Consider the following 72,089-nt stretch of genomic DNA (forward strand, 5'->3'; position numbering starts at 1 on the left):
CGCACTCTGGTCAAGAGACTGAGAAAGAGTGGACATGTTTCTGCAAGAGTCAATGTATGAAAAAGCTGTTTTACAGTACATGAATCACACCTTATGAGGAGTATCAGATCATGACATGCAGAGCTAGAAACACAAGGAGACATACAGAAACAGTCAGTGTGACATGAATCAGTACCAGTTTTTAAAGATATATTGACGAGGAGCATGCAAGAAAACTCGCTCACAGCCAGTCATTGAATGCTGAAAGGAAGATAATGAAATTTATCCTTACACAGATTTCCAGATATGGACAAATGTAAACTGATGCACAAACTCACCAATCACAACAGAGAGGAGATTTGGTGTTCGATGTTTGTTCGTTACATTGTCTAGTCATGATTGACAAAGTCCACTGTGCACTCAAATTTGAAAAAAAAACTTTGATTGAATGCAATGAAATTAAGCTTCATGGTAAGGACAAATGTCAATGCAAAATTAATCCCTCAATCATACAGGGTCAGTGAATATCTGCAGAGTTTATGCTGCATTCAGATACAAAACCACAAATGAACATGGAAGGAGAATGAAATCCATATACTGTAGCTGAGACTGTTGCAGACATCGCAAAGCTGGCATTCCAGCTCTTCAAAGGCTGATAACTACAGAATTAATGTCAAGTTGGCACTACCAGATAGACACGAGGAGTGAGTGGAAGAAGCTCACATTCTCACCAACTACTGGAAACTAGTATGCAGAATAGAATGTCCTAGTGCAAGCACAATGGGCAGAATGGCCTACTTCTGCACTGCACCTCATCCTGATTCTGATCCTGGTGATGAAGCAAATGACATTCTATTGGAGAAAGTATTAGTATAAAAATATAATGTAGAAATAGAAAGACAGGTGCAGAACATAACTCTCTTTAATGAAAGAGTACTAAAAATGTCCAACAGAAAATGAATCTAAATATCTAACTGATACTACAGAAACCAGAAAAAAGATCCCGTACTGGCACACAGAACCAGCATTCAGTACGTGCAGTATAGAAAACCCACACTCAGCACACAAACTAGAAAACGTGTTACTGATTCAGAATTGTTCTCAGAGGAAAGCAGCCCCACTTCTATGAACCCTCCTAGAACCTGACACCTGACAGTAAATGCAGAAGTCACAAAATGCAGAAGCGATTAATACCCTGTCTGGACACCCTAATAGCTATATCAGAATGTATCTCTCAGTCAAAGAGAATGTTACTGGTTGCCAGAGAATCAAGGCACATTGACACACAACAGTAAAAACTGACAGGTACAGATTGATATCTACGATGACTGTGTTGACATTCCCGAAACAGACAAAAGAAAGCTGATGTTAAAACTCACATCCACATGCCGGGAACTGATGGGTACAGATTTATCATGACATTCGTATTCAAACAGCAGAAACTGACAGGCATGGACTGATCATTTTTCTTGCCCATTTGCAGAGCATAAACTGGCTGGGAGAGAATGATAAATTCATTTCCACATTCAAAACCCAGAAACTGACAGGCACAGGTTGATAATTGATAACTCATAACTTTCAGATACACAGAGCTGCAACTGACTGCGACAGGTGGAGAAATGTTCTCACACATTTGTGTTGCAGATACTGACATGTAGAATATTATTATTACATACAAATTCACAGAGTAATAACTGACAGGTACACATTGATAAACGCATTTACACATTTGAAGCTAGAAACTGACAGTTTGAAGTTGGTGGGTAAAATCACACATTCACAGGCCAGATTGATTGATAAGAACAGTCTCAGTTTAAAATAGCATGAACTGACAGGGACAGATTGGCAACTTCCCTCACCTGTTCACAGAGCAGAAACTGACAGGTATAGATCGATAACTACACTCATCTACTGCCATAGGTACAGATCGATAGTGACATGCACATATTCACGTAGAAGAAACTGACAGGTATTCACCGAGGGACATATTCACCAAGCAGAAGTTGACTGGTGCAGACTGATAACTACCCAAATGTATTCACACAGCAGTCTGCCAGGGACAGATTGATTGCTAAACTCACATATTGACAGAGCAGAAACTGACAGGCTGTGATTGACAATGAAAATCTGATTGTCATAGCTGATACTGACAGGTATAGATTAATAACTACATCCTGACATTCACACAGAAAAACAGACTGCACAGAATGATAAATTCATTCACACATTCACAAACCAGAAACTGACAACTGCAAAATAATAACTATATTACATATTCACACAGCAGAAACTGATGTGGATAACAGAGAGGGTAATTGTAAGATGCAAAATGATACAGATGGTTTGGTGGAGTGGGCAGGAAAGTGACAGAGGGAGTTCAGCTCTGATCGAGGTAATGCAGTTTGGGAAGGTCACACAGTAAATGAGAATATGTAATAAATGGGAATATATTGAGAATGGTACATGAAATGAGAGATCTTGACGTGTAAGTGTACAGGTAACTAAAGGTATTGGTACACGTATTTAGGGTTGTTAACAAGGCATGTGGAATGCTCCCCTTCATTAGTCGTGGTATGGAATACAAAAGTAGGCATGTAATGATGAAACAATATGAGACAGTGGTGAGGCCACAACTGGAGTATTGTGTGCAATTCTGGTCACCACATTATAGGAAGGATGTAATTGCTGTGGAGGGGGTGGAGAGGAGATTTACCAGAATGTTGCCAGGGCTGAAGAATTGCAGCTGCAAGGAGAGATTAGAGGGTTTGGAGTCATATTCCTTCGAACAGAGGAGGCTGAGAGGTGCCATGATTAAGGAAAACTAACTTGTGAGAGGGAGAGGTAGAGTAGACAGGAGGAACCTGTTTCCCTTGGCAGAGAGCCTAAAAACCAGATTGAAGCAAAGCTGATGGATCAAACGATATGTGAGGAAAAATGCTTCTTATGAAGAGGGTGTTGGGTATCTGGAATGTATTGCCTGAATTAGGAGTGGAATCAGAGGCTGTAAACTTGTTTAAAGATAAATTACCTGGATCTGCACCTGAAGTGCTGTAAGCTGCAGTGTTACAAGCAGTATGCAGGAAGTGGAGGGACATCTGGGGGCATCATTGGGTCAGCAGGACAAGATGGTGTGAATCGTCCCTTCTGTGCTGTAACATTTTTATGGTTCTATCGTTATCAACTCATCCCTGTCAGTCTCTGCTGTGTGACTGTGTGAATGAAATGACCAGACACTGACAGGAACAGGTTGACTGGGCTGTGTACATCACCTGTAGTTTTCTTACAGCCCTGGACAGTACAGTTGCCATATCAGGTCATTATGCAGGCATGCAATGATGATTTCAATGGTGCATTTATTGAAGTTGGTGACGGTCCTTCTGGACATGACAAATTTCCTGAGCCGCCTGAGGAAGAAGAGGCCTTGTGCCTTTTAACTGTTACATCTACGTGCGATGTCCAGGGCGGGTTGTTGGTTATTGTCACTCCAAGGAACTTGGTGCTCTCCAACCTCTCAACCTCAGTTCAAGTGATGTATATGGGCAGGAGTTTTCCTCCTTTCTTTCTGAAGTCAATGATCAGTTCTTTAGTTTTTCTGACAGTGAAAGAGCAGTTGCCTTCATTGCATCATGTCGCCAAGCCCCCTATCTCCCTTCTGGGTTTTGATTCCTCGTAGTTAGGTATCCATCCTACACTGATGTCATCAGCAAATTTGTTGACGGTGTTCATTTGGAATTTGGCCCCACAGTTTTGAGTGTACATGGAGTACAGTAGGGTGCTGAAGACAAATTGTTGAGGCTGTGGGGGTGGAGGGAGCACTCTAGTGTTGTGTTATTCTACAAGAGATGCAGTTGTCTATCTTTACTGATTATAGTATACGGGTCAGAAAGCTGAGAATCAGGTTGCAGTGGGCCTAGCTGAGATCAAGGTCATGGAGTTTTGAGATCAGTCTGTACAGAACAGTGGTGTTGACAGCGGAGATGTAGTCAATGAGCATGAGTTTCACGTAGGTGTCTTTGTCATTCAGATGTTCCACGGATCAAAGATCTCCTCCAACCCCTTCCATCAGGCAGAAGATACAGAAGCCTAAACACACGCATGAGCAGGTTCAAGAACAGCTTCTTCCTTGCCCTGAGTAGAATGATGAATGGACGTTTTAGCCTCAAATAATGACAATTTAGCTAATGTTGATCTCTCCTAGTGCACACCCTGTCAATGTAACCTGCATGCCTCTGTCTTAAGTCATTTTTATCTGTACCTTACTGAACATGATCTGCCAGAAATGCTCATAAACAGAGGTTTTCACTGTATTTCACTGTATGTGATAATAAATCTGTCAAGTTAAAAAGATTAACACAGCATATACTGACAGGTACATATTGATAATTACACTCACACATTCAACAATTGGGAATTGACAGATACAGATTGACAACAAAACGGACATATCCACTTACCCACTTGCATCCATGGAGTTGTACAGGTGCTGTTTACTTTCTAGATCTCACTCAACAGGTATAGAGTTTTAAGGAAAAACAGACAAGTGGCAGCTGAGGGCACGAGTGGAATCAGACTCCTGGATGCGTTCAAATTGCTGGCTTTAAAGAAACAATCCAAATGATTATTGACCGAATGTGACATTGATCAGTTTGATATTGCCAGTATTGGCTGATGTTGATATACAGGGGCCATCCCTTCTGTCTACCTCCAGGCAAATATTTGAAGGACCTGGACAATGTAATATTTCCTCAGCACAAAGCCAAGTGTGACCAGTAACTTTGAACAACCACCAGGTGTGCTACACTGACAGAGCATAGAAAGCACAGTGACAGCGGATTGAATCAAACACACATTGAACACAATTTTCAGAGAGAAGCATTCAAACCGAGAGTCAAACACCACCAAGGAAACATTTGTTTCTTTTATCTGTATTCTCAACACATATCACCCAGTTCCAAACAATTTCGCCATTCACATTGTCAAAAACCTATGAGGAGAGAGAGTGAATCCTCATCTAAAATATACACTCTAGAACTGCATTACTCCTGCATTTAGTAAGGATACTTTGAGTTACAGTCAGTGTGAACAAATTGATGAAACTGTAAGTTTGAACACCCACATGGGAACTGGATATTGAGCACAGATATTGAAGCACAAACATTCAATTAGCAGTGACAGAGAAGGACAGAAGTAACAATTTGATAAATCTTTGTCACATACAACAATTAAACAATGTGAATTCCAAAAGCACGTTCTGCACCATAGCCTGACAGAATCATTATTGTTCATGCACACACGTGCTCTCTTTCTGTCAAATACACACACAATCCCAACACACCTTCCAACATATAACAACCATGCTGTTGCATAGACATTGCAAGTAATAAAAAATGTTACATTTGGAATGATTTTGACTCACAGATCCATTGCCAGAGAAGTCGACAGCACAGAATAAGGCCCTTCAAACGTTTAAGTCTGCACGGATCAAAAACAAATTCAATTCTCATCCTGTTCAGCCAGCCCTTCATGTGCCAGAGCTGCAGAGGAGTTGCCATCCCCACATTTATCGCAATATTTTTCTCCATCTCTTCACCTTTCAGGAATAGTTTTATTTATAATTGTGTACTTCTTTCAAAATTGTCTCAATTTTCTACGAAGAGCCTGGCATTGCTCCTGGCCCTCCCTAGGATGTACTACAGAAAAATAGCAAGATACCTGAATACAATTTGCACAATGAATCAACGTAATCAAGTAGTCACCCTTCAAAACAGTGGAGAAATATAAAAATGGACAAAACTGGTAGCTTTGTGAAACTGCTCATTTTGTTCCAATGCAGAATTGAAGTGTTGATTGTTCAGTAATTGAGTTTGACAGTTTAAATATTCTGCACTGCATGACAGAAAATAAAATTCCTTTTTCCTTTCCACGTTCCTTGCATAGAACAACACAAGAGTACCACTGATTGTTTGCACCGTCACAGCACAGAGCAGGGTAATGTCCTGTCTACATCAGGAAATAAATTAGCCAATTGTCTTCCTGTACAAGCAACACTGTGGTCAGTCAGCGGCGATGCAGTTGAGTTGTTTATTGCCCTTTCACTGAGTTGTAAATGGATTCAGTTCACATTGATTGCTACTTCAGCAGTATTCAGAAAAGCATATCAATACACACTGAAAAAGAAACTAATGGTATTCTGAAAATGAACACTTAATATCACTCCTCCATGTTAGACTGCACTATACAAGTTACAAAGGCCCATTGTGTTTCCTGTTTCCATGCTGTGGAACAGCAAAGAATCCTTTCTGTAGCAGTGTGTTGCCTTTCACTTGCATGTAATTCCCACAGGCACCAACAATTGAAGAACTTTGCTGGTTCCCTTTCACTACAGGAGACGTGAACTGAGATACAGACTGGCAGCACAAGGGAAAACTCACTCACACACAGCCAGTGGATGCTGAAAGGAAAAGAATGAAATTTGGCCTCACAGTAATTTCCAGATATGAATTGACTCTCAAAATCACTGATTACACCTGAGGATGTTGGATTATTACTGTGCCCAGTAGTGACAGATAAATTCTACTACACAGTCAACCTCACGCATAATGTCAAACCAAACTGAGACTGAAACGCAATGCAATTAAGTGTCGATTGAAGAGAGTTTAGTTACAGAGTTTACTATTCAGACACAAACCACAACTGAACGTTGAAGAATGAAATCCCATATACTGTATCTGAGGGTGTGGGAAACATATCAAAAATACCATTATTGTTACTGAAAGCCAAGTGCCTCCAGAACTAATGTCAAATTGTCCTTTCCATCTCGACACTAACAATGAGTGGAAGAAGGTCATGTTCCCCATAATTACTGCAGAACTGATACATAATAGAACGGCCCAGTACAGAGACGATGGGCTGAATGGCCTGTTTCTGTGAACATAGAATAGCACAGCACAGTACAGGCCCTTTGCCCCACGATTTTGTGCAGAACCTTAACCCAAAACCGAAGGTCTATCGAACCTCCTCCACTACCTTATACAATCATCCATATGTCTATCTAACAGCCTCTTAAATGACCTCAATGAGGCTGACTCAACCACCCTCTCCGGCAATGCATTCCACACCGCTACCACTCTCTGAGTAAAGAATCTACCTCTGACGTCTCTCCAGTATCGGCCTCATTTCACTTTAAATCTATGTCCCCTCGTAAAAGCTAACTCCACTCCTTTATCTCTGCCTCTGTTCACTTTGTACACCTCTGTGCTGTACCATATCTGTGATTCTGATTTCGGTGAGAGACGAGCAGTTATATTAGTGATGCCACAGGCCTCACATTCTCTAACCATATCAGAAATGTGTGACCATTCGTCAGAATGGTTCTCAGAATAAAGCAGTTCCCCTCCTGTTATCACCCCATGTCCTCAACTTCTCCATCCCCTCACCTACAACATGGACTGACACTCAACTCATAAATCATGCAATGCAGAAGAGATTAAGACGCAGCCTCAACATCCTAACAATAACTATCACAGAGTGAATCATGCACTCACAGAGAATAATACTGGCTTTCAGAGAACTAAGATATTTTAATAAACGAGGAGAAACTGACATGTACAGATCAATAACTAAACCCATTTGTTCATATTGAAGAAGCACACAAACCAATGATGATGACACATTTACTACAATGTAAATATGTGACTATCGTTATCAGTCTCTTTTGGTTTCTGCTAATTTCAGTCAGGCATTCACACTGCAGTAACTATCAGGGAGAGATTAAAAACTACATTCTTACTGGCAAAGCTGAAACTGGCAGTCATAATGATAACTACATTCCCAGTTTCACAGAGCATAAAGTGATAAGTACAGTCTGATAACTAGACTCTCCTATGCACAGAGCAGAATCTCACAGACATATATTGGTAACAGCACTCACATTCACCAAGCAGGAACTGAGAGGTATATTTTGATAAGAACATTTACAAATTGCAAGACAGAAACAGAGAGACATACATTGGTAACTGTACTCATGCTAACGCAGCAGAAACTGACAGATACAGAGTAATATTGTCTCTGTTAATTCACAGTGCAGAAACTAACAAGAACAGACTGGTAAATATACTCACCCATTGACATTGGTGAAACTGACAGGTATATATTGATAACTGTATTGATTATATGTAAATGATTTGGAGTTGGGTGTTGAGGATAAAATCTCTAAATGTGCAGATGATACTAAGCCAGGGAGAAGAGTGAATTGTGAGGATGATACTGAGTGACTTCACAGGTACATTGACAAGTTGGCCAAATGGGCAGAGACCTGGCAGATAAATTTCAATGCAGAAAAATATGAGCTTGTGCATTTTTCTGATAAAAACACAGAGAGACAATTTTAAGCTTAAGGGTACAGCTTTGAGGGGAGTATTGAGCAGAGAGACCTTGGGGTTCATGTGCATTATTCTCTGAAGGTGGCCAGGCAAGTTGAAACAGTTGTGAAGCAGGTTCAATGGATCTTTGAGTTTAAAAACAGAGGCATTGAGTCTTAAAGCAAGGAAGTAATGCTACATCTCTACAAGTCATTGCTAAGACCACATTGCTCAGACTGTTTGTTCTCAGTTCTCAGTTCTGGGCATTTAACGTAAGGAAGAAGCCTCTGGGGAGGGTCCAAATGAGATTACTAGAATGACTGCAGGAATGAAGGATTTTACTTACAAGGAAAGATGAATGAAATCAGGCTTATTCTCCTTGGAGCAGAGAAGATTAAAAGGAAACTTTATGGACGTGTTCACAATTATGAAGAATTTTGAGAGAGTGAAGTTCAATACTCTATTTCCACTATGCCAGTAACCAAGGGTCACAATTTCAAGATTGTCACCCTGACAGCTAGGAGTGAGATGAGGAGAAACATCTTTAGTCGGAGCATTGTTCGGATTTGGAATGTGCTGCCTCGGAGAGTGTTGGAGGTGGATTCCATATGAGGTATGAAAAGAGAGCTGGATATATGTCTGAAAATGATGAACTTAGAGGCTAATTTAGATAGAGCTGGAGAACAATCCTGTCTAGAATTATTTTCAGCTCACCACAATTTAAAAAAAAATGCAGAGTAGATTCAATTCATTGGCTAATCTGTTCTGACCCACTGACCAGGAGATCAAATGGATTCTCAAGCTGGGAATGGACAGCACAAAATCTCAAATCCCTGCCATCAAGGGTCAGATCATGCTACAGCAGGAGAAATTGGCTCTCTCAGAGTTCTGTGTGAGTCAGTTATTCAGATGTTTTCTCAAGGCAAGTTCATCTTTGGAATTGATGTCTGGCTGAGAGAATGGAAACAAAGCTTAGCCATTTGTCAGCTGCAGAAACTTGACGCAGGTCTGGTTGATCAGCCTGAAAATAGGACAATGCAGAAACGTAGTAAATGAGGAGCAGGAACAAAATTGTTGGCCTCGTGGACAGTGAAGGTGATTATCTCAGAGTACAACAGGAGCTTGATCAACTGGGCCAATGGGCTGAGGACTAGCGGGTGGAGTTTAATTTAGACAAATATGGAGGTGTTGCATCTTTGGTGAGGCAAACCAGTGCAGGGGCTAGGGCCCTGGGGAGTGTTGTCAAACAGGGGGATCGAAGGGTCCAGACACAAAGTTCCATTAAGTAGAGTCACAGGTGGATAGCAAGTTTGGAACACTTGTCTTTTTTCAGTTCTAACACTGAGTGTAGCAGTTGGGATGTTATTATGTGGCTGTACAAGACATTTCGCCCCTAACAACTGCATGCAAGTACTTGAACAACATTCACTGCTTTGGCCCTGACCACTTTGTGTGGCAGAGAATCCTTCTTTGTGAAGACATTTGTCCCCATCTCCGTCCTTCCCTGTCTCCTGTAGCCTGTGACTGCCTGATTCTGGACTCACACACCCTCGCTCCCTATTCTGGCCATCAGCAACATCTGCGTTAACCATTGTTTCGTCCTGTTAAAATTTTATAGATTTCTATGCGATCACCCCACATTCTTCTAAACTCCAGTGAATATAATCCTAATTGATCCAGTCTCTCCTTATCCATCAGTCCTGCCATCCCAGGAATCAGTCTGGGAAACCTCGGCTGCACTCCCTCCATAGCCACGGCATCCTTCCTCAGAGATGGAGACCCCAAACTGCACACACAATACTGCAGGACGTGGTCTATCCCTGTACAATTGCAGCAAGACAGCCCTGCTCCTGGACTTGAACCCTCTCGCTATGAAGGCCACCGTCCAGTTGCCTGCTTCACCGTCTGCTGTTGCTGCACTGCTCACTGTCAGTGACTGGTGTACGAGGTACTCCCAGGTCTAATTGCGCCCCCGCATTCCTATCTGTCACCTTTCGGATAACAACTTGTTTTCCTGGTTTTGCTCTCAAAGCAGATAACCTCACGCTGATCCACATTAAACTGGATGAACCATTTCTGTGTCAAGTCTACAAGCTGGAAATTCAGAGGAGGTGGGTGGTGAGCGCACAGGCACAGAGGGGACAGACAGTGAGCGTGGGGGACAGAGGGGCTGGGTGGTGAGAATAACACTTTATCTGGAAGACAGTGAGAGTGTACAGGATGAGCTGTGAACATCTGGGGTTATTACACAGACCAATTCCTCTGAGAAACGCACACCATTGGAACAAGCCTAAAACTGATGATGATGAATGTTATTTCTCTGTACTCGGATCAGGGCGTGGCCAGCTCTGCCAAGGTGGCAATGGATGCCAATCTCAGAATGTCCTTCGACAGATTGCCTTCATGCCGAGGAAGTCAATGAGGTGTCTGCAAAGTGGTAGGAGTAACGTGCAGAGCGGACCAGGTAAGAACGGCAGATTTTGCTCCCAAAAGTACCATCAGAGACAGGAATGGAAAGAGGCCATTCAGTCCCTTGAACCTGCATTCTGTTGGACCGTGGCTGATCCACAATTCCTCGTGTCCACTTCCCTGCCCTTTCCTTTGATTCCCTGGCTGATCAAGAATCTATCAATCCCAGCCTTACATCTGCCTTCCCCCTGCTGCAACAAATACACATGTTCTCTGTGGCAAGAAGTTCCAAAGATTCCTAGCTCCCTTAGAGAAGAAATGCCTTCTCATGTTAGTCTTCAGAAGTGAACCAGATGGTTCTTTGTTCCTGACAATGGTCATCATTAGAGTCTTAACTCCAGAGCTGCTTTGTTTGAAGTTGAATTCAAAATACATCACCTGCCACAGCAACATTCAAATTCAAGTCCTCAGAGTATCCCTTGGACATCTGACAGAATCAGATCTTACCTCCCAATTAGTTTAGAAATTGAAAATGAATCTCATCAAAGTGCAGTGCTCAGATCAGAATAAATTGCCCCACACCATTGAGCTAAACACTGACGGTAGTGGATTCCCCACAGTGTAGAAGTAGGCCATTGGCCCATCAGGTCTCCACCTAAACTCCAAGGAACATCCCACCCAGACCTGCGCTGCTACCCTGTCCCTGTAACCATGCATTTTCCATGATTAATCTCCCTAATCTACACACCCCTGGACACCACCGAACCTGCACACGTTTAGACGAATGGGAGAAGCCTGGAGCACCTGGCGGAAACACACAGACAATATGAGGCAGCAGTGCTAAGCACTGAGCCACCAATGTTTTTGCCATGTAGGGCTTGATTGTCTGGTCGTGCTGAAAGCGCGGGGTTCAGTTCCTGCACTGGCTGAGATTGCTGTGAATGATCGTTCCCCTTTGCCTTAGATGTGGCGACCCACAGGTTAAACAGTAAAACAGTTGTTGTTGCTGTCTCTCTCTCTCTCTCTCTCTCTCTCTCTCTCTCTTTCTCTGCAATGAGACAACAGTGACTCGACATTAACCACCTGCTAAAACATAACTTTGCTGATTAAAAATTATCTGCCAGCTTTTTCACTGCAAAATAACTTGAGTGTTTCCCGCCCTATGCAATATCACAGTGACCTGTAAATAAAGGACACTTTAATGACAGAATGTATCTAAAAGCACGGGGAGAGGGTGTAGAGGCAGACTTACCAGGATGTTGCCTTAGACGCTGGAGAGTGTCAGTGATGGAGAGAGATTGTAGAGACCAGGGTTGTTATCCTTCGAGCAGAGGTGATTGAGAGGCTGGACGTGATTGGGATGTATCAAATGATGAGGGACCATAGATTGGGTACGCAGGAAGAAACTTTTCCTCCTTGATGGAGGGAACAATGAGGGAAAACGCTCTCATCCAGAGGCTGGTGGGGAACCTGCAACTCGCTACCAGTGAAGATGGGAGGGGCAGAAACCCTCATCACTTTGAAGAAGGATTTTGATGTGCACTTGGGATGCCAAGGCAATGGGCTGTGTGCTGGGGAAGTGGTATTAGAGAATGGTGAAGTGGTTGTTTTTGACTGGTACAGACTCAGTGGGCTTTTTTTTGTGCTGTAAACCTCTTAACACTGTGATTAGCTCACTTTGCGATATGTGTTCTACATTCAAGATGCTGTCTAGATGTAAGGTGATTTTGTCCATTTTGTTTTTGAGGTAAGGGGTTTGTCTTATGAAGAGAGATTGAGCAGTTTTGGCTGATAATCTCTGGAGTTTAGAAGAATGAGACGGGATCTAATTGAGGGAAAGCAGAAGGAAAGAGAATGTTCCCTCATGTGGGACAATCTGGAAGAACAGGTCAACATTTCAGGAGAAGGTGGTGGGACAGTTTGAAAACAGAGATAAGGAGGAATGGAAGTGGGGGCAGAAAACTGGATCTGAGGCCAAGATGGGGTCAGCCAGGCCATATTAAATGGGGCCACAGGCACCCAAGAGGCTGAATGGTCTCCTCCTGCTCGCCTTTAAGTTGTATTGGTCATTCAGTTACCTGAGCGCAATTTAGCGTGGGTGCGACATAGGACGTGGACAGAACACTCTTATTCTGAGATTCTAAAGTGTGTGATCCGCTACAGGTCACTCAGTAAGAGTGAATCTAAGAACCATATGATAACACAGCAGCATTAAGCCATTTGGCCCATTGAGTCTGCTTCGTCATCTAACTGTTGCTGATATGTATCTAAACTGTATTCTCTTACCTTCTTCCCCTGGTACTTGATCCCTTTACGAATCCCTTTACCACAACCATCTGTGGCAATGAGTTCCACAGATTCATCACCCTCTGGCTGAAGAAATTACTGCTCATCTCAGTTCGAAAGAGTCATCCCTTCACTCTGAGGCTGTGCCCCTCATGTCCTCGTCTCTATCTTGGCCTCTCAATATTCCCTAAGTTTCAATCAGATTATCCTCATCCTCTGAATCTCCATTGAGTACAGACACACAGTTCTCAACCACTCCTCATCAGACATGTCCTGGGATCTTGTAAATCTCCTCTGGATCCCCCTCCAAGGCCAGCACTTCCTTCCTGATATACAGGGCCCAAGGCTGCTCACAGTATTCCAAGTACAGTCTGACCAGAGCCTTTTACAAGCTCAGCACTACGTCTCTGTTGTATTCCAGCTGTCTTGAAATGATCGCAAATGTTACATTAACTGGCAAATGAACTTGCATGTTAACTTTAAGAGAACCCTGAACTAGGACTCCCAGTCTCTTCATGCTTTAGATTTCCAAAACCTTCCCCATTTGGAAAACAGTCAATGCCTCCATTCCTACCCAAGCGCATAACCCCACACTTTCCCCCATTGTATTCCATTGCAATTTCTTTGCCCACTCTCTGAGCCTGCCCAGGCCCTTCTGCAGCCTCTCTGCTTCCTCACCATTACCTGTCCCTCCACTGAACTTCCTGTCATCAAAGAAACAGGAAATGACAAAGCTCCCCATGAGATTGATTTTGGACCCAGAGCGAATGGCCCCAGTGACTAAGGCCCGAAGGGCCCACTCTCAGATATTACGCTGTTGTATTGGGGTAGTAAACAGCGCCCAAACTTTAGGTGTCCCCTCAGAGCAAGATGAACAATATCACAGTTAGCCATCAGTGTCTGTTTCCCTCTTCCAATTCCCGTTACCCTGTTGTCAATTTCGTTGACATTCTGAAATTTGATAATGATTTTGGTGAATTGCAAACACTATCGTGATTAGTAAATTCAAATCACGTAAAAAGATTCGAGTAGCTTGGGCATGTCTTTGGTCCAGGCTTTAAGCAAGAGGAAAGCAGTGATATTACAAGTGGCTGGGTTTTCTGAGGGTCGAGATGAACCAGAGAAAATCGCCACTTTCACTGAGCCAGAAATGTGACAAAAATATATATAATGTATCCTTGACCAGTGTTTCTTGGCTTTGGGATAATGATGGCCGAGTTCACCAAACCGCCATCCAGCTTGGTATCATCTATAATCAGAAACAATAAGCAAAGGGAATTGAAGGGTTAGAAAACAGAATGTTAATATGACAGCAAAGGCCGCCTCCAGATTGAAGAGAGAGATAATTACCGTCAGAGAGCCAACCGGCAGGAATATAAACCGAAGCTGTTGGCAATGTACAGACATTTCTCACCGCAGGTCACAGAGCAGGTGACTCAACAACGCTGAGTCTGGGAAATTGACAACAGAAATAACGAGATGCCCAACGAATCCCAGGGATATTTTGCATCAACATTTGGTACAAAGTGTGCACCTACCATCCCAGAACAAGCGAACAATAGGGAAATGGAAGGTGCAGGCCTGGGAAGTTAAAGTATTTTATTCAATCGTCTGGCATGGGCATTTCCTGCATTTATCACCCACCCCGTCCACAATTGCCCCCTTGAGAAGGTGGTGGTGAGTTGCCTTCTTGAACTGCTGCAGCCCACCTGCTGTTGGTAGCCTTTCAATGCCCTTCAGGAGGGAATTCCAGATTTTTGACCGAGTAACACTGAAGCAGTGGCTGATCTATTACCAAATCGAGATGGTGAGAGGCTCAGAGGGGAACTTGCAGGGTGCGATGTTCCCCGTATATCTGCTGCCCTTCTGGATGGATATGGTTATGAGTCTGGAAAGTGCTGTCCGCAGCGTCTTTGGTGAATTTCTGCAGTGCATCTTGTTGGAGGTACACACTGCTGCTACTGAGCGCCAGTGGTGGAGGGAGTGGTGGCTTGTGGATGTGGTGCCGGTAAGCAGGGGCTGGCTCCTTTGTCCTTGGATGGTGTCAAGCTTCTCAAGTATTGTTGGAGCTGCACCCATCCAGGCAATTAGGGAGTATTCCTTCACTCCCCTCACTTGTGACTGAGATACTTGGAATGGCTCAATCAGGGCAGCTTCTAACCATATCACCTTCAAAGGAATGACATCATGAAATATCAAGGTGTAGAGCTGGATGAACACAGCAGGCCAAGCAGCATCAGAGGAGCAGGAAAGCTGAGATTTCAAGCCGAGACACCTCTGCAGATCCTTTTTTTCTGAAGAAGAGTTGAGGCCCGAAACATCAGCTTTTCTGCTCCTCTGATGTGGATTGGCCTGCTGTGTTCATCCAGCTCCTACACCATTTTATCTCAGATTCTCCAGCATCTGTGGTACCTTCTATTTCATGAAATATCAATACTGCTTAGCCTTCTTTTGGTGGACATCAGCGTCTCCCATACAATTTACAAGTTGAGCCATATCCATCTCAAGCAACCTCCCTCAGACAAATGGAAAGCCTTTATTTTTCCACTGTTTAATAATATTTCTCTGGCTTTGCTCCATTGCTCTCGAATATTGAGGTTTGTGAACAAAATGAATGTTTCCCATCACGTGTCCCTGTGTTCTTCACTGAACAGTACTCTGCTCCAGCACAGCTCGTCACTAAAGGGTCAAAAGAAGAGACAAAGAGTTGTCATCAACAGCAAACAGTCAGCCCCCAAGTGGCAAATAATATCTGCCCTTGATGAGTTTCCCCAAAAAATTCTGTGATTCTTTTTAAATCTGATATTCATTGACTGAAGAAAGCTAATGGAATGCTGGCCTTTATATCCAGAGGATTGGAGTACAAGGACACAGAGTTATGCTGCACTTGTACAACACACTGGTTAGACCCCACTTGAAGCAGGTCTGGGCACCACACTTCAGGAAGGACAGATTGGCCTTGGAGGGAGAACATTGTAGGTTTACAAGAATGATACCTGGACTTCAGGGGTTATGTCATATTTAGAAGGTTAAGGGGTGACCTGATCAAAGATCTTATAGGAAAAGACTGGGTGCTTAAATAGAAACTATTTCCACTGGCTGGGGTTTCTGGACCTATGGACGGTGTAGCCTGAGAATTAGGGCCAGACTGTTCAGGAAAGATGTCAGGAAGCACTTTCACACACAAAGGGTGGGAGAGGTTTGGAACTCGCTCCCACAAACAACAGCAGATGCTGGATCGGTTGTTAATTTTCAATCTGAGAGAGAGAGAGAGAATTCTTTTGTTCAGCTAATCTATTTAGGGAATAAACGCAAAAGGCGGGTATATGGCAGACCAGCCTCAAGGAAATGAATTACCTACTCCTGACTTCTTTTGTACGAATATTCAACATTCATAAATCAGGAAGAATCTGTAGTTACGAAGTGTCATTTTCATGCACTGGCGCAACTACAGATTGAAATACTTCCAGATGTTTTATTTTCATGCACTCCAGATCCTCAATGCCCTATGGGACAAACAGTCCTCAAATCCCCTTCTACGCCTCTTACTTTTCACCTTAAAATGTTGCCCCTTCTTCCTTTGTCAGTCACCCTTCATCTTAGGGGAACAGCTGCTTCCTATCCCCTCCCAGCCCCCGCCCATGCCCTTCGTAAGAGAGTCACTGAAACCAACCTTCAATCCAACTTGTCCTTGCTGACCATGTTCCCAAACTAAACTAGTCACACCTGCCTGTGTTTGGCCCATATCCCTCCAAACCTTTCCAATTCATGTACTTTTCCAAATGTCTTTTAGTTGTTGTCCTGTACCCACATCCACCACTTCCTTTGGAAGTCCATTACCTGCATGAACTGCTGTCTGTGCAAAACAAAAATTGTCCCTTATGTATTTGTTAACCTTTGTACTCTCACTTTAAGAAGAACCCGAGTTTTACACTGCCCCAACCTGGAGAAAAGGCACCTGCCATTCTCCTTATCCATACCCTTGATATTTTATGAACCTGGATCAGGCCACCCTTTAACCTCCTGTGCTGCGGTGAAAATAGTCCCAGGCTATCCAACCTCTCTCTTCAACTCACCCCTTCCATTCCCACCAACATCCTGATACATCTTTTTTTTGAACCCTCTCCAGATTAACAATATCCTTAGTGGAACAGGACAACCAGAACTGGACACAGTACTCCAGAAGAGGTCTGAACAACATTGTGTACAAGCACAACATGATGTCAGAACTCCTGTACACAATGTCTGAGCAATGATGGCAAGTGTGCTCAATGCATTCCTCACCACCCTGTCGACCAGTGACTCTGTCTGCAATGAATTATGTGCCTGAACCCATCTGTCTCTGTTCTACAAAACTACCCATTTTACACATCTCTATCATTTCCGCCTTCCTCAACAACCTTCTCTGCTCTAAAGAAAACAACCCAAACTCTCTCCATCACATACAGAAAAAAAGATTTGTTTCTGTCAGTCTTCCCAATTGGATAAATAGCAGTTCGAACAATGACTAATACATGATATTGTAGAATTGGTAGCTCACAGATTCACACTCACCATTTAGTCGACTTGGCCCAATCTCAGCATAATCGAAATTTCTTGTGCGTCTGCCTTCACTCACATCCTCAGCTCGATTTTCCATCACCTCGCTTGAAAGGAAGTATTTTCAGATTGTTACAAAGTAAGTTTCAATTCCCCTTGCAACAACGATTCACAATCTTCACGCGCCTTGAGAGAAGCTGTTTGTTTTCACTTCTGGTTTTGATCTGCCCCACCACTTTCTCCTGAAGCAATGACTCTCTTGTTCTAGATTGCCCCACATGAAGAGACATCTTATCTCCATCTATTTTGTCCATTCTCCCCTTTAGCATCTTCTATCCCTCAATTTAATCTCTTCTCATTCTTCTAAACTCCAGAGAAACTGCGCAATCTCTCTTCTAAGGCAAACCAGTCACTTTTGGAAATAATCGAGTGAATCTCCTTTGAACTGCCTCCAATACAACTACAACCACTCTCATTTAAAGAGACCAAAATTGTCCCAGTCTCTCCTCACAAAGCTCACATTTCATTTTGGTCATTAATTCAGTGAAACTGCTGTGAACTCTCTCCAATGCAATTGCTTTCCTCCTCATGTCAGGGGACCATAGGATTATACAGTACTCCGGATGCAGAAATCCCAATGCTTTGTACATTTGAGAAGTCACACAACACCAGGTTAGAGTTCAATTAGTGTATTTAAAATCACAAGATTTTACCACAATGCCCCTTTGTCAGGTGAAACGATGGAGAGGCACAGACACAGAACTTGTAGGAGTCTCAAATAATCAGTCTCTTCAGGGGACGAATAGTTTCAGCGTATTCATAGGATGTCAGCAGCCGAATAACAAGCAAAGGGATGAGCGAAAATCCGATAAAATGAGGCAGTGAGATAATTACAAGAACTTAGAAATATGGTGGTATTGCAAACAAATGAATGGGATAACATGACAGGGACAAGATTCACATACCAAGGGTTTAACCAAAGTAATAAGTAAACTAAAACTGTATAAACTAATGGAGGTCGAGAGATCATACTAATTTATCAAGCTGGTGGTGTCAGAACAGGACAGCAAACAACGTTTTACAAATACAGACCGGCGGGTGGGGTCACACGTAGCCTGCCATGAGCCCAAGATCACGGTTGAGGCCGTCTTCATGGGTAGGGTTCTTGGCTGGCAGTTTCTGCTGTGGCGATTCTGCATTGTTGTGTATCTCGAAGGCCACCGTGGAGGATGCTTACCTGAAGATTGGGGCGGAGGGGTGCGCGGTGTGTGTTGCTGAATTAATGTTATAAGTAATACTGTCAACACTTTTGATCACAGGCAGAGACTTATTATTCGACACTCCACTCAAAACCTTTATATGATATTTTGATCTCTCTGCCATTTATATCTCTGCTACAAATCCTGTGTCTGTGTGCTTCTCCTAAAGCTTGTGTTTCCAAATAAATCTGTTGGACGCTAACCGGGTGTCATGTGACCTTTGACATTGTCCACTCCAGTCGAACACCAGCACCTCCACTTCATTGTGCGGTTGAAGCAACACTTCCCTACGTTTATATTCCATGCCTTTAGCAATAAATTACTTCCTTATTACTTGCCGGAGCAGCATGCTAGATTTCTGAGAATCATGCACAAGGACAGTCAGATCCGTCTGCACGAATAAATTATTAATTTTCTCTCCCGTTCAGATGGTAAGTTGCCTTTTTCAATTCTTCCAACTACAATGGATAACCCCATCATTGATGTGACTGAGCCACACATTTCAGTGTCAGATGGAAGGTGTCCTCAATTTGATCTGTTTTGCTTTCAATTTGCAAATGAGTACATGCAACAGTACATTTACCACCATGTAAAATTGTTGGGTCTGCACCCCACAGCAATTTTCACCCCATTTGGACTGTTTTTGAAAGCTGTTACAAGTCGCTAAACACCTCACTAACTTACCTCTGCTGCCGGGATCTGCTGGAAGAATCAGCTGGGGAAAATGAGAGAGAGAGAGAAAACATGGGAATGTTTTGCTGTAAATATTTGGCTTCAACTGTTTGCAAATAAATTTGGGTTCCTCGACTGATGTGCAAGTAACAATAATTCCAATTTTAACCTTTAGTTTACATTTGTGCTGACCATTCTTTCAAACACAACACATTACTTTGTCTGTCTTCCCTTGTAATTCCATCTGCTGCTGATTCAGCCTGCTCACACCCTCATAAAGTACATTCACTCGTGCCACATGGACATCACCGGCTGGGCCCAGCATTTATTTCCCCTGTCCCTACTTGACCCCTTGAGAAGGTCGAGGGAGCTGACTTCTTGAACCGCTGCGGTCTGTGTGCTGTGTGCAGATGCACGATGCCCTTAGGGAGGGAATTCCAGGATTTACTGACCCAGAGACACTGAAGAAATGACTGATATATTTTAAAGCCAGGATGGTGAGTGGGTCAGAGCAGGATTTGTATCAGGTAGTGTTCCAGTGCATCTGCTGCACTTGGCCTTGTAGATGAAAACAGCCATGTGTTTGCAAGGTGCTGTCTCCACATCTCTGTTGAAGCTCTCCAGTGCATCTTATTGATGGTTAACACTGCTGCTGCTGAATGTCAGTGATGGCGGGATTGGATGCTAGTGGATGTAGTGCCTGTGAGTATGTGTGGGTGAGTGTGAGAGAAAGCAAGATCTTGTCTGTGAGCAAGTGTGTGTCAATAAGAGTGTGCCTCTCTCACAGACATCCACACCGACTTTCAATTATACTCCCACTTGCACACGTTCACTGTCACACACACCCTCAAATACAAATGAGCAATGTTACTTTGAAACCCACATTGAGCTGTGACTGGAGAACGATCACCGATTATCTGCCGGAGTGTCTCACCCATCTTGTTTCCTGTTCTGGAGTTTGATGGGAAGCAATGCGAGGAGAGAAAGGATCAGAAACAGTTGGACAATGTGTGCTGCCATCTCAGCGCTGTGTGCCTGTGCTGGATTCAGAGAGGGATTTTCTGTCAATAACATCACTCATTCACCAAATGCCAACACCAGTGTTCCCTGTTGCCCTGAACCCCGCCCCCCCCGCCCCCCCCCAGCACACATCCATTTGGAGTGAAACTCTCGTGTCTGTAAAATTCCCCTCCAAACCCTCAGCATCGCAGTGACATCATTGTTTCTGTGCATCCTGTCTCATTCACAAAATCCCTCCAATCCAACTCAGACTATTTGGTGCAAAATTCAAAAGATCATTCTGCACTAGTCTCCCTAAATTGTCGATTAGACATTGTTGTCCCTCATTTTTCCTACCACTATATATCAAGCTCTCAGTGGCAACTGGGTCATTCAGAGAGAAACATCAAAAATAGCTTCGGGAGTCGGCCAGTCAGCCTTCCAGCCTGCTGTGCCCATTCCATAGGATCTTAGCTGATCATCCAGCTCAGTCCCCTGTCCCCCTGTATTCTCTCCCCTTAGCCCATAAAAAATCTATACAACTCCCTCCTGCACAACATTTCATGTTCTGGCCCCAACCACTTTCTGAGGCAGCCTGTTCACAGGCTTCCCACTCTCTGGGTAAAGACGTTTCTCCTCATCTCAGTCCTGCCCCATTTCAATTAGACTATGACTTCCTGTTTGCAGACTCTCAGTTATTGAGAACAGCATTCCCGTCGGTCCTGTTAGGATTTCATAGGTTGCGATGAGATCTCCCCACTTCAGTGATCCAGCCTCCATTCATCCATTAGTCCTACCATCCCAGGAATCAGGCTGGGGAACCCTCACTGCACACTTTCCATAGTGAGAACATTCTTCCTCAGAGAAGGAGACCCCAAACTGCACATACAATACTGCAGGGTGTGCTGTGTAATGGCAGCAAGATGACCCTGACATCCCTGTTCCTGAACTTTAAACGTCTCCCTTATCTGATGAAGGATGCTGAGAGACCCAGTGAGTTCTTTTCCAGCATTTTCTGTATTTATAACCAGTAACATTAACTCTGTAACTGTCTCTCTGCCTCCACAGATGCTGCCAGAGCAGATGAGTTTCTCCAGCCATTTTTCCAAGGATTCAAGTCAAGTCTTCAGCCAGATCCCAGTGAAGAATGAGCACAGATCAATGATGAAGAATGGGTTACCTGGAACCATGACGTTGATGGAATTACTGGTCACATGAAATATCATTCCACCGGGACCCCTATTGATCACGACACACTAGTATCAACCTTGGAGATGGGCCTGGAAGGATTCAATTGCCAGCTCTCTCCTGTCCAAGCTAAAGTTGTAATTCTGGCTGGCATTGTTTAAGGCTTTCTGTTGGAAGTACCACTGAAAGTAGGGTCCTGTATCTTGGCTTAACACACACTGTTGAACAAGACGACTCCCAACTGGAACCTCCATTTTATTGGCTCGGAGGATGAGGAAAACCCTGTCAACAGGAACTGGAACAAAACAAAGCCAAATAGTAAATTAAAGATCAGGTGCTGAATTTGTCTATTTTGTTTTCCAGATGTCATCTTCAGTGACAGTATAATAATGGATGGAAAGGAGAAATAAATCGAACAAGATTTTACATTTTTGCCAAGGTGAACAGGCTGTTGTAAAATCTACACTTTGAAAGATTTGTGTGAACTATGGATAGCCAAATGGTATATCATCCAACTGCGCCCCCTTAACAGTCAGTGATGTTACTGTCACTATTTCTCTCCCCAATCCCCACACTATCAACATCCAGGGGGTTACCGTCATGATAGAATCTCACCAGCACCCCCTTGATGTTCATTGGCGCTCCCATCACTGAATTCCCCCAGTATCAACATACTGGGGATTACCTTTGAGAGAGAATCTAAACTTTGCCCCTTGACATTTGATGGTATAACCATCACTGAGTCCCCTATTATTAATATCCTGTGGGTTACAATTTACCAGAAATTGCACTGGGCTCACCATATCAAAATAGTTACTACAAGACAGGTCAGAGACTGGGAATTCTGGTGCAAATAACTCACCTCTGGACTCCCCAAAACTTGTTCGTCATCAACAAGGTGCAAATCAAGAGTGTGATGGAATACTCCCCACTTGTCTGGATGAATGCAGCTCCAACAGCACTTGAGAAGCTCAGCACCATCCAGGGGCAAAGCAGCCCACTTTGTTGGCACCACATCCACTAACATCCACTTCCTTCACCACCAACAATGATCAGCTGCAGCGACCCTGTCTACAAGATGCACTGCATAATGTCACCTTCCTAACACATGTCCACTTCAATCTGGGTGGACAAGGGCTGCAGGTATGTGGGAACACGAAGCCCCTGCAAGTCCCCCCCCGAGCCGTTCACCATGCTCACTTGGAAATATATCAGCCATTTCTTCAGCGTCACTGGTCAAAATCTCTCTCACTGCAAACATTGCAGGTACATTACATTCTCATGGGCTGCATGTGGAAGACAGGGCACCATCAAGGGGAATTCATGATGAGCAATCTGTGATAGGCCTAGCCAATGATATTCAGGTCCTATCGACAAATTAGCTCCATGAGAAAAGGACAGCTTTGAGGCTCGGTGCAGTTCCTTGGCTGAGCCGATAGCTTGAATCAATTGAATGGGAAAGATGTCAAGCTCAGTGCTTTATCTAGCTGTTCCAGATCATTACCCTTTCCCTCCCTGAGGGGGTGCAGAGGGTCTAGGGAAGCTGATCCTGTGGGGATTTCTGCAGGGACAGCACAACATATCAAATGTTTTCAAGAAGGATTTTGATATCGTTCTCAGGGCTAAAGGGATCAAAGGGAGAAAGTGAGGGGAAGAGGCAACTGAGGTGGATGATCTGCCCTGATCCCATTGAATGGATGGAGCGAGTGGGATAGCGTAAATTGCCTCCTCCTATTGTCCATGCTTCTAACTTCCTCTGTTGGAGTGCTTAACATGGAATTATAGCGTCAGAGAGGTCTGCAGCACAAAGAAAGGCCCTTTGGCACATTGAATCTGCACCAGTGAAAGGCAGCCACCTCTCTGTTCTTTCATCAATTTTCCCAATACTTCGACACATAGAGCCATATAGCAAGGAAACAGGCCCTTTGGCAGTTTTCACAAACTCACCTGGTCCCATTTACATGCATTTGGCTCATATTCCTCAAACTCTTTTGCGTCTTTTAAATGTTGTATTTGTACTCACCTCCACCACTTCCTCTGGCAGCTCATTTCATTTAGGTACCACCCTCTGTGTGAGCAACTTTCTCCTCAGGACCCTTGTAAATCTTTCCACTCTCCCCTTAAACCTGTGCCCTCTGGTTTTGGACTTCCCTACCCTGGGGGAATGACCTTGGCTATTCACATTATCAGTGTCCCTATTTCTGCAGGAAAAGACAAGTGAAATGTAGAGGACCCTTTAATCTGACTTTAGCTGAGGCATCGCAAGTGCACATCTAAATCCTTCTTCCATGTGATGAGCATTTCTGCCTCTCCCACCCTTTCAGACAGTGAGTTCCAGACTCCCCACCACCCTCTGGGTAAAAAAAAAAGTCCTCACATCTCTTCTACACCTCTGCCCCTTACCTTCACCCACACCAGTCACCGATCCCTGTATCAAAGAGGAAACGTTTCTTCCTGTCAGTCCTATCTGTGCCCCCTCATCATTTTATACAGTTCAAACATATTTGCCTCTCCCAATCTCCTCCACTCTAAGGAAAACATCTCCAGTCTGTCCAAACTTCATCCATTACTGAACTCTCCAACCCTCAAGGCAACATCCTGGTAAATCTCTCCTGCACCCTATCCCAGTGCTATCACATCACTCCCATAAATTGGGATTGCATAGATTAGTTTAGAAACTCATCAATCAATGAAACAGCAATGGCTTTGCTATACTGGAGAGACTGTCCCTCCTGGTTAGAAACAGCACAGTGGTAATAGCCTGCTTATCTTTTGCTGACGTTGATGATGGTGTGTATGGTTCTGCTGTAGTTGGAAAACTCCCAGGAAATCTCATTGCCATCTCTGCAGAAAATATATTGAATTGGAGTCGAACCTCTGGTCACAGAGCAGTTTAATGAGTTGCTGTCTCCCTCCACTACCTCGTTCCCAGGGTGGATACTCAGGTCTGGAACTGACACAGGGATGCCTGTGATTGAACCAAACTGTTAAGTGCTTTTCCAAGGCAGGGATTGTTGTGTTCAGCAGCAAGCAGCACTCCCACCATACAGTCAGAGAGAGAGAGACAGAAATTCATAGAGAGTCATCGAGAAGTACAGAGATATATAGGAAGTAATTGGGAGAAACACTGCCATAGAGTGATACAGAAAGAGAGAGTGTGATAAGGAAAGTCATAGAGATTCATAGTGACAAATAGACTCACAAAGAGATAGATAAATAGATTCATAAAGAGACATAGAGGGATGTAGAGAGTCACAGAATCACATAAAGTTGTCGATATTTATAAAGAGTCATTGAGTTAAAAGTGAGCCACAGAGTGACAGAGAGATGTAGAGATTGATTGGAAAACGTAGAGTGTAGGGAAAACAGAGAGTCATAGGGAGACATAGAGAATCAGAGACAGGTATCAAGTCTTGCACAGTCCTGATGTCACCTCCCAGCTCTTTATAATCTGTGCCACGCCTGATAAAACCAAGTCTTACAGGATGAAGGGTCTAGGCCCGAAGCGTCAGCTTTTGTGCTCCTGAGATGCTGCTTGGCCTGCTGTGTTCATCCAGCCTCACATTTTATTATCTTGGAATCTCCAGCATCTGCAGTTCCCATTATCTCTCTCTTGTATGTTTACCCAACCACCCTTTAACCTGTACCGCCTCCTTCAGTGATCAGTGGGCTAGCTCCCGAACATCCCTCTGATCCTCTGAACTTGCCAAAGGCTGTTGCTGATTGAAGACAAAAAACCCTCAGTCTTCACTAGAAATTCAGACCCAGGAAGCAGAAACACCGCTAATGGCAAAAGAAACAGGCGAAGCGGTCAGGACAGGGTGGATAACTGGTGTGGTATGGAGAGGGATTGAAGACTGTCATAAATATGTATTCACAAACTCAATAGGAGGCGAGAGTGTGCAGCACACAAAAACAGTGTTATTCCATACTGACAATGACAGCAGGAGCTGACCAACCCTTACATTTACAGTGATTTGGATGACAGCAGAAATAATGAAATAAATGGAGACACAGCTTACGTTTGATTGAAATGGGAACTATATTACTCTTTTTCGTCAGTTTATTGTCTCGAATCTTGACTTCACATTGGTAAGTTCCCGAATGGTCCAGTGTTGCCTCCTTTGTTGTGTAACTGCTCTTCTCTGAAGGGAAATTGAGAAATTCACCATTTTTATAAAATACGTACAACAGGAGATAATCATCGTGAAAGGGTTCGGCCAAACAGGCGAGTTTAAAGCGTTCACCAATGAATACTTCCACACTGGGGTCTGCTTGCAGTGTTGGCTCAGAGCAGAGATTTACGACAGGACAAAATAAAATCATATGAATATGTAACACAAAGAATGCAGGAGATATGAAACAAAACACAAAGCGCTGGAGAAACTTAGCAGGTCTGGCGGCACCTGTGAGAGAGGGAAACAGAGTTAATGTTTCAAGCCGTACATCCCATCCTCCGAACTGCCGTCCGACCAAAATACAAAAATGAGAAGAATGTATCTTTACGCCTTGCACTCTGATGCCTTCATACCATTTTCGAGCTCGTGATCACAACTCTCTTTGGGTAACTGCCAACATTGGTTTTTGAAGCAACATTGATGTTTTTGCCTGTGGGCCATTTAACCCAAGTCAGAGCAACTCAAGAGGGAAAACTTACATCTTACAATTATGTTTTCATCATGTGAGATCCACCTCCTGAAACCCAGTCTCTGTTCACATCGATAAGTTGCTCCATCTGAAAATGTCGCACTTGCTATCGTGTATTCAGGTTCACATTCTCCCTCAATTAAGGAATCGTGTTGATACCAAAGGGAGGTGTAATCTCTCTCAAATCCCCAGGGATGCCTGGAGCATTTCAGAACAGACATCTCACCAAGCAGCAGGGTACTTGAATGGACTTGCACTGTCAACGTCACATCCAAAGCTTGAGGGAGAAAATATAACTTGTGAGATCCAAAAAGCCTTATTAGTCCTGATTACAGTGTAAGAGTAGGGTGTTCTTACTGTAACTGTACAAAGTGCTGAGGAGACCACATGTGGAGCAGTGTTATTTAAGGGGAGCTGTTATTTCATTGGAGGAAGTCAGAGAGGTTTCAATAGGATGATCCCTGGGATGGAGGAACTGTCTTCCAAGTAAAGGCTACACAGTTTCAGACTCTACTCGCTGGATTTTAGTAAAATGAGAGGTGATCTTATTGAAACATAGAGGGCTTGACATGGTCAATGCTGAGAATCTGTTTCCCTTCATGGGAGAGTCTAGGAGCAGAGAACACCATCTCAGAGTAAAGAGACACTGACTGAAGACGGAGATGAGGAGGAGTTTTTTTCTCTCAGAGCAATGTGTATGTTTGGAATGGTTTGCCACAGAGAGCTGTGTGGGTGCAGAGTCCCTGTGCATATTGAAGGCTGAGACAGACAGATTCTTGATCAGACAGGGAATCAAGGGAAAGGGCTGGAAAGTTGCTATGAGGAATTCCGGATCAATCATGATCCTATTGGATGGTTGAATAGGGCATACTCTTGGACAATCTCAGGTTGATCAGCATGTCAAGAATCTAACATCTAAATTCAGATTTTGGAATCCTTTTTACAGGGGGAGGTGGAAACACAATGGTATTATCGTTTGAGTATTAATCCAGTGGCCTGGGTTCAAATCCCACCATGGAAAATGGTGGAGTTTGAATTCAGTTCATAAAAATCGAGAATGAAAGAGTCTGATGGTGACCACAAGTTCATTGCTGATTTTCAGGAACAACCAACTAGTTCACTACTGCCCTTTCGAGAAACAAGTCTGCCATCAATACTTGGTCTGGCCTGTACATGACTCGAGATGCACAGCAATGTGGTTGACTCGTCACTGCCTTCTGTGCAAATAGGTATGGGCAATGAGTGCCGGGCCCAGCTAGCACCACCCACAGCCCAAGAACATCTCGAGAGATAATGGGATGGAATATCAAGGTGGCAGGTTAATCAACCATTTTAATACAACACAAAATTAATGTGGATAAAATGAAGATTGGCCGGGTGATTGACAGTGAGGAGAAGGTGTTAGGTTACAGGACATTTGCTCAGATGGGCAGGCCAGTGGCAGATGCGGTTGGACCCTGATAAATGGGAGGTGATGCACTTTGGAAGAAGGAAGACAAGGAAGTACTCAGTGAAAGGCAGGGCACTACAAAGCTCAGAGGAACAGAGGGATCTTAGGGTGTTTGTACACAGATCCGTGAAGGTGACAGGACATGTTGATAGGGCAGTTAGGAAGGCATATGGGACACCTGCCTTTATCAGTCAAGGTACAGATTGTGAGAGCAAGGAGGTGATGTCAGAGCTGGACAGGACTTTGGTGAGGCTGCAGCTGGAGCACTGTGTGGAGTTCCAGTCTCCGCACTATAGGAAGGATGTGATTGCACTGGAGGTGGTGACAGGGAAATTCACTAAGATATTGCCTGTGATGGAGAATTTAAGCGATGAAGAGAGGTCCGATGGGCCTGAGATGTTTGGAGTAGAGAAGGCTGAGGATGGGCTTGACAGAGGTGTGTAAAATTGTGAGGGGGATTTACAGGAGGGATAGGAAGCTGCTGTTGCCCTTGGTTGAAGGGTCAATAATAAATGTTGGGGGGAGGGGAGTCATCATTATTTTAAAGTGAAAGGGCAGGAGGTTTAGGGGGAGATTTGAGAATTGCTTCACCCAGAGAATGATGGGAGTCTGAAAAGCACTAATTTGGAGGATATTTCAGATGGGACACTGAAATAAACTCTAAAATGTTCTTGGTCAACCAACTGTTATGTCACAGTATTCAAGGCTGTTATCCTTGTGGCGGGAACTGGGATTAGTTTAGTGAGGTTCATGCAGATTCATGGGCTGAAGAATCCCTTCTGTACCAACTATAACTATGGCTCCATGACTCATTCACTAAAGTAAATCAGAAGCTAAATTAACTTGAAAGTGAAAGTAGGTGATTGATTCTGTTCAACGGGGTTTCGCTCTTTGTCTCACAACAGTGAACACATGGTGGGAGATGGTGAAGCTGGTTTTCCACTGCTTCTATCATCGTCTGAGCCCACAGCAATGTTTAGGATGTGACAGGGAATGCTGTGTGACCCTGGAAAGGACGTGGCCCAGTGTCAGATGAGGCCCAGTTTAGAATGAGGCCCAGTGGATGATATGGGCCAGTATGGAGCGAAGCCCAGTGTACAACATGTCCCAGTGTAGGGTCTGTTTAAATTTAGCGTGTGGCCCAGTGTAGGAGGTGTCCTAGTTTAACATGAGGCCCAGGTTAGAATATTTGCAAATTTTGAATGTTTCACTGTGTGGATGTGGTCCAATTTATGATGTGGCAACACAGTGTGGAGGTGGAGGAACACCGCAGGCCAGGCAGCATCAGAGGAGTGGAAGAGTTAACTTTTTGGGCCAGGATCTTTCTTCAGAAATTGGGCAGGTGTAGGGAACTGGAAATAAATAAAGGTAGAAGGGGTGGGTCTGGGGAAAGGTAGGTGGGATGGTGATGGTTGGATATAGGTAGCGAGTGTTGGGGATTGGTCAATGGGATGGGTGGGGTGGATAGGTGGGGAGGAAGATGTATAGCTTTTGGGTGTGGCCCAGTTTAGGATTACACCAGTTTAGCATTGGTCCAGTTTAGGATTGGTCCAGTTTAGGATTCGCCCAATGTAGACTGTGGCCCAGTTTAGAATGAGGCTCAGTTTAGAATAATGCCCAGTGTAGGATTTGGCCCAAGTTAGAATGAAGCCCAATGTAGGATGTACCCTAGCTTGGGATGTGGCTGTGTTTATGATGAGTTCCAGTTTATGCTAGGGCACAGTTTAGGATGAGACCGAACATGTTTCGCATGTTGTGATGTTTTGCAGTTTATGATGAGGCCCGAGGCTAGCATGAGGCCCAAGTTACAATGTCGCCCAGTTTAGAATGTGGCCCAGTTTAGGATCGGGCCAAGTGTAAGAATTGGCTCAATTTACAATGGGGTCCAGTTTGTAAAGAGACCCAGCCGAGTCAGCAAAGTGGTGAAATCTCTATGGAGCAGGTGGGACCTGAAACCATGTCTCAGATCAGTCATGCATCTGGCTGAAAGGTGGAGCAAATGGGTCGAATGGCCTACTCTTGTTCTGGTTTCTTCTGGACCTGATGGTCAACATTAAAATCTGCAGAGGCAGAGAATTCACTCATTTGGGAAGTGGGATGAAAAGCGTTCGGGCATCGCCGTGACCGTCAGGACTCGATGAATCAAACAGCGTGCAGTATGATATATTGGGTGGTCTCTCTGCAAAAGGGGTTGTAGTTCAACACACAATACGGACGGCAGCACTCAATGTTTACGGACCGAACGTCACCACTTGCAAAGCTTTACTTCATGGAGAGGGGCTCAAATAGCTGTCTCTTTAACACTGGTAAAAGCCTCCAGTTTTCCTGTCAGCTCTTTTATTAAATGTTTTAGATTTAGCTTCACAATAGTTGTGTTTATACCCCGAAGCCTGTTCCTGTAACCGACCCTTCAAAGTGAACCACTGCCCTTCTTTGATGATGCCATCACTGGGATTAGTTATAACTACTTCTGGGTATTGGCCTGCAGAAGAAAAGCAGTAGTTACTTCCAACAAGCAAAACCTCAATCAAAATTTTCACTCTTCATCGCTGTTAAAACATTTGCTGTTTCTGCCCAATGCAAAAAAAAACACAATTGGCCGATTATTCAGTGATTCTCCTCTCCGAAGCCTGCCCAATACCGACAAGGCACAGGTTAGGAATGAGGGAGTGCTCCCGACTTGCCCGGTTGGGTGCTGCTCTCTTAAAACTTGAGAAGCTTGATACTAACCAGAGACAAAGCAGGCCCTGCTTGATTGGTACCACATCCACAAACATCCACTTTCTCCACCACTGACGCTCAGTTACAGCAGTGTCTCTTATCTACAAGGTGCACTGCAGAAATTCACCACAGGTCCTCAGGCTGCACCTTTCAAACCCACAATTACTTCCAACTAGATCAACAATGATAGCAGCTACATGGGAACACCACTCCATGCACATTCACCTCCAAGCCACTCACCGTCCTGACTTGCAAACATATCAATCATTCCTTTAGTGTTGCTGGGTCAATATCCTGGAATTCCCTCCCAAGGGGCATTGTGGGTCTACCTCCAGCATGTGGGCTGTGGTGGTTCAAGAATGCAGCTCACTACCGCCTACTCAAGGGGCAACTAGGGTTAGGGGCAATAAATGTTGGGCCTACCCAGTGACACCCATGTTCCATCATTAGAAGCTACCTTCAATGGGACTCCATCTCCACAAGGACTGTGCTGTGGTCACTCTCACCGATACTGTCAAGGACAGATGTATGAACAGCTGACAGATTGGTAAGGATGAGGCCAGGTATGTTTTTTTTTCCCTCCTGTTGGTTCCCTCACGACCTGCCGCAGACTCAATCTCGCAGCAATGCCCTTCAGGATCCGATCAGCCCGACTGGCAGTGCTACTGCCGAGCTACACTTGGTGGTGGGCACTGAAATCTGTGCTTCATCTCAGTGTTGTTCAACATGGAGGAGTTATTGATTCATCAGCCAAGGGAGGGGCGGTACGTGGTAATCTGCAGGAGGTTCCTGTGCCCGTGTTTAACCCGAAGCCACAAGACTTCACGTTGTCCGGAGTCAAGATGATACCTGCCAATGTAACTGATGCCTGACTGCATGCCACTGCGGCATCACCTCTGCTGGGCCTGTCTTGCCGGTGGGACAGGACATATCCAGGGACAGTGATGGTGGTACCTGGGACATTGACAATAAGGTATGATTCGAGGAGGCTGACGGTGACCCTCCCAATTTTGACACTGGCCCCCAGATGTTATTGAGGAGGTCTTTGCAAGGTCATCAGGGCTGTTTTTGCTGTTGTCTTTTTTGGTGTCAGGTCAATCCTGGGGATCCATCCAGCCTCTTTTCATTGTGCAGACTTCATAGCAATGGATATAACTGCATGACTTGCTCAGCCATTTCAAAAGACAATTAAAGGGTCAATGGATTCGAAGTGTTGACTCTGTTTTCCTCTCTCTTTCTCTCTCTCCACAGATAATGCCATGCCTGCTGAGTTTCTCTAGGACTTCCTGTGTTTATAACCTGTAATGTTACCTTTGTTTCTCTCTGTCTCTCCACAGTCCTGCTAAGATTTTGAAATTTGTCATTGTTGCTTTCCTGCCCTGATGATGCAAGATCAGAAGCTTCAAACAGAATCTGTTCATTTTCCAGGTATGGCACTGCCAAGTGACTATTGGCAAAGATTCCCAACTTCCTGTATCTACTTACAGAAGTATTCTATTTGGGATGGGGAGTTGCGGTCAATGCCAAAAAGATAAATGTTCGCTGTAACAGCTGGTACAAAGTACAACTTTCATTCGATTTTGAATGCTTAAAAAGAAACACATCATTGGTGCATCATTTAAAGATCATGGTCAATTCACCACAAACTTACCAGATCATTGGGCTGCTCTCCGATCAGAGAGAGGCGACTGAATGGTGACTTGACCTGAGGCTCACCACGCCTTAGGCAAGGCAGAGGTCGAGAAGGAGAGTCCTTCACAGTCGCTGCAGGATTTGAAACCACGCTGTTGCTGTTTTAATGCATCACAAAGCAGCCATCGAGGCGAGCCCCACACCACTCCCCTTCTGAGGCAGGAATTTTCGCTGATCTGGAGAGGGGGTGTAATTATAAACCAAAGAGCCTTGCCCCTCCCACCAGCCCAACATCATTGGAGACAAAGGGATTTGTGATGATGCTGTAGCTTTAAGAGATTATTTTGTCCTGGTTTCTTTTGAGGGAAAGATTGAAGGAGAAAGGTCCAGCTCGCTGGTTAGGACTGATTAACTAAACAGCTTGAGGGGCTTTGGGTTTTATTTTTTACAGCCTTATTGGGTGTAGCCACCTCTCACAAAGCAGAATTTCTGGGTTTTGTTTTCTTTTCAGTGGCATCTGAAGCTATTGGGGTCTCAACAGATATGGAAGCTTGAGGGAATGTCTCCTGGCTGCTACTCTCTCTGAATTTTCTCTCAATGTTTCATGCTACTGGATGTAAAGAATTGCCCGTGAGAATCCATGTCTGAATTTTCCTCGTATTTTGCCAAGGGGCGTGTTGAGGGGATGTTACTGTCTTGAAAGAGATTTAATAGAAATATTTACTGAGTCAATTATTCTGTGACATTTCCAATATAATTGTTATTCTTAATTCCTCTTTCTTTTGTTGCATTTTAACTGCAGTGTTGAAATAAATTGTGTTTTGCTTAAAATAAAACAATCACACTGCATCTGAAACCAGCATTTCATGTTTGCCTTTAAAAATAAGAAAATCTAGCATCTAGGCTCTTTTCTAAAAATATTTGGAGGGGGCCTGGCCTGGTCCATAACAAAGATTTATCTTTCGAAGAGAGATTGAGCAGTTTTGGTTAATACTCTCTGGAGTTTAGCAGAATGAGAGGAGATTAAACTGGGGGATATAAGATATGAAAGGGAGTGGGGGGACTGACAAAGAAAATAGGGAGAAATTGTCTCTTCATGTGGGACAATCTAGAATGAGAAGCCACCATGTCAGGATAAGGGGCTGGAGCAGGTTGAAAACAGAGAAGAGGAGGAATGGCATCTCTCAAAGGTTGGGCGGGCAGGGGAGCATGATTCTAACCCTCACATCTTAGGGCCGTGCTAGGAAATGGGAGCACCTGGAGAAAAATTGACACAGACACAGGGAGAATGTGCAAACTTCATCCGGACAGTCACCTGAGTCTGAAATCAAGCCCGGGTCCCCAGCACTGTGCAGCAGCAGTACTAACCACTGAGCCACTATGTCACCCATTGAGCCTGTTCCACTATTCAATGGCTGACCTGTGGGCTCACTTCATTGACTTGTGTTTGGCTCCTATCCGCTGATTACCTGAAGCAAAAAAAACTGTCAGAGGCTTATAAAAAATAGAGACCTAAACCTCGATCTCACTTTGCGTGCAATCATTTAACGTAACATTTTCAACTTACCGTGGGCATCCAAATATGAAGTGGTCCTGACGGTTAAAAAAAAGAGAGAACATGCCGTTACATCTGTGAAGGTTCTCGTTTTGAATTCTAACCTCTGCGGAACGACGCACACACCCCTGTGCAATCATGTGTCATTTGCTTATAAAGAGGAATCTGCTGTTTGAAATACTGTAGCTACAGGTTTTGGAGCAGGAGCTTTGCCCATTGAGGGTTTTTTTCTGCTCCAAGTTTGTACGTTTGCTTCAGAAACACCGGAGCCCCTGAGGGGGTCCATGGACAGATATCCAAATGGAAAGCTGAGTTCGGAATGTCAGAATGGAGCTGGGCAATGCTTTGCAATGGCGAACGGAAGAGAAAGTGGGAGAGCTAAACCAAGAGGTGAGAAGGAAGGGTCCTGGGGGTGGAGCTTCAATGAATGGAGATGCCTGTTCAATCTGTTCAGATCAATAGCATGGATCATCTCGCAATAGAGTTATAGAGTCATACAGCATGGAAACAGATCCCTTGGCCCAGCTCATTCATGCCGACCAGGTTTCCCGGAATAAACTAGTCCCATATGCCTTCAACTGGCTTTGCAAATCCCTTTAGCACCCTCTCCAATGTAATAATATCCTTCCCATAGCAGGGCTACCAGATTTGTACACAGTAACCTAAAAGATGCCACATCAATGACCTATACATTGGCAACATAACGTCTCAACCCCAATAATCAATGGCCTGACTGCTGAAAGCAAGATTGAAATCTGGATGATGGTACATAATCAGGAATGATCACTTTAATGCAACAGACTCTCACAGTATTGGAGAGGCCTTTCAATCCATCCAGACTGTACTCACCAAAAATAAAGGATGTTCCCAGTCACGAATTAGATGAGGAAAAATGCCCTCACCCAGAGAGTAGGGAGCGTGTGGGATTCTCTAACACAGTAAGCTGTTGGGTCCAAGAAACTGAATGAAACTCTATCTCTCTCTCTCTTAGCCCTGTCACCATCCCACTGTCTTGCTTTCAATTCTGTCATCATCCCTTTCTCTCCCTTCATCCTACCCCCATCTCTCTTTCTCTCCCTCACCCCACCCTCCTCGCTTCCAGAAATTATAATTGCAGTCTTGAAAACGCGAATCAGTTTGAATTAATTTAGCCCCTCCTAACAGCACAGCCCTGGCATCTCAGTCACATGTGATTAATCTGGGAGATAACTGCACACAATGTTTCATTTATGTATAAATATGTAACAACCACTTACAGAGAATGAGTCGGGAAAACACCTTCACATGCATCGCGTGGAGTCCAAATGTAAAGACAAACTCGCTCTCTCTGGGAGGGTAAATACTTCAGGAATTCAATTAATTTCACCTCCGACTTTCCTGAAAAAGAAAATAAACGGGATCGTGGTTTCAGTGAGCAGAGAATGAGGCCACTCGATTGTGGATATTTGTGATCTGTGACTATCCATCTCCCGAAGAGTGTTACAAACTAGTTTATCCCCATCTCCCACTTTCCCCACAATTTTCTCCCTTTAATTGGAGCAAGTGAAAGGAAATCATCAAACAGAATCATACAGCACAGAAACAGACCCTTTAGCCCAAGCTGTCCATGCCTACCAGATTTCCGATACTATTCTAGTCCCATTTGCCTGTGTTTGACACATATCCATCTATTCCACCTGTCTTTTAAATATTGTGCCCACCTCTACACTTGCTCCAGCAACTCATCCCATACCCGCACCAACCTGTGCAAAAAGGTTGCCCCAGAACAAACATCCTGCCCTCAGCATTTAAGGCATTTCGTTCATTAGTGGACTTCTCAAAATGATCAATCTCTCCAATTGATTCATCAAAAAGAGAGTGAAGTGCCCCCAGTTTTCTCTTCCCCTTCTCTCCCAGCAATAAGCTGGACAAATATGATTTACCTGTGCTTGGCCTTCCCAAAGGGTATATGACCCTGGAGGTGGGATCACCCACCCACCCCACCCCAGGAAACAGCAAAGCAATTTTACTGAATTCAAATTTCGTCAATTACCATGTTAAGATTCTAAATAAAAATCTAAAGGGGAAGGTTAAGTTCTGGCTTCTTCAGATCAGTCTGCAGCTCTGAATTTTCAGAGAGACAGGAAGTGACACTGGCCACGCAGGGACAAGCCAAATGGACTGCCTGCAACTGAAACACAAAGGAAAAGGAACAAAACTTCATCAGTTGACACAGTGTGCTTCTTCTCTGATAGAAACACTTGCCAGGAGGGCAAGCAGGCTGATGCAGAGTCAACAAACTCAAAACATTAACTTTTTTTTTCTCTCTCTCTCTCTCCACAGATGCTGCCAGATCTGCTGAGTTTCTCCAGCACTCTCTGTACTGGTTTCAGATCTCCGGAACCCTGCACTTTGGAACCGTACAAAGTGTGTTCTTTGTTTCAGACACCAGTGCCGCCACTCCTGGTGAAATTGTGTCCTCTGTAGTTCAAGCAAAGAGGAAAGAGGGGGCTAACATATTTCAAAATATCTCTGTGTAACAAGGTGTAGAGCTGAATAAACACAGCAGGCCAAGTAGCATCAGAGGAGCAGGAAAGCTGACATTACGAGCCTAAACCCTTCTTCAGAAAGTTTGTGTGTGTTTTTTTGATCTGAAGAAGGGTTCAAACCTAAAATGTCAGCTTTCCTGCTCCTCTGATGCTGCTTGGCCTGCTGTGCTCATCCATCTTGTTATCTCACACATTGTGTCCCATTCTTTCTCACACACACCCTCCTTCTCACACATTCTGTCCCATTCTCTCCCACATACACCCTCTTTCTCACACATATTGTCCCATTGTGTCCCACACACAAACTCTACACCTTGTTATCTCAGATTCGGCAGCATTGGCCATTCCTGCAATCTCAAAATATCTCTGCATTGCTCTGTTAAAAAGGAAACACAATACAATTTGACAAGATATTCTGGGAATGGCATCGGTGATACTGCAGGAGCAGAAGTGGCCATTCAGCCCATTGAATCTGCTCTGCCATTAATGAGTACTGTGATGGATCCTCAATTCCACTTTTTTGGACCATAACCCTCAGCTCCCCTCCCTGATTAAAAATACCAGCCTTGAACATATACTGAAAGACCCAGGCTCAACAGTTGCCTGCAAAATAGAATTCCACAGATTCACTCCCCTCAGAAAGAAGAAAGTCCTCCTCATCACCATCTTCAATGGAAAATCGCACCCCTGCGCCCCCCCCCCCCCACCCCACCCCAGCTTATTCTGTGGTGGTGAGCCTCTGGTCCCAGACTCTCCCACACAAGGGGAAACAACTTCTCTCCCAATCTCTCCTGTCAGTCCCTCTGCCAATCTTCAATAAGGTCGCCGCTCCTTCCTCTAAATTCCAACGAGGACAGGCCCAAGCTACTCAGCTTCTCCCTCATCAGAGAGTCCCTCCATGCCCAGGATCAGCCGAGTGAACTTGCGGTGCCTCCAATACCCAGTCTATCTTTTCTTTAATAGGGGCCCCAGAACTATTCACAGAATTCCAGCTGTGGCCTGGCTCATGCCTTATGCAGTTGTTCGCAAAACTTCCTAAATTTTATACCCCATTTCTTGTGAAATGCAGGCTGTTTGCCTTCCCCACTGCCTACCAAACTTGATGCTATTTTTTGTGACTCACAGACAGAGACTACCCGATCTCGCTGATAAAGAAATCCTATGTGGGAGCATACTTTAACTTTATCTAAAGTTGCCTAAGCCTCTGGAAGACAAGCAGCACTGGGATCATAAGAACTATTTTTTTTATCTGACTGCTGAGGACTTGCAGACTGCAGACAATCTGTAATTTTGTGAAGTGCAGCTGGTATTTTCGAAGGGATTTCTTCATGTACCAAAACATCAGACAGAGTTGCAGAATGTCACTATGTGATTGGAGATCCCCAGTGGGCAGAACTTACATCATTCCTCCTCAGTGGGCGATATGTACTCCGTGAGGAACAAGATATTCTGGTTCCCTCCTTTCAGTAAAATCAGCATTCACAACAAACCTGCATTAATTGTCCCCTCTTTCTGTCCCTAATTTGTCCCACCCTGTATTCAATTCTCCTTTTCTATTTACATTTCAAATAAACAGTTGCATTTCCCTTTACAGCATAGAACATAGAACAGTACAGCACAGTACAGGCACTTCAGCCCACAATGATGCGCCAAACTTTTACCCTCAACCTAAGGTCTACATAATCTCCACCCCTACCTTATACTATCAACCATATGCCTATCTCATTGCCACTTAAATGCCCCTAATGAGGCTGACTCCACGACCCTCTCCGGAAAAGCATTCCACGCCTCTGTCACTCTCCGAGTAAAGAACCTACCTCTGGCGTCTCCTCTATATCTACGGCCACTCAATTTAAAACTATGCCCACTCATAATAGCTAACTCCACCCTTGGAAAAAGTCTCTGCCTGTCCACTCTATCTTTACACCTGATCATTTTGTACACTTCTTTCAAGTCACCTCTCATCCCTTGTTGTTCTGAAGAGAAAAGCCCTCGCTGTCTCAACCATTTTCTCAACTTTTTTATGAAACTTTGCTAATCCATTTGCTGCTCTGTTGCAACTTATTCCAGGTGGCTGTGAATTTAGCCCTCTGTGTTCTGCATGCAGACAGAGAGTGGGACAGAATGTGTGAGAAAGATGGCTTGTGAGAGAGATTGGGACAGAATGTGTGAAATAGAGGGTGTGTGTGGGAGAGAATGGGATGGAATGTGTGAGAAATAGGGAACACGTGGGAGAGAATGGGACAGAATGTGTGAGAAAGAGGGTATGTGTAGGAGAGAATGGGACAGAATGTGTGAGAAAGAGGGTATGTGTGGGAGAGAATGGGACAGAATGTGTGAGAAAGAGGGTATGTGTGCGAGAGAATGGGACAGAATGTGTGAGAAAGAGGGTATGTGTGGGAGAGAATGGGGCAGAATGTGTGAAAAACAGGGTATATGTGGGAGAGAATGTGTGTGAAAGAGGGTGTATGTGGGAGAGAATGGGACAGAATGTGTGAGAAAGAGGGTATATGTGGGAGAGAATGGGACAGAATGTGTGAGAAAGAGGGTATATGTCGGAGAGAATGGGACAGAATGTGTGAGAAAGAGGGTAGGTGTGGTAGAGAATGGGACAGAATGTGTGAAAAAGAGGGTATATGTGGGAGAGAATGGGACAGAATGTGTGAGAAAGAGGGTATGTGTGGGAGAGAATGGGACAGAATGTGTGAGAAAGAGGGTGTGTGTGGGAGAGAATGGGGCAGAATGTGTGAGAAAGAGGGTATGTGTGGGAGAGAATGGGACAGAGAGATGCTGTGTGTGAGAGAAAATGGGACAATATGTGAGAAAGAGGGTGTGTGTGAGAAAGAATACGAGAGGGTGTGTGACACAGTGTGTGTGAAATGTGAGAAAGAGTGTGAGCGTGAGTGTGGAGTGCGAGACAGTGAGAGAGAGGGTGTGACTGAAGGTCAGGGGCAGGCGGTATAGAGGGGGGTGTGAAGAAAAATGTTTTCACCCAGAGTGTGGTGGAGTGCCTGGAGCTCACTCGCTGTTAAGGTGGGAGAGGCAGTAACCCTCATCACATCGAAGAGGGATTTAGATGTGCACTTGTGATGCCAAGGCTATGGGCCAAGTGCTGGGAAAATGGGGAAAATAGGGAATAGGGAGGTGGTTGCTTCTGACCGGGACAGGCCTGAAGGAGTGACGGGCCTGTTTCTGTGCTACAGACCTCTCTGACTCTCTGTTATTGACTCCTAACTGCCCTGTGGGGCAGCTGCGGATGGCCAGCCCAGTCAGTGATGCTCAGGTCCCATGAATAAATGTAAAAAATTGTCTTTTTCCCTTAACTTAAAGTGAGCTTCCCCCGCGACAGTAACTGGCCTGCTGGGAAATATGTGACCGGCAGGCTATGTGGTAACAATTGGGGACCCTGCAGCCCTCCAGACTCAAAAATGTGTTCAATAATTTTAGGGCCTAAACTCTCCCATATCACAGGCTCCACCGCAAACACCAGGCCTTGTTACCACGTAGCCTGCCACTACACACCCACTGTTGTTAGTCACTAACAGTCCCCATTAACAACTATTCACCCTCCCAGCCTGATTGTTAGCAACTCTTTTGTCTGTCCAACTGTCCTTCTCTCTGTGTGGGCTCTATCCTACTGTTTACTCCCTTCCCCACCCAGTTCCCTATTTTCTGCATATAACTGACATTTTCCTTGCAACCGTCAGTTCTGAGGAAGGGTGACCAGACCCAAAACATTCTCCTTCAAACACACACACACACACACACACACACAAACACACACACACACACACACACACACACACACACACACACAAGTAAATATACATATTCCGCTTTACATGGAGCAGATACGTCAGCAGATGCGTCACAACCCCCTCGTGAAGAGAAACCAAACAGAATAAATCCCTCTTAAAGGAACACATTGTCACACATTCCTCTCTCTCTCTCTTTGAGCTCTACCCCACCACATACTCACCCCTCTCTTTCCCGACCACATCACCCCAGCCCCATCCCAGTCTTCAGGATAAATACCACTTATTCCCAGATGCTATCAGTTCTGACAAAGAGTCACCACATTCGAAGCACAAACTCTGTTTTCTCCCTACAAATGCTGTCAGACCTGCTCAGTTTTGAGGGTTTACTCTATGAATTTAAAGACAATTAGTGATGGATAATGACAGTTGATTTAGCCAACAAAAACACCAAATTTCAAATCCTGAACTTGCTCCACTGCTACCTTGGGGGTACTGCCTCACTACTGTCTGGACACCGTGCCATCTCTGAGCGCAGACAGAATCCAAAGTGTAGAACCAAGCTTATGCTTCTGCCTCCTGGAGCACAATTGCCAGATAATCACCCCCTGAATGAGATACTGGCCTGCATGGAGTTCAGGCTTTATTACATTGTCACTGAGATGCTGTTTCCTGACCCACAGGCATTTGCTCTGTCTGTGGTTGGCACAGATCACACAAGCGTGCACCAACATACCCAGAGTACAGCTGGAAATTATCGTTTAGCATCCATCCAAATGATATTGCAGTTTAAGAATTAGAATTCAACTTGTGCCTTTTCCACATTTTCACTTATGTTATCTTGTCAAATCAGGTATTCAGAAATATAATGTCATGAATTCAGCAGCCTGCTTTAGAAAGAAAAGGAGACAGTAAGAGAGAGAGACAGTCTGACAGGCAGAGTGAGAAAGGGAGATAGACAGATAGACCAAAAATAAATAGAAAGACATATGTGGAGAGACAGACACACAGACAGCCAGTGAGAGAGGGAGTGGGGAGAGAAAAGATGAAGGAAACAGTGTGAGAGACAGTAGGAACTGCGGGTGCTGTAGAGTACATGATGACAAGGTGTAGAGCTGGATGAACACAGCAGGCCAAGCATCACCTTAGGAGCAGGAAAGCTGATGTTTCGAGCCTCAACTTTTTTTTCTGATGAAGGGATTAGGCCTGAAACATCAGATTTCCTGCTCTGAAGATGCTGCCTGACCTCCTGTATTCATCCAGCTCCACACCTTGTTCTCAAAGAGGGTGTGTGTGTGTGTGTGTGTGTGTGTGTGTGTGTGTGTGTGTGTGTGAGAGAGAGAGAGAGAGAGAGAGAGAGAGAGAGGCAGACAGACAGAAACAGACAGGTAGAAACAGAGCATGAGAGACAGAGAGCGAGAGTGATATTCAGAGAGGAACAGAGAGTGGTGAGAGAGACAGAGAGAGGCACAGAGTGAGAGAAAGAGAGGGAGACAGGGACTGAGGCAGAGAGAATGATATGTATGTGAGAGAGAGAGAGAGAGATTGAGAATGTGTATGTGATGGAGAAGGAGTCAGTGAGTGAGAAACAGGCAGTGGGAGAGAGATACTGTGAGGAAGAGAGACAGTGAGAGAAAGAGACAGAGTTTGAGACATAGTGTGACAGAAAGAAAGAGAGAGAGACAGTGAGACAGACAGCGAGGGAAAGAATGAGACACAGAGGGACAGTGAGAGATCAAAAGTGAGAGAGATGGTGAGAGGAGAGCAATACTGTGAGAGACACAAAGTGAGACAGCGAGTCAGACGTAGACACAGATGGACATACAAAGGGAGCACCACAAGGAGAGAGAGATAGATATACAAACATGACAGGGAGGGGGAAAGAGCAAGAGGAACGGTGACAGAGAGAAAGGGAGTTTGACACACACAATGAGAGACACAGAAAGAGGGAGAATGACAGTGAGCGAGAGAGACAGAGAAGGAAAGAGTGAGAAGTAGGACAGAGAGTGAGTGAGATAAACAGAAAATGTGTGTGAGGGAGTCAGAAATTGTAAGGGTCAGAGAGACAGGGAGGCACTGGGACAGAAAGACTGAGAGAGAGAGAGAGAGAGACGGAGTGCAAGAGAGGGAGAGTGGGCGAGACTACGATAGAGAGAGGAAGAGACAGAGGCAGAGATCAAACCAAATGGAGAAAAACAGCCAGACAGAGGCACAAAAAAGATTCACCTGAAATGCCTCTTCTCTGAGATAATTCATGACACTGCCCTTGAGTCTTCAATTTTTGTCACTGTCCAGGTTGGCCACTCCTACTTTTGATTTGAACAGACATTTACATCTTGGCAAAACAATCTTCTTGGCCAAATGAAATGCAGCATGTCCATCCGTCTCTGAGGTCAACAGGCAGAGACTGCAATAATTCAATTGGATTTGCATGTACCTTTGCTTCATGCCCATTTGAAGACTGAACTCTGGTGGCTGGTTCCAGACTGTCCTCAAGGTGAAACATTTATTCAGTATTCAACATTTCAAAACGTGTGTGCAATTACATAAACTACTTTTTTTTAAAAATGAGGTAAATAGTTTCATGTGCAATGCTACTGCCATCTGACAAAATACTGTTAAGTTGAACTCTCCACTGGAAGCATGTCTTTCCCTCATGAGATCAGCAATACCATGCACTTTACTGAAAGGCACAAACCATTTGAAATCTGGCAAGTGGACAACTGTCAGCGAAGCATTGCCTCACCACTGCTCCTGGTAACGCGACAGTCTGTGCACTCTGTGCTCGGCACAGCTTGCATTTAAAAAGAAAATTTTAACTATTTCATCATTTGTAACAAATTTAATTTCTGGTCATGAGCAGAAGCCAAACAAGATCAAATCATGGAATACAAGGGAAGGGAAGGATTGTTGCCAATCAAAGGAAAAGATGTGTGAAGTTGAATTTGGGGGTTGGGGGGGACACCATGTGGTGCAGTGGTATTGAAAAGGTGATTTGAAAAATAGGTTGCATTAAAACAATATGTATAAAGCTGATATTAAACCCCAGGCCTGGGGATTCGGAACACTTTTGAATTCAATAAAGCGTAACTAACAGAATAATGCATGAAGGGAGAAAATGGCATTAAATTAAACTAGCGAGAGACATAAACATGTCTTTTTAAAAGCTTGCCCCGTATTCCATGATTAGATCTTGTCAGACTACGGCTCATGTTGAGAAGTTAAGTTTGTGACAAATGACAGAACAATTAAAATCTGTGATTTAAATGCAAGCTGCGCAGATACAGAGCACTCAGACTGTCCCATTACCAGGAGCAGTGGTGAGGCAACACTTCACTGTCTGGTTGTTCACTTGCCAGATATCAGGTGGTTCTGAGTCAAGTGAACATTGCCGGTGATCTTATGAGGGAAGGACGTTGCATCGAGTGGATTGATCAACATAAGAGTGTTCCTTCAGATAATTTGTTTCTCACAGTAGCATCACACGTGAAATCATTTACCTTGTTAAAAAAACAGCCAGGTATTTTGAACAGCTGTTGAATTGTTGGATGCTGAGGTAATGTCTCACCTTGAGGAGAGTCTGGAACCAGCCACCAGTGTATTGTCTTCAAATTAGCCCAAAGCAAAGGAACATGCAAATGCAATCAATGTCTTTGTTTTGCACTTTGCATTCTATCCCTGCTGACATGAGAAACGGATGGATGTGCTGTGTTGAAGATCGTTGGCCAAGAGATTGTTTTGCAAGATGTACTAAATTGGAGGAATGCAAATTTTGACAGTGTTAGGCAAGAACTTTCAAAAGTGTGTTTAAATATTCACAGGTAAAGGGACACCTGGAAAATGGGAAGGCCTCAAAAGTGAGAGAGTGAGAATCCAGAAACAAAATTTTCCTATTACCGAGAAGGACAAAGCTGGAAGGGAATTTGGATGACGGCAGAAATTGAGGCATTTTCTGAAACAAAGAGGGTTGCAGAGGTCAAGAATAGACAGCAGGGATCAAGTGAATCCCGAGGAGAGTAGAGAGTCACTGGAAGTATATGTAAGGAGGGAAGCAAAAGGGGGAATGTGACAGCTTTGGCAAATGAGAGTAAGGAGAATCCAAAGGAATTCCACAAATACATAAGGATAAAAAAGTAACTGGGGAGACAATACGGCTCGTTAAAGATCAACTTATGTTGGAATAGGCAGAGATGGGGGGAGACACTAAATGAGCAGTTTGCATCAATTTTATTGTGGAGAAGGATATGGAAGTAATATGGTAATATGGTGAAGTAAATAGTGATGTCTTTTTAAAAATGTCCACATTACAGAGGAGGAGATGTTGCATTCCTTAAATTACATCAGGGTGGATAAATCCCCGGGACCTGATCAGGTGTCCCCTGGAACTCTGTGGGAAGCTCGGGAAGTGATTGTTGCGCCTCTTACTGAGGTATTTGTATCATCGATGACACAGAGTTTGGCTAAAGTGGTCTCACTGTTTAAGAAACATGGTAAAGGAAAGCCAGGGAACTATAGAAGAGTGAGCCTGACATCAGTGGTGGGCACGCCATTGGAGGAAATCCTGAGGGACAGAATTTGGATGTATTTGGAAAGGCCAGGACTGATTAGGGTTGGTCAGTATGGCTTTGTGCATGGGAAATCAACCCTCACTAACTTGATTGAGTATTTTGAAGAAGTAACAAAGAGGATTGATGAAGGCAGAGCGGTTTGTGTGATCGATATGGAGTTCAGTAAGGCATTCGACAAGGTCCTGCAGGGTAGACTGGTTAGTGAGGTTAGATGACGTGAAATACTCAGGGAACTAGCCATTTCGATACAGAACTGGCTTGAAGGTCAAAGACAGAGAGAGGTGGTGGAAGGTTTCATTTCAGATTGGAGACCTGTGACCAGTGGTGTCCCACAGGGATTGGTGCTGGGTCCACTCCCTTTCCTTGTTTGGATGTGAGAGTATGACATGAAAATGAGTGATGCATTGGACATAGAAACATAGAAAATAGGAGCAGGAGGAGACCAATCAGCCCTTCAAACTGTGGGATGTTTTATTTGTTGAAGAAACAAAAGGAAGCTGCAGAGGATTGCAGACAGGAGAGGCGGAGAGAAAGACCTCCCAGATTCACAGTGAATTGAATTAAAGTGGCTAATGATGTGATTCTCAAATTGTATCATCCTGCCCCCGCACGTCGCACATTACTCTGACATAATAACAAGTCTTTCAGGAGAGTTTCACATTAAGGGTTTTAATTTCCACCTTTGGGGGAGCCCGGTCTGTCAGGGGCTCGCTGGGGGTCTACCTGTTTGTGTCAAATCCCAAGGCCCCAGTTACTTTAACCCCAGGCTTCAAACCTGTTTTAAAGCTACAAGGCCACAATCCAACAGGACCCTGTTAACGAGTGGCCCATAAAAAAAAGGGGCTCACAAAAGAAATCAAACCTCGGGGTAATAACCAGATACAGCTCACATGGGCACCGCCGAGTGTTGCCTGTTGTACAGGCCTCAGGCCTCAGAGCTATGGCCGCCCCCCACTTGGAGGATGGTCTTGTACAAAGATCACCTTGTCCCAAAGTCACTCTCTCTCTCTCTCTCTCTCTCTCTCTCTCTCTCTCTCTCTCTCTCTCTCTCTATCGGACTTCTGAGTGAACAACAATTCCCTGGGAGGAACAACACAGGATTAGTTAAAGGAGACAGTATGAACAGCAGATGCTGGAGACAGAATCAATACAGGGTGGGGCTGGAGGAACACAGCGGGTCCGGCAGCATCAGAGCAGCAGGAAAGTTGACATTTCAGGTCGACAGCCCCCCATCAGGACTGGGGAGGGTGAAAGGAGCTGGGAAATATATAGAGGGAGAAGGGGTTGGGCTGGGGAGGGTAGGCGGATGGTGATTGGTGAATGCAGGTAGGGGGCAGTGGGGATTGTGTCAGTGCAATGGGAGGGCCAGAGAGGTGGGAATGAAGATCGACGGGTTGTGTCAGGACTAGGGGTTGGGGATGACAGGGAGTGTTGGACGGAGGACGAGGCCGGTGGTGGGGAGATTGTAAAACTGGTGAATTCTACGTTGAGGCCACTGGGCTGCCGGCTCCCGAGGTGGAATTTGAGGTGTTGTTCCTCCAGTTAGTGTGCGGTGTCATTGTGGTACTGGAGGAGGCCTGAGATGGACATGTCACCAGGAGAGTGGGAGGGGGAGTTAAAATGGTTGGCAACCGGAAAGTGTTGTTGATGATAGTGTACAGAGCGCAGATGCTTTATGAATTAGTCACAGAGTCTGCGCTTCGTCTCGCTGGTGTCGAGGAGGCCACAATGGGAGCAACAGAAACAGCAGATCAGTTTGAAGGATCTACGGGTGAACCCCTGTCAAATAAAAGAAAATTTGCCTGGGGGCTTGGACAGAGGTGGAAGGGGAGGTGTAGTTGCAGGTGAAGCACCTGCCACAGTTACAGAGAAAGGTACTGGGTGTGGTGGGGCTGGTGGAGAGTGTGGAGTGGATGAGGGAATCGCAGAGTGAGTGGTCCCTGTGAAAGTAAGGTAGGGGTGGGGAGGGAAATATCTCTTTGGTGGTGGGGTCGGATTGCAGATGGTCGAAGTGACGGAGTATGACGTGCTGGTTGTGGAGGTTGGTGGGATAGTACGTGAGGACCGGGGTTTCTGTCCTCATGTTTGTTGTGGGGAGGGCGTTTGAGGGCAGAAGTGTGGAAATGCAAGAGTTGCTGTTGAGGGCATTGTGGATCACAAGGAGAGATGGCACAGCAAGATCCCAGTGATTCCAGTCTCAGCAGAACACTGACAATCTCTCAGCTGCGTATCAGTTACAGATTGAGTTTATCTGCTGGGCTCCTTTCAAAAACTTCAAAAGCGAATAATTTGCTGCTTTGAACACTCACTGCTTGCCACAATGGTATTGCAGACATTGCAGTACAGCAAGATCTCTGTCAAACAATACAGCAACAAACAGCCTGAGCATCTGATTCCTTTATCCTCTGTGACACTGCTTCAATGTTCACTGTTTGCTGCCACTCCAGAAATTACCTCATCTCAAAAGCCTCTCTCTGTCTCTCCCTCCCACTCTCTGCCTTTCTCTCTGCCTCTCTCTGTCTCTCTGTCTCTCTGTCTCTCTCTCTCTCTCTGTCTCTCTGTCCCAATCTCTCCCTCTATCTTTGTTCCCAGAAACACTCGCGCAAACACACACACACACACACACACACACACACACACACACATACAACACAGACACAGACACACAATATCTTGACGAGACAGCGAGAGCTGGTGACTCTCTCGATAGACAGAGGGAATAAAGTATTTAAGAAAGAATCTGATGCATTCTTCTCCAGATTTACTCTCAGTGAGGGGTTTATTGTCTCCACCCCTGGAATGTCTTAGTCCCCCCAACCCCCGAGAGCTCTCTGACACATTGAGATGTTAATGTCAGGACAGGAACCGCGTTGAATCATTCTGAACATTGACATGTTAACTCGAGGGCAGCAGAGATTGACTGTTCCCTGTTTCAATTTAATTTTTAAAAGAAAGCTTTGTTAATTATTTCAGTGCAGCTTGAAATTATTCAACATTGATCCCACATGAGCCTCTCAGATTCTCTGACGCTAAAACCCCCAACATACACAGCAGTGGCCAGACCATGGGGATATTTGCTGAGGTTCTCTCCCTGGGGATTTTTAAACTGTCAGTATGATTCCTCGATATGAATCTCTCTCCCTCTCTCTCTCCGTTCCTGTTTCTGTCCTTGTCCATCTCTCTTTCTGTCCTGCACTCATTGCAGCCATTTCAAACTTGACTTTCAAACTTCCCTGGGTAAAGTCACAGGTAATCTAATTGCTTTGTCCTCTGTGATGCTGCACAAGTGTTCATAATCTGCTCGAGCTCCAGAAACTAACATTCCTGCTGTTTCACTGTCCAAAATACGTCTCCCTGTCTTCCCTCCTGTCTTTCTTTTTCCAGTGCATCTCTTTCTTTCGCTGTTGCCGTTGTATGATCCTGCCCCACACAAATCACATATTACCCTTCATTATGCCAAGTGTTTAAGGAGAATTTCACATTCAGGGTTTTAATGTACTCTTTGGGGAGTCCTGTCTGTTAGACACTCACTGTGGGAGGCGTGAGCTAAAACGTTTGTATGAAACCCCAAGGCCCCAGTAACTTCAACCCAAGGATTGAAAATTGTTTGAAAATGGCGGAGCCGCAATCTGATGGGATTCAATGAACCAGAGGCCCCTAAAAATCCAGGGTCCCCCAGAGGAAATCAAACCTCAGGGTAATAAACAGTCACAAATCACATGGACCCCGGGGGGTGCGGTCTGTTGAACAGGCCTCAGGCCAATGTCCGCCCCTCCCCTCTGGGGGATATTTCTGTCCAAGGGAAGGATTTCTTGTCCTGTCGCAGTTTTGAAATAAAAATTCCCATGCGGGATGGGTGGATAGAGTGTGACCGCGAAAAGTATTGGAATTGAAATGGTGGGGGGGACATTTTTAAACAAACTACACAGCAAGATGTTATTCCGTCACACAAAATATCTGCCAGCAAACCCAACAATGATCAAATTGGGGAATAAAGTTTGGGGATTGAATACTGCAAACTTTGGGCAGCTGTAAAACTATGAGCTGAACGAAACAGTTGTTGCTACGATCGCATTGCTGCAGGCCATCGGAGAACAGCAAAACCTGACAGGCAGCAAAGTACCAAGATAATAAAATGTGAGGCTGGATGAACACAGCAGGCCAAGCAGCATCTCAGGAGCACAAAAGCTGACGTTTCGGGCCTAGACCCTTCATCAGAGAGGGGGATGGGGAGAGGGAACTGGAATAAATAGGGAGAGAGGGGGAGGCGGACCGAAGATGGGGAGTAAAGAAGATAGGTGGAGAGAGTGTAGGTGGGGAGGTAGGGAGGGGATAGGTCAGTCCAGGGAAGACGGACAGGTCAAGGAGGTGGGATGAGGTTAGTAGGTAGCTGGGGGTGCGGCTTGGGGTGGGAGGAAGGGATGGGTGAGAGGAAGAACCGGTTAGGGAGGCAGAGACAGGTTGGACTGGTTTTGGGATGCAGTGGGTGGGGGGAAGAGCTGGGCTGGTTGTGTGGTGCAGTGGGGGCAGGGGTCGAACTGGGCTGGTTTAGGGATGCAGTCGGGGAAGGGGAGATTTTGAAACTGGTGAAGTCCACATTGATACCATATGGCTGCAGGGTTCCCAGGCGGAATATGAGTTACTGTTCCTGCAACCTTCGGGTGGCATCATTGTGGCACTGCAGGAGGCCCATGATGGACATGTCATCTAGAGAATGGGAGGGGGAGTGGAAATGGTTTGCGACTGGGAGGTGCAGTTGTTTGTTGCGAACTGAGCGGAAGTGTTCTGCAAAGCGGTCCCCAAGCCTCCGCTTGGTTTCCCCAATGTAGAGGAAGCCGCACCGGGTACAGTGGATGCAGTATACCACATTGGCAGATGTGCAGGTGAACCTCTGTTTAATGTGGAATGTCATCTTGGGGCCTGGGATGGGGGTGAGGGAGGAGGTGTGGGGACAAGTGTAGCATTTCCTGCGGTTGCAGGGGAAGGTGCCGGGTGTGGTGGGGTTGGAGGGCAGTGTGGAGCGAACAAGGGAGTCACGGAGAGAGTGGTCTCTCCGGAAAGCAGACAGGGGTGGGGATGGAAAAACGTCTTAGGTGGTGGGGTCGGATTGTAAATGGCGGAAGTGTCGGAGGATGATGCGTTGTATCCAGAGGTTGGTAGGGTGGTGTGTGAGAACAAGGGGGATCCTCGTTCGAGGCAGCAAAGTACCAGCAGGAAGGTGGGCTCGGTTTTGCTGATGGGTGCTGCTTAAATGTTAAATGTTTGTTGCAACTACAGGCACTGACATTGCTGATACTTCATCATCTCAAATGCCCCTCTCTCTTTCTACTGCCCCTCTCACTTTTTCACCCCCTCTCTGTCTCACTCCCAATGTCAATTTTAATTTTAAACATTCTTATTTGGACAGTATTCAAAATCTATATGAGACAGTTTGACATTTAGGGTTTTAATTCCCTCGTTGGGAAGTCCTGTCTTTCAGATACTCACTGGGGATGGTGGGGCTTCACAAGTTTGTGTCAATTCCAAAGGCCTCGGTTATTTTAACCCAAGGCTTCAAAACCGTTTTAAAATGACAGGGCCACAATCTGACAGAACCCAGTGATCCAGACGCCCTGTTAAAAAAGCCAGGGTCCAATGGAGGAAATTGAACTTTGGGGGAATAACGAGACAGAACTCGTGGGCCCCAGGGAGAACAGCCTGTCGAATAGGCCTCAGGACTCTGGGCCATTCTTGGAGGATGCTCTTGTTCAAAGATGACCTTGCCTGAAACTCTCTCACTCTCTTTGGTTCTTCTGAGTGAGTAACAATTTCCTGGGAGAAAAGAAACAGAACTGGAAAATCTTTCGAGAAATGGCACAACAACAGCCAAGAGATTTCCTCTCTCAGTAACATCGAAATATTAAACGTGTCAGCAGGTAGTTGATTTTTTCAGGACAGATCCTTTCGGAACCTTCACAAAACAAAGAGTATGTTGATGAGAAGTCTCACTGCTTGCTAAGATCGCTTGTTGGCAATTGATGCACAGCAAGATCCCCCATAGAACTGCCCAATAATCTGACTCCTTTCTCCCGTGCAATTCTGGTCAAGTGTTAATTATTAGCCTGAATTTCAGAAACTAACATTGCTGCTGTTTTTCAATCTCAAGTACCTCTCCCTCCCTCTCCTCCTGTGAACAGGGTATTCACTCTGTGGAAGGAGTATTCAGCAAACTAATGGAGCGGCAGTTTCTCAGGCTTTGGTTCCGAGAACAATAAGAAGAAGAGAACAAAGAACAATACAGCACAGGAACAGGCCCTTCAGCCCTCCAGGCCTGTGCCACCTCATTTTTCCCTTCCATACAAACACTGTCCTCACATACAGGATCCATATCCCTCAATTCTTTCCCTGTTCATGTATTTGTCCAGGTACTTCTGGAATCCTGTGATTGTGTCGGCTTCCACCATCTCCTCTGGCAGTGAGCTCCAGGCACTCAACACCCTTTGTGTGAAAAACCTGCTGTGCACATCTCTTTCAAACTTCCCCCCACCCCACAAATTGAAACTGCATCCCCCAGTAATTGACACCTCCACCTTGGAAAAAGCCTCTTACCTTCCAATGTTAGCAATGCCATTCAAAATCTTGTAAAATTCTATGAAGTCGCCCCTCAACCTCCTGCGTTCCAGTGAAGAGAAACCCAGTCTATCCATGCTTTCTTCACAGCTAAAAATCCCCATGCCAGGGAACATCCTGGTGAACATATTCTGCACACTCTCCAAAGCATCCACATCCTTCTGGTAGTTTGGTGACCAGAACTGTCCTCACTATTCCAAGTGTGGTCCAATGGAAGTTCTATAAAGCTGCAGCACACCTTCCTGTGCTAACACTAAATGCTCCTTTCAACGAAGGTAAACATGCTATCAGCCCTTTTTCCACCTTATCCACCTGAGCTGCCACTGTCAGTGATCTGTGGACCTGCACAACCAGATCTGTCTGCATATCAGCAATCCTAAGGGTTCTGCAATTCACTGTAGAATTTCGACCTGTAAGTGATCTTCCAAAATGCACCACCTCACATTTGCCCAGATTAAATTCCATCTGGAACTTTTCTACCTTTTCATGCCTCCAACTGATCTACATCCTGTTGTATCCTCTGACAATCCTCCTCACTTTCCACAACTCCACCAATTGTTGTATTTTCCTGAAATTTACTAATTAGACCAGCCACATTTTGCTCCAAAATGTTTATATCCCAGCCCTGATCCCTGTGGAACACCACAATTCACAACCTCAATTTTGAAAAGCATCCTTCCACTGCTACCTCCTGTCTCCTGTGACTAAGCCAGTACTCTGTCCATATTGCCAGGTCACAGTGTGACTTCACCTTTTGCCCCAGTCTGCCGTGAGGAATAATGTCATAGAGTTTACTAAAATCCATGTAGACAACATCAACCATTTTTCCCTAATCAATCATCTTTGTCACCTCCTCAAAAAAAATCAGTCAAGTTAAAGAGGCGTGACCTCCTTTGCATAAAGCCATGCTGCCTATTACCAATTCATCCATTTGCTGTGAAAATTGTGCAGGCCCTGTCCGTGAGAATCTTTTTCACTAATTTCCCTATCACTGATGTGAGGCTCACAGACCTGCAATTTCCTGGATTATCCCTGCTACTCTACTACAATGGGAGGATATTTGCTTATCTCCAAACCTTTAGGCCCTCATGTGTGGCCAAAGAAGGTACAAAGATGCCTGCAATGTTCCAGTAATTTGTTCTCTTATATCCTTCAATATTCTGGCATAGATTCCATCATGACCCAGGGACTTATCCACATTCATACTTTTTCATACACACAAAATATCTTCCTTTGTAACAATAACTTGGCTCAGAAATTTGACCCTTCACTCCTTGAGATCATCCTTCAACAATTGTGTTCTCTTTTCTGATTACCAACACAAAGTATATGTTTAGGATTTCACCAAATGTTTCTGGCTACACATATACGTTCCCTCCTTTGTCCTTGTGTGGGCCAACCAGTCCAAATTCTCCAGTTCCTGCCTAATATTGGTGGAGTTCACTTATCCCCACTTCAACAAGTTCTGCTGTTACCCCGACCCATGAGTATCTTAAAATTCTCAGAGCATTATAGGGTTGTTTCTGATGCTAATGTGGTCCATGTATATGACTGAATTCAGGCCATTTGAGAGCACATATTGATGGAGTAGCAGAAAGTGAGGCCAGGTAAGGTTGGCAATTTCCTTCCCTAAAGGGCATTAGTGAATCAGAGAGTTTTTTTTAAACATGGTTTCATGCTTGTCATGAGATTTTTATTGAACTGCAAGTTCCACCACCTGCCATGGTGCGATTTGAATCAGGTTGTTGGAACATTACCCAAGGCTCAGGATTAATGTTCCAGTCACAATTCCATGAAGTATTAGAATGAAACTTATCAGATGGATATATGATTGAGGGGATATTGTGCTGGGAAAATGAATGAGATTAAAGTTCAATAAATTCCCAGAGCCTGATTATCTGTGTTGGAGAGTCCTTCCTGAGGTGGCCGTAAAAGTAATGGATGCATTGGTGGTTGTCTTTCAAGTTCTATAGATTGTGGAACAGAAGAGGGGAGTTAATGTAACCCCAACGTTTAAAGGCAAAGGAGGCACAGAGAAAACAGGCAATTAAAGACAGACTGCCCTGACACTGGGTGTGGGGAAAATGCGAGAGCCCATTCTAAAATGTTTAACAGCCTAGGGCTTGGGAAATGGTAAAAGAGTCAGCATGGAGTTACAGGAGATAAATAATGCTGGAAAAATCCACTGGAAGTTTTGGTTCAAAGAGATTAGAAAACAAAATGAAAGCACATGGGATTGAGACAATGTTCTGACTTAGGTCGAGAACTAGTTGGCAAAAAGAAAATGGAATGGGAATAAACAAATTTTTTTTTTCTGTGTAGCACAGTGATCAGTGCTATGGCCACAGCTAATTGCAATATATGTATTGATTAAGAGCAGGAAGGGGCATGGGGAGAGAATGGGAACAGTGGACTGAGGTGGATTATCTGCCATGATTATATCGAATAATGGAGCTGGGCTTGAAGCACATACTTTGGCATCTATTGACTATGTTTTATGTGTAGGACCAGCCAATGCTGTTTGGGATGGAGTTCCAGCATTTGGACACCGTGACTCCAAAGGAATGGCGACAGAGGTCAGAAAGCTTTCTGAAATCTGCATTCCCTCCTCAGATGCTCCAAGACCTGCTGTTTCTGTAATTTCTGTTTCATTTTACAATTTACACACACAGCTGCAACTGGCCATTGGTAATGTAGAAAGTGAATGTTCAACATCGGACCATAGGAACAGGATGAGGCCATTCAGCCTCTTGAGCCTGCTCTTGCTTATTCTAGCTCATGGTTAATCACCTCCCGTGATGCCATATTCCCAAGCTACCCCTGTATCCCTGATGTAATTCCTAAAAGGAAATCTTATCAGTCTCCATCTTCTGGGGTAGGGAATTCATTGGGGACACTGTTGGAGTGAAGAGGTCCCTGTTCTTCCTGATCTGAATTGTTTGTCTTTAATTCTGAGGCTGTGCTCGGTTACTTGAAGCCCGACAACCGGGCAAAACACATTTTCTACAACAACTCTGTCTGTCCCTTTAAGAATGTTGTAACTTTCTGAGAATGTTGCCCATTCTGAAATCTTGTTTAGTGCAGATTAAAATCACTAAATATTGAAACTTTTCTTGATCATTATTCACTTTCAAGTGTTTTCCAATCACAGATTAAATTGCTGGAAGTAAATTAGCTGAAGCTGTGAACAAAATCTTCAACAATTTACTCAACAGTAAATACTAAATCATGAAATGTTACTGAGAATTTTTTATGACAGTACAGCTGACATCGAGAATCACTGCAGCATAGACTGTGAAAGGCCTCAGCAACTGAGACCTACAGTTCACAAATCTCTGGTGTTGGGGTAATTCTTTACTATCTGTAACTGATAAACGTATTGGAGAACTATCACAGATTGAGCCATTTCTCCCCGAAGAAAGGAAACAAATTATTCATAATTCGGAGAATTAAAAATTCTCCTTCTCTCTGAACTAATGCTGCAGTATTTAAGAATTTCTAATAAAACAGAATATTGATACAAAAGTTCCTGAGAAATGGAATTTACAGCTACTACAGTAAAACACAAGCAGTTCGACAAAATGCCTGAACTGAACAGCCTGCCGTAGGGACATGTTCCACAATCATGGCGACGCTTGTCAGTGTCTGCACAGAGATTAACTCTGATTGTCAGCATGAGACCGGAAGGAGGGATATTTAAGGGCTTTAAAGATGGTGATTTATTTAACAAACACATTAGCTCAGTGATCCAAGTGTATGTAGAGTGGGACCTGTCAAAAACCATCATCAATTAAAGAAACTTTGAATATTAATTTGCTGCTTATTTTTCAGCATTTCCTAATGCATCCAAGAAGGAGAAAAGGCAAGATTCTGGTTTGATTCAATTTGTTTCTCATCCTCTGAATGTTTCTGTTTCGACTGAGCGACAATAAACTGGGAGGTTCGGGAGTAATGCTCCTGTCTCTGGTTCTCAGGAAACCAGACTGTAAAATACAGAAATAACAGTCAGTACTACAATCTGAGTTTATGTGTATAAAGGTGCATATTGAATGGTGTATGCCAGTCTCAGTATCAGTGATATGGAATTCACCCTGACTCTTCATCTCATGTCTCCTTTCTTTTACACTCCAGATTTCATTCTGAAGTATACTCCTCCTGCTCTTATACTCCTCTCGGCATTGTCTTCATCGCTAGTCTTGATTCCTGACAGCTGCTTCCTTCATTTTCTGACCGGAAACTCAATTTTCCGAGTCATCCAGCATTCCCTACACCTGCATCATCCTAATGGGAACATTCTGTCTCTGGAGAGACATAATGGGAACTGCAGAGGCTGGAGAATCCAAGATAATAAAGTGTGGAGCTGGATGGACACAGCAGGCCCAGCAGCATCTCAGGAGCACAAAAGCTGATGTTTCAGGCCGAGACCCTTCATCAGAGAGGGGGATGGGGAGAGGGAACTGGAATAAATAGGGAGAGAGGGAGAGGCGGACCGAAGATGGAGGGTAAAGAAGATAGGTGGAGAGGAGAGTATAGGTGGGGAGGTGGGGAGGGGATAGGTCAGTCCAGGGAAGACGGACAGGTCAAGGAGGTGGGATGAGGTTAGTAGGTAGAAAGTGGAGGTGCGGCTTGGGGTGGGAGGAAGGGATGGGTGAGAGGAAGAACAGGTTAGGGAGGTAGAGACAGGCTGGACTGGTTTTGGGATCCGGTGGGGAAGGGGAGATCACCTCCTCCCACCCACCCTCCTGCAAAAATTCCATCACCTATTGCCAATTTCTCCGCCTTCGTCACATCTGCTTCCAGGATGAGGCATTCCACTTCTGCACATCCCAGATGTCCAAGTTCTTCAAGGACCGCAACTTTCCCCCTGCAGTGGTCGAGAACGCCCTTGAGCGCGTCTCCTGCATTTCCTGCAACACATCCCTCACACCCCGCCCAAGCCACAACCACCCAAAGAGGATCCCCCTAATTCTCACACACCAACCCACCAACCTCCGGATACAACGCATCATCCTCCGACACTTCCACCATCGACAATCCGACTCCACCACCCAAGACATTTTTCAATCCCCACCCTTGTCTGCTTTCCGGAGAGACCACTCTCTCCTTGACTCCCTTGTTCGCTCCACACTCCCCTCCAACCCCACCACACCCAGCACCTTCCCCTGCAACCACAGGAAGTGCTATAATTGCCCACACACCTCTTCCCGCACCCCCATCCCAGGCCCCAAGATGACTTTTCACATTAAGCAGAGGTTCACCTGCACATCTGCCAATGTGGTATACTGCATCCACCGGTACCCGGTGTGGCTTCCTCTACATTGGGGAAACCAAGCGGAGGCTTGGGCACTGCTTTGCCAAACACCTCCACTCGGTTTGCAATAAACAACTGCAACTCCCAGTCGCGAACCATTTTAATTCCCCCTCCCATTCTTTAGATGACATGTCCATCATGGGCCTCCTGCAGTGCCACAAGGATGCCACCCGATGGTTGCAGGAACAGCAACTCATATTCCGCTTGGGAACCCTGCAGCTCAATTGTATCAATGTGGACTTCACCAGCTTCAAAATCTCCCCTTATCCCACTGCATCCCAAAACCAAACTAGTTTTTCCCCTCCTCCCACTGCATCACAAAACCAGCCCAGCTCATCCCCTCCCCGTACTGCATCCCAAAATCAGCCCAGCCTGTCTCTGCCTCCCTAACGTGTTCTTCCTCTCACCCATCTCTTCCTCCCACCTAAAGCCGCACCTCCATTCCCTACCTACTAACCTCATCCCACCTCCTTGACCTGTCCGTCTTCCCTGGACTGACATATACCCTCCTCACCTCCCCCCATACTCTCCTCTCCACCTATCTTATTTTCTCTCCATCTTCGGTCCACCTCCCCCTCTCGCTCTATTTATTCCAGAACCCTCTCCCCATCCCCCTCTCTGATGATGTGCCCAGGCCCGAAACGTCGTCTTTTGTGCTCCTGAGATGCTGCTTGGCCTGCTGTGTTCATACAGCTTCGCACTTTATTATTCTGTCTCTGGACTCTTGTTATCTCATTTTTGAAGGCTTTGCACTTTTCAGATATTCCTTTACCTGAAAAGACACATGCCAAATCAACTTTTGAAAGTTCTTTCCGAATAACATTAAAATTGGTCTTTCTTGAATTTTGAACTTCAACTTTACGCTCTGGTCTAATTTCTTTAATTATTTTAAAACTTGCCTCAAAATTCTCCCCCACTGACAAATCAGTCAGTTGCCAGGCCTTATTTCCCAAGAGAAGATCACGTTTTTCTCCTTCTCTGGGAGGTACATGTACACACTGAAGAAGAAAATGTTCTTGTGCACACTTAAAAAATTCACCTCCATCCAATCCCTTACCAAGATGGCAGTCCCCATCTATGTCTGTAAATTTAAAACCCCCCACCATGAACATGTTATTGTTCTTCCGGATGACTGGTATCTCTTTACAAATTAGCTTCTCATTTGCCTATGGGGGTCTACATGCTTCAGGAAGGCAGCTTACCACCTTTTCAAGGGCAACTGTGCAGAAACAACCAGAAAAGGAAAATGTGTCACGCCCCCAAAGTCCTGCAGCCAAACGGAAAGAGGCAGCTACATGATGGCTACACCTACAGCTCCTCTCACCACAAAGACACATGGAGGGATGGCCATCAACAAAAAAAAAACAGACAGAGTACCACGAGGGAGAACGAGAGGTGCCCGGTGAAGCCCATCTTCCAGCCATTGGGAACCACAGGATACCCACCACACCACAGCTTTGGGAAACTGGGAGCAGCGACACTCTGTCAGTCCCTCTGTCAGACTCGGCACTGGACCCTGCTGGCTTCGTTCTCACCCCGATGTTACCGGAGCTGGAATATCTCCCCCAGGCAGGAACAAGGCGGCTACCGCAGTGCAGAGAGTATCCAACAGTTCACCCGAACCATGGGGTTTCAGAGATTTCCCTGTTACAAGACTGGGTAAATGGACATTGGGTAATTCTATAAACTTTTAAATTGAGCAATAAAATTTACAGTATTACTGTGTGTAGCTTTGAAACTATGACACGATGTGTTACCACATTGGCGAACCTGGATAATGTCAAAGCAGGTGTCCTGTTTCTGCAGGAGTGTGGGATACCGCACCTCAGCACCTACAGGAGATGGTCGAGTTTGTGGGCCTATGGGCCTTTGATTTTTTTCAGGGGGAAATGACAGCCGTTCCTCCGCCTGGGTATTCTGCTGCAAGGAGGCAACTTCCCCATCTCCCAGGTTAAGGAGGTGGTGGGTCGGTGCCTCCTTGCAGCAGATGTTACAGACAGAAATGCTCTCCTGAGATTAATTAACATTTTCACCCCACACTGCTGCTTGCGATGTGTGGGCCGGTCATTCTGGCCGGAGATCCAACTGCATCATTGATGTGGATGGATGAACCAGAGGGACTGACAGTGAGCTGGAATCCATGTCCAGATTCCTGGTGGAAATAGTTAAAGCCCAAGCTGCATGACGTCTCTTACACCTCTGCAGATGAAACACACCGCAGATACACCTAGTTGCAGCCAGACGGGTCTATCGGCTCAAGGATTGATTTTCTGTTTGCATCCCACATGTTCTCAATCAAATCCATTGGCATCCAGCCAGTGTTGTTCTCTGATCACTGCCTCCTGCTGGCTCACTGTCACGTACATCCAATGGGCAGGCAAGGGAATATAGAAGCTAAAAGTGTGAGGCTCTCTCTCTGTTGTTGTACATGGGCAGAGCTGGCCCATCCTCCAAAACTGTGCAGCTTCTGTCACCTGAGCCAGCTTTCACTTCATCTGGAGGCCTACGATAAACCATGTCTGCAGAGGCTCCACACACAAAACTCTGGGAAAAGGGTGGGACATACCCAACACCCTAATCCTGATGGCCACGTAGTGTATGGCTGCATCAAGCTGTGCGTAGACCCTCAGTACACAAACACCCAGTGTCACTCTGTAATGAGATTCTTCCTGTACCCAGTGTTGCGAAGGATGGGACTGGCCTCGTTACCATGAAGCAATCCAGGTAGAGTCACAAAGTTACAGAGGTGGACAGCACGGAAACAGGCCTTTTCGTCCAACTCGTCCATGCTGACCATAGAACATTGAACATAGAACATTGAGGTGCAGTATAGGCACTTCAGCCCTCGATATTGCGCAGACCTGAGAAACCAATCTGAAGCCCATCTAACCTCCACTATTCCATTATCATCCATATGTTTATCCAATGACCATTTAAATGTTCTGAAAGTTGGCGAGTCTGCTACTGTTGCAGGTAGCTCAATCCACGCACTTCCTACTCTACGAGTAAAGAATCTACCTCTGACCTCTGTCCTATATCTGCCAGCCCTCAATTTAAACCTATGTCCCCTGGTGCTTGCCATCTCCATCTGAAGAAAAAAGCCCTCACTGTTCAGTCCATTCAATCCTCTGATCATCTTGTATGTCTCTATTAAGTCACCTCTTAACCTCCTTCTTTCTAACAAAAACAGCCTCAAGTCCCTCAGCCTTTCCTCATAAGGCCTTTCCCCATACCAGGCAACATCCTGATAAATCCCCTCTGCACCTTTTCCAATGCTTCCACATCCTTCCTGTAATGCAGCGACCTGAACTGTATGCAATATTCCAAGTGTTGCCGCACCAGAGTTTTGTACAGCCGCAACATGGCCTCATGGCTCCAAAACTGAATACCTCTACCAACAATATCTAACACACCTTCTCAACAACCCTATCAACCTGGGGGGCAACTTTCAGGGATCGATGCACGTGGACACTGAGATCTTTCTGAATATCCACACTACCAAGAATCTTACCATTAGCCCAGTACTCTGTATTCCTGTTACTCCTCCCAAAGTGAATCACCTCACACTTTTCCACATTAAACTCCATTTACTACCTCTCAGCCCAGCTCTGTAGCTTATATAAATGCCTTTCTAACCTGCAAAATTCTTCCGCACTTTCGACAACTCCACCAACTTTAGTGTCATCCACAAATTTACTAACCCATCCTTCTACTCCCTCATCCAGGTCATTTAAAAAAATGATAAACAGCAGTGGCCCCAAAACAGATCCTTGCGCTACATCACTAAGTAACTGAACTCCAGGATGAACATTTCTCATCAACCACCACCCTCTGTCTTCCTCCAACTAGCCCATTTCTGATCCAAACCGTGAAATGCACCAGATGTCCTAAATCAATCTATTCCCTTTTATCATAGATAATAAAATGTGAGGCTGGATGAACACAGCAGGCCCAGCAGCATCTCAGGAGCACAAAAGCTGATGTTTCGGGCCTAGACCTTTTATCAGCTTTTCGCTCATACCCTTCTGAATCCTTCCGATTCATATACCCATCCAGATGTCTTTCAAATTTTGTAATTGTGCCAGCCTCCAGCCACTTCCTCTGGCAGCTCATTCCATACACACACCACCCTCTGTGTGAAAAAGTTGCCCCTTAAGTCCCTTGTAAATCTTTCCCTTCTCACCTTAGTCCTGTGCCCTCACGTTCCAGACTCGCCAATCCAAAGGAAAAGACTTTGGCTGTTCACCCTATCCATGCCCTTCATGATTTGATAAATATCTATTAGGTCACCCCACAGCTCCAACGCTCCAGGGATAACAGTCCCGGCCTATTCATCCTCTCCCAATCCCTCAAATGCTCCAAGCCTGACAACATCCTCATAATTCTTATCTAAACCCTTTCAAGTATCACAAGAGTCTCTCTATCATGTGGAGACCAGAGTTGCTTGCAGCATTCCAAACGTGGCCCAACCAACATCCTGCACAGCTGTAAAATAACCTCCCAACTCCTCACATACCAAATACCTCCTTCACTTTACTGTCCACCTGTGACTTTACTTCCAAGGAACTATCAATCTGCACTCCAAGCTTTTATTGTTCAGCAGCATTGCACAGGATCTTACCACAAAGCATATACGTCCTGCCCTGATTTCCATCCCCAAATGCAGCACCTCACATTTATCTAACTTAAACTTCATCTGCCACTCCTCGGCCCATTGGCCCATCTGATCCTGGTCCCACTGAACTCTGAGGTGACCTTCTTCACTGAGGCCACACGTGAGATACTGTGTGCAGCGTTGGTCTCCTGTTCTGAGGAAGGATATTCATTCTCTCAAGGGTTTTCAGCAAAGATTTATCAGGCTGATTCCAGGAATGGCAGGTCTGACGTACGAGGGGAAAGTGACTAAATTGGGATTGTTTTCGCTAGAATTCAGATGGCTGAGGGGAGATCTCATCTAGATTTGTAAAATTCCAACAGGATTAGGGTAGGTGCAACGAGAATCTTTCCGATGGTGGGTGTGTCCAGAACCAGGGGTCACAGTATGAGGCTACATGGTCGAACATTTTGGAAGGAGATGATGAGACATTTCTTCCTCGAAAGAGTGGTGTGCCGATAAATTCATTACGACATGAAGTGGTTGATGCTAAAACATTGAATATATTCAGGAGGCAGCCTGATACAGCTCTTGTGGTGTATGGGATCATTGGTTATTGGGAGAAAGCAAGATTAGGCTATTGAGATGGATAATTGGCTGTGAATGTGATGAATGGCGGAGCAGGCTAGAAGGGCTGAAAGGTCTCCTCCAGCTCTGATCCATTGTGTTTCTATGTCCACTGCTCCAGTAATTTTCATGTCATACACACACATCCAAACAGGAAAAGGAACGGGCCCAGCACCGATCCCTGTGGGACATCACTGGTCACAGATCTTTAATTTCAAATGAAACCTTCCACCACAGCTCACTGTCTTCCACCTTTCAAGCCAGTTCTGTATCCAAATGGCTAGTTCCCTCTCTATTCCACATCATCTAACCTTGCTGACCAGAATACCAACAGGACCTTGTCAAAAGCCTTACTGAAGTCCACACAGATCACATCCAATCTTCATCAATCCATATTGCTACTTCTTCAAAAAACTCAATCAAGTTAGTGAGCTACAATTTCCCACGCACAAACCCATACTGACCAACCCTAATCTGTCTTTGCCTTTCCAAATTCATCTAAATCCTGTCCCTCAGGATTTCCTCCAACATCGTGCCCACCGCTGATGTCAGGCTCACTCATCTATAGATCCCTGGCTGTCCTTTACCATGTTTCATAAACAGTGAGACCACTTTAGCCGAAGCCTGTGGCATCGATGATACAAATACCTCAGGCACAACAATCACTCAGATGGCAGTAGCATTGCACCTGAAACTATTTGTCTCATTAAAAAAAACTAGAGTTTATGTAATTAAACACACGTTTTGAAATGTTGAATACTGAATAAATGTCTCACCTTGAGGACAGTCTGGAACCAGCCACCAGGGCTCAGTCATCAAATGGGCACAAAGCAAAGGTACATGCAAATACAATTGGACTTTTTTTTACACTTTGCATTCTCTGCCTGTTGGCCTCAGAGACGGATGGACATGTTGCATTTCATTTGGCCAAGAAGATTGTTTTTCCAATATGTAAGTATCTGGCCAAATCAAAAGGAGGAGTGGCCTAACATGGACAGTGACTAAATTGAGGACTCAAGGGCAGAGATGTTCAGTAGCTCAGAGAAGAGTTGTTTCAGGTCAGTGAATCTTGATTGTGCCTCTGTCAGGCTGGTTCTCTCCACTCGGTTCGATCTCTATCTCTCGCTCCCACTCTCCCGCCCTTTCTCTTGCACTCTGGCTCTCTCATTCTCTCTGTCTCAGGGCCTCCCTCTCGCTGTCTCTTTCAATTACTGACTGCCTCACTCACACTTTTTCTCTCTGTCTCTGTCCCTCTCTCTCTGTCATACTTCTCACACATTTCCTCTTTATCTCTCTCACTCACAACCATTCTTCCTCTTTCTGCGTCTTTCACTGACTCTCTCAAACTCTCCCTTTCTCTTTCTCACTGTTACACTTGCTCTTTACCCCCTCTGTCATGTCTCTCTATCTATCTGTCTCTCCTTGTGTCTCTCTCTGCGTCTCCTCTCTGACTCGCTGTCTCTCGCAGTATCTCTCACTGTCTCTCTCACTATCGATTTCTCACTCTCTCTCTGTCCCTCTTTCTCATTCTTTCCCTCTATATGTCTGTCTCACTGCCTCTCTTTCTTTCTGTCTCACCATGTCTCAAACTCTCTCTTTCTCTCACTGTCTTTCTTACTCACAATATCTCTCTCGCACTGCCTGTGTCTCACTCACTGACTCTCTCTCCCTCACACACACATTCTCAGTCTCTCTCGCTGTGTTTCTCTCACTCAAATACACATCATTCTATCTCTCTTACTCCCTATCTCCCTCTCCCTTTCTCTCACTGTGTGTGTCTCTCTCACTGCTCCCTCTGTTCCTCTCTATATCTCTCACTCTCTCTCTCTCTCTGTGTGTCTCTCATGCTCTGTTTCTCCCTGTCTGTCTCCGTCTCTCTCTCTCTCTCTCTCTAACACACACTGTTTCTTTCTCTCACAATCTTTCTCCACTCCAGCCCCCACTGTCTCTCTCTGCATCTTTCTCTCTGCATTTGTCTTTCTGTTTATTTTTGCTCTCTCTCTGCCTCTCTCTTGCTCACTCTATCAGCCTGTCTCTCTCTTTCTGAAGCAGGTTACTGAATTCATGGCATTATGTTTCTGAATACCGGGTTTGACAAGATCACGTCAGTGAAAATGTGGAAAAGGTACAATTTGAATTCTAATTCTTTCACTGCAATATCATTCAGATGGATGGTAAACGATAGTTTCCAGCTGTACTGTGGGTACGTTGGTACACACGTGTGATCTGTAGCAATTGCATTCAAATCAAATGCCTGCAGGTCAATGTAATAACGTCTGAACTCTGTGCACGCTGATGTCTCATTCAGGGGGTAATAATCTGGCAATTGTGTTCCAGGAGGCAGAAGCATAAGCTTGGTTCTGCACTTTGCAGTCTGTCTGCGGTCAGAGATAGCACAGTGTCCAGATGAGTGTGCTGGGAGTGAGACAGAACCCCGACAGTATCAGTGGAGAAAGCTCAGCTTTTTTTATTTTGGTGTATTTGCTGGCTAAATCAACCATCAATTATCCATCATTAATTGTCTTCGAAATTAATAAACTAAACATCGATACTCAGCAGGTCTGGCACCATCTGTAAGAAGAAAACAGTTACTGCTCCAATTCTGGCGACCGCTCATCAGAACTGCTAGCAGTCTGGAATAAGTGGTATTTATACTGAAGACTGGGCTTGGGGGTGGAGTGATGGGGAAGGGGAGGGGTGAGCAGATGATGGAAATGCAGCCCAAAGAGAGAGAGTGAGAGATGCGTGTGACAATATGTGCCTTTCGGAGGGATTTGTTCTGTTCGCTTTCTCTTCACGATGGGGTTGTGAAGCAGGTTATGAGGTGTCTGCTCCATGAAAAGCAGAGGAAGAATTTTTGTTTCACGTAAACAAATGAAGCAGAAATGGGTGAAATTGGCTCAAACACACCCAAGGTTTTAGTTTCGCTTTGAATTGTTGAAATTGGGCTTTCGGAGTTGAAACTGCTGGGCACACTTCAATGTGTGTGTGTGCTAGGTTCATCCGGTTGCTGATCCTTCTTCCGGGTTGGAATCTGTTGAATTGTTGGATTTGCATTTGCAAGTGATGTTCATGGGATGTTGCGAAATTGCGTTGGTTGATGAGTAGCAGTTAAACAACACATTATTTAAGTATTTCAATAGAGTTAATGTTACATTTATTTTTTGTTTGCATTTTAATTATGGAGTATAAATAAAGTGTGTTTTGTTAAAACCTTAGTAGTTTGAGGATTCAAATCAAATCTGGAATGCTGCACCATTTACTTGCCTGGAAATAAAAGTTCATGTCCAGAGTATTTCCTTGCTGCTTTTTTTAAGGAGTTTTGGCCCATTCCATAACATATGAAAGAAGTGAGTAAACAAGTAGAGAATCGATAGCAGGCCTAGACAGAAGAGAAGTTGAATATCTGACAATAAAAGCAAAGAATAGGAAAAAATGTGCAATTGGGGAATTGGTGAGCTTCTCAACAGTCCTGTTTCACCTTCCATTAGGATCCTGGCTGATGCCTTATTACAACATCATACACCTATTCTTTTCCCATACCCACCTACAACTTTAGCTTCTGGAAATCTATCTGTTTGTTTTTTGAACAAAAAAAAATCAGTACCTTCGTCTCAACAACCTTTTGTGGCACAGGTCTCCAGATGGTCACCACTGTCTGAGTGAACACATTTGTCATCATCTCAATTACAAGTGGTTTCCCTTGTGTGTCCTGAGACTGTGGTCCCTTTATCTGGACTCACAGGACGGGAGAAACATTATCATTGCATCCTGAGCCCTGGCAGAAGTCGATACACATCAATGAGACACTTCACCTTCACATATCATCCAGTGAGTGCAGACCTACTCAAGCTCAACACTCCTCATCGGGCCAACCTGGCACAGCAGGAATTATTCTGGGAAAGGATCTGAGGAAGGGTCACCGGACCCAAAACGTTAATTCTGTTTTTTTCCTTCACAGATGCTGCCAGACCTGCTGAGCTTTTCCAGCAACTTTGTTTTTGTTCCTGATTTACATTATCCGCAGTTCTTTTAATTTTTATTATTCTGGGAAATCCTCACTCCTGTCACCTCACAGCAGGTATCTGTTTCTGGAACTGTATCTGTTTCTGGAAACAGAATGTACGTAATACACCAGCTGTGGTCTCACCAGTTGCACAAACTTTCAAGCTGTATTGAAATCCTTGTGTAAGGAGGACCAACATGCTGTTTGCCTTTCTAACACCTTGCTGCCCTGCTGGACCATCATTTTTTTTATTTCAACGACCACTGGACAAGGACATGCACATAATCATAGATTCATATAATATGGAAACAGACCCTTCAGTCCAACTCGTCCATGCCCAAACTAAACTATTCCCATTTGCCTACATTTGGCTCGAATGCCTCGCATTCTTTCATATTCTTGTACCTGTCTGAAACGTCTGTTAAATTTTGTAACTGTTCCTGCTTCTACCACTTCGTCTGGCATTTCCATCCCCATCAAACCACCCTTTATGTGAAAAGATTGCGCCTCAGATGTTTTAAATCTCTCTCCTCTCAGCTAAAAAGTTAAGCTTTCTAGTTTTGACCTTCCCTCCCAAAGGGAAAAGACCTTTGCTGTTCACTTCATCTCTGCCACTCATGATTTTTCAACCTCTGGAAGGTCACTCGCTCCTCAGCCTCCTGCATGAGAGTGTTAAATGTCCCATCCTATCCATGCACTCCTTCCAGATGCCAATATTGTCCCATTCTACCATTGTTTTAATAATTTTCAGCCACTCTGTTTATTTTTACTGATGTAGATAACTTCACATTTGCACCTTCCACATGGTTACCTAATTTGTTTATATCATTCTGAAGCCTCCTCACCTGCTTTACATCCGTCACAATGGTGCACAGTTTCCGATTGTCATCAAACCTGGATATTTTACCCTGGATTCACTTATTAAATTGCTGACATGTATTGTGAATAACTGGACCTACACTTGGGGGTCAGTTTGTAGAGCAGCTGCGCTCTGTTTGTGACAAACAATCACGCTTTCCAGTCGTGAACAATTTCAACTCCCCCTCCCAATCCCTGGGTGACAAGTCCATCCTGGACTTTCTCCTCCAGTGTCACAATGATATCTCCCTAAAACTGGAGGAGCAGCATCGCATATTCCACCTTAGGAGCCTGCAGCCCAATGGTATAAATGTGGATTTTTCCAGCTTCAAAATCTCCCCACCCAGTCTCTTACAATCACCAACCCTCCCTCTGATCGCCGTCTCCTGGACCTGACACAAACTCTCCATCTTCTCTCCTACCTATTTGCTCCTCCCACTTCATTGACCAATCCCCACCACTCCCTACCTGTCACTCACCTATCACCATCACAACTACCTTCCCCAGCACCACACCCAGCTATTTATTTCTAAGCTCTCTCTCTCCTCCCCAGCTCTGAAGAACGGGACTGACCCGAAATATCTAATTTCCTGCTCCTCTGATGTTGCCTGGCCTGCTATGTTCTTCCAACTTCACACTGTGTTATCTCTGACTCCTACTTTGGCAGTTCTTCCTATCTCAGGGTCAGTTTGTGATCAGTTGGCAGTGCTGGAAAGCTGTGAAATATCCAATGGGATGGATGAATCCTTGAAAGCTGCTATTACATGCACATTGTTGTGGAGACTGTCGAATTTCAGCTGTCCTTGGAGGCTGATTACACTTTACCTCCAACGCACTCCCAAGGGAACTGTTGGCCTGTTACACTTATCAAGAAATAGTGGGAACTGCAGATGCTGGAGAATCCAAGATAATGAAGTGTGAAGTTGAATGAACACAGCAGGCCAAGCAGCATCTCAGGAGCACAAAAGCTGACGTTTCGGGCCTAGTCTCTGATGATGCTTCCACGTATCAAGAAATGTTCGCTATAATCTGTAACGCCTGGAAGAAATCCCAATCTTCATCCGCAAATCGTACCCATGTGCTACAACCAGAATTCTGCTTAATAAATTGGCAAAGTAATACCTTCCATAATAGAGATAAATTTTCTGTTTGCTGACATGATTCCCTCTATCTCTTTCAGTCTCTCCCTGAAGAAGTCATGAATTGAACAAGTTGTTTTCTTCATTCTTTTCAGTTTCATCCGTGTTCTCCCTGTGGTACAATCAAAGGACACTGACCTTTCCAACCAAAATGCGCACACTCTGTCTGTTCCTGTTGTTGCTGCTCACGATCCCCATGTCAGATGCAGCTGAACTGAATAATGATATCTTAACTTACATTTTTTACCGGTAAGTGTAACTGAAACAGATCTTACCTGACCAGCTGTGTGAGCTGCTGGCTGCACTCAATGTTCAATAAAATCTCAGCCTCCTTGCCAGTCACACACTGGTAATAAATGGAGAGTGCACAGCAGGAATAGAGAGTGTTCTGTAGCTGTGTGAGCTATGTTTCAACCCACAAACCAAGATTTTCAATGCTCCCTGAGGAATGGACTATCAATGAAACTGTTCCCAGGTTTCCTGGGGTCACAGTTGTTCGGGAACTCAACACCATCCATTGACCCTAAAAAAAGGAGAGTGCGACAAGACATCAAAGTGAGGGTTGACAAAAATGCCCAAAATACACTCTCAGGCAAGATTTGATTGTTCACTGCATCATCCAGCTTATCTCTCATGCTGAGATAACAAGGTGTAGAGCTGGATGAACACAGCAGGCCAAGCAGCATCAGAGGAGCAAGAGGGCTTCATGTTTCTGAAAAAGAAATTTCTGAAGAAGGGCCTAGGCCCAAAACATCAGCCTTCCTGCTCCTCTGATGCTGCTTGGCCTGCTGTGTTCATCCAACTCTACACCTTGTTATCTCAGATTCTCCAGCATCTGCAGTTCCTACTATCTCTATCCCTCATGTTGCCTTTGTCTCCCTCTACCTCCTTCAATGTGATTCACATTTCCTGTCTGTCTGCAGATGCTTTCTTTCTGTCTCTTACTTCAATTCTTCTGGTTAAGAGTTGCGCTACACCTGGTCTTTAACTCCCAAACACTTTCTGTTCCACAACTATACAAACACTTCACCTGATGTGCCAGCGCTCTGATCCTTGTGATTGCAAGTAAACCTGTAGGACATTAACCTGGTGTGATGTGGATTTTAACCTTGTCCATCCCAGTCCAAAACTGGCACCTCCATCATGATCACAATGATAGAGTCACACAGCACAGAATCAGGCCGCTTGCTGCAACCGGTCCTTTCCAACCAAAATCCCAAACTAAACCAGTCTCACCTGTCTGCACCTGGCCCGTATCCCTTCAAAACTTTCTTATTCATGTATTTATCCAAATGTCTTTTAAACCTTGTAACTGTACTCACATCCATTCCTGCCTTTGGAAGTTCAGTCTGCACGCAAATCACTCTCTGTGTTCAAGAAAAAGTTTTCCTGAATGTCCATTTTAAATCTCTCTCTTCTCACCTGAAAAAAATCCCCTTCATCTTGAAATACCCCTTCCGGCGAAAAGGCACCCACCATTAACCTTATCTATACTCCTCATGATTTTATAAACCTCTGTAAGGTCACCCTACAACCTCCTATGCTGCAGCCTGAAACGTCCCAGTCTGTCCAGTTTCTCCTTATAACTCCAACCTTTCATAGTGCTCCTGTATCTGTCTGTCTGTCAATCAATCGATCTGTCCATCTGCCATGATAGTGTGTGGCATTGAGGTATCGAGTTGTGAATCAGTTAAAGTATATTCGAATGAAGCTGCAGCAAGTTCTGAAGAAGGCTGGTGGCATTCTGTGATTTATTGCAGGAGGATTTGGACAGAGATGTGTAACAATGTTCAGTCATGCAGGGCAGTGGTGAGGCCAGTCTGGAATATTGGATGTGGTTTTAGTCTCCTTAGTTGAGGCAGGATGCAGATAGGTTGGAGATAGTGCAGCAGATGCTTGCTCAGTTGCTTCCCTCAATCAGCAAGCTGGCTTTTCAGAAAATTTATACAGTCTCCCCTTCTGCGTTCGTGAACTGGACCTGAATGAACTCCGGATCATTCGGGAGGCAGAGGGGCTGATAGATAGGATTTATAGGGAGGTTGTCACACCCAAGTCATAAGACAAATGTAGCTGTGTGACAGTGAGGAGAGGGAAAGGGAATAGAAGACAGTGCAGAGATTCCCTGTGGCCATTCCTGTCAATAATAAGTATCCCCTTTGGATACTGTTGGGGGTTTTACCTTCCAGGGAAAGCCATAACAGCCAGGTTGCTGGCACTGAGCCTGCCTCCATGGCACAGAGAGAAGAGAAGAAGAACAGGATAGTGATAGTTATGGGCGATTCAATGCTGAGGGGAACAGACAGGAGATTCTGTGATCCCGGATGAGACTCCTGGATGGGATGTTGCCTCCCGGCTGCCAGGGACAGGGATGAGTCGGATCAAGTTGACAGGGGGGTGGGAGAGCAGCCAGAAGTTGTGGTACACATTGGTACGTATGACATAGCAAGGAAATGGGATGAAGATGTGAAAAGTGAATATAGTGAGTTATTTAAAAGTCCGGGTGAGCAGAGTAGTAATCTCAGGATTACTGCTGGTGCCACAGGCTAGTGAGGCTAGGAACAGAGAGCGAGTGCAGCTGAACACATGGCTACAGAGCTGGTGGAGGAGAAAGGGCTTCAGATATGTGGACCATTGGGATACCTTCTGGGGAAAGTGGGGCCTGTAGAAGAAGAATGGAGGGGCACCAATACCCTGGGTGGGATGTTTGCTAGGGCTCTTTGGGAGATTTGAAACTAGTTTGGCAGGGGGATGGGAACTTCAGCTACAGATCAGAGGAAGTGGTGGCTGGTATACAGGCAGATACTGCATGCAGAGAGTCTGTGAGGGAGAGTAGACAGTCGATGTGGCAAAGTTGCAGTCAGAGGGATGGATTGAAGTGCTTCTATTTTAACGCAAGAACTGTCTAGAAAAAGGGTGATGAACTTCGAGCATGGATCAGTACTTGAACTATGATGTTGTGACCATTACAGAGACCTGGATAACACAGGGGCAAGAATGGCAAGAATTGGATGTTCCACAGTTTAGATATTTCAAAATGAAGAGGGAGGGAGGTGAAAGAGGTGGGGGAGTGGCATTGCTAATCAGGGATGTTATCACAACTGCAGAAAGGGAGATTGTCAATGAGGGTTTGTCGACTGAGTCAGTATGGGTGGAAGTCAGAAACAGGAAAGGAGCAGTGACTTTATTGGCAGGTTTCTATAGAAGCCCCAACAGCAACAGAGACACTGAGGAACAGATTTTGGCAAGGTGCAGAAGTAATCGGGTTGTTGTCATGGGTGACTTCCAATTCCATAATATCAGCTGGAAACTCCAAAGTGCAAATAGTTTGGATGGAGCAAATTTTGTCAGGTGTCTTCAGGCAGGATTTCTGACTCAATATGTAGGTCAGCCAACTAGAGGGGAGGCCATATTGTATTTGGTGCTTGGCAATGAACCAGGCCAGGTGTCAAATCTCTCTGTTGAAGAACATTCTGGTGGTAGTGATCACAACTTCCTGACCTTTATGATATTCATGGAGCAGATGGTGTATGAAAGTATGTAATTGGGGGAAGGGTTGTTACAATGCTGTGTGGCAAGAACTTTGGAGCAGAAATTGGGAACTAACGTTCTCAGGGAAATGCATGACAGAAATGTGGAGGTTGTTTCGGGACCACTTGCTACGAGTACTGGATAGGTTTGTCCCACTGAGGCAAGGAAGGGATGGTAAGGTGAATGAACCCTGGATGACAAGGCATGTGAAACATCTAGTGAAGAGGAAGAGGGAAGCTTATTGATGATTGAGGAAGCTAGGATTGGACAGGATTGTGCAGGGCTGCAAGGTAGACAAGAAGGAACTGAAGAATGGACTCAGGAGACCTAGAAGGGCGTATGAAAAAGCATTGGTGGTAGGCTTAAAGAAAACCCCAAGGCTTTCTATACTTATGTGAGGAACAAGAGGATGGTCAGAGTGTGGAGCATCAGGGATAGTGGAGGGAGCTTGTGTGCAGAGTCAGGGGAGGGAAGGGAATGAATACTTTGCTTCACTATTCACCGGAGAGAGCGACCTTGTAGTTTATGAGGACAGCGTGAAGCACGCAGATATGCTCAAAGACATCGATGTTAGAAAGGAGAATATGCTAGAAATTTTGAAAAACATGATGATAGATAAGTCCCCGGGCCAGACGAGTGGTACCCAAGTTTACAATGGGAAGTGAGGGAAGCGATTGCTGAAACTTGGCGATGATCTTTCTATCCTCACTGCCCACTGGAGTAGTACCAGGTGACTAGACAGTCATAAATGTTATTCCCTTGTTCAAGAAAGGCAATAGAGATAATCCTGGGAATTCTAGGCCAGTCAGTCTTACTTCTGTGATGAGCAAATTATTGGAGAGAATTCTGACAGATAGTATTGATGGTTAT

At 44.9% G+C, this 72,089-nt stretch overlaps 1 protein-coding gene across 3 annotated transcripts; it reads right to left on the minus strand.

The window, feature by feature from the left end:
• Nucleotides 1-15,584: 15,584 nt before the first annotated feature.
• LOC132207298 (Fc receptor-like A) lies at nt 15,585-30,404 on the minus strand. Of its 3 annotated transcripts, XM_059642505.1 has the most exons (6): nt 30,171-30,404; nt 25,714-25,836; nt 20,388-20,544; nt 19,517-19,547; nt 17,589-17,680; nt 15,585-15,713 (listed from the first exon to the last, which is right to left on the minus strand). In XM_059642505.1, the coding sequence occupies exons 3-6, from the start codon at nt 20,440-20,442 to the stop codon at nt 15,586-15,588; spliced, it is 306 nt and encodes a 101-aa protein (XP_059498488.1). In that variant the 5' UTR covers nt 20,443-20,544; nt 25,714-25,836; nt 30,171-30,404; the 3' UTR covers nt 15,585. The 3 variants fall into 3 exon arrangements, with proteins under 3 accessions (XP_059498488.1, XP_059498487.1, XP_059498486.1); XM_059642504.1 differs by lacking the exon at nt 30,171-30,404 and having other exon boundaries at nt 25,714-26,083; XM_059642503.1 differs by lacking the exons at nt 15,585-15,713; nt 17,589-17,680; nt 19,517-19,547; nt 30,171-30,404 and having other exon boundaries at nt 20,327-20,544; nt 25,714-26,083.
• Nucleotides 30,405-72,089: the final 41,685 nt, after the last annotated feature.

This window comes from Stegostoma tigrinum, chromosome 44, assembly GCF_030684315.1.
Source record: "Stegostoma tigrinum isolate sSteTig4 chromosome 44, sSteTig4.hap1, whole genome shotgun sequence".
Taxonomy (NCBI): Eukaryota; Metazoa; Chordata; class Chondrichthyes; order Orectolobiformes; family Stegostomatidae; genus Stegostoma; species Stegostoma tigrinum.

Coding starts and splice junctions, on each gene's coding strand:
- LOC132207298 (XM_059642503.1), bottom strand. CDS start 26,017: ATGATTTTATTTTGTCCTGTCGTAAATCTCTGCTCTGAGCCAACACTG. Junction 20,545..25,713: donor AGTTCCCATTTCAATCAAAC/GTAAGCTGTGTC, acceptor CTCTGAATCCAG/CACAGGCACACAGCGCTGAG.